Source organism: Capsicum annuum, chromosome 3 (genome assembly GCF_002878395.1).
Source record: "Capsicum annuum cultivar UCD-10X-F1 chromosome 3, UCD10Xv1.1, whole genome shotgun sequence".
Lineage (NCBI taxonomy): Eukaryota > Viridiplantae > Streptophyta > Magnoliopsida > Solanales > Solanaceae > Capsicum > Capsicum annuum.
In genome coordinates, this window is record NC_061113.1 from 13,923,798 (window position 1) to 13,974,840 (window position 51,043).

Genomic DNA, 51,043 nt, shown 5'->3' on the forward strand with positions numbered 1-51,043 from the left:
CTACTACAATCATAAGTAAATGTAGGAAAAATTTAAGACCAAAATACAAAGACTCAAGTACAACAAGGATATAAAAGTACAACTCGATGAACTATCAATTCCCTATTTCACAATGTAGTCTTTGTTTCCCATCTTTAAAAGATATTTAGTTGTAAGAATATGGAAGTGTTGGTTTTCTTGTTAAGGAAGATGAGTAATATATATTATGACACAAGAAAACCTAGGAGAGATCCCATTGGTTGAGATAAAAAATTGTCAATCATCAAAATTAAGGACTTAATAATTTCCCCTTTTTGATGATGATAAACTCATGCAAGCATTTTGCATCTTCAAAATATCGACACAAAGCACAGTCTACACCTCAACAATACACCACAAGCCACAAGGCCATGTCAAACTAGTTTTACCAACCAATTCCCATTATAACTGATACGTATAAGCATATAGGCATCCTACACCTTATTCCCCCATCTATGAGTATCAAGTTCCCCATGAGTGAGAGAACTCCTATCTTCATCAACACAACATGAACTAGATATATCCCAACCTTTCTAAGAAAATGCAAGATACCTCATACTTTTCCCCTTTTAGAATCATCAAAGAGGTCAAGTAGTAAACCAAGCATAAATAAGCATATATGTTAATTCATGGCCATTGAAGCAACACTTTCATGAGCAAGAAAAGATCAGATAGAAGTACAAGAGGTGATATCATCCATAGAACAGTACCAAAAACCATTCAAGAAAAAGACAACCATTAAAAGTCAAAACAACAATATCATGTACACATCAAAGACAAAAAGGATGAGAAAAACAGATTTAACAAGGCTAAAAGAGAAGGACTAAAGGAAGCAGTGGTGGAAATGATCTAGGAAGAAGCACCAGGAGCTTGATTCCACTATATAAGGAGTAAGTTCAATATTTCACCTTCTTCAGCATGATCCTTGAGCATTTGTTGTGTCAATTCTTTGTTCACTATAGTCAAGGCTTCCATTCCGGCTTCCGGCTTTTTCACCCTCTCAGGCAATATTTTTATTTCTCAACTTTATAATTAAATGGGTGCCCTCTTCTCCTCTTTTTACTGAAGTAGACACCTATTTTGGTAAGCTAGCCTTTACCTTTCCACATTTAACATCAAAGTATACAAATACTCTATTCAGCCAAAGACCATGAGCCAACCCATAGTCACAATCTTTTGTGGTTATGACTGTATTAATGTGTTCCATGAAAATTGTAGAAAGGTTCACTCTCTAATATGTAGATAGAACTTCCATGAGGTACAGGTCAGGACCAGTAACAGTAATTCCTTAATCTGATCTAGGAAGTAGTGCCCCAATCAAAAGCCCAAACAACAATCGAAATCCTCTCTTAAGATCCCCTTTGTCAAAATTGAGTGTTTGAGTCATCAAGTGCACCAAAAATTTTAAGAAAATCAGTAGACCCTTCCTCTAATTATATTTACCTTATTCCTTCAATAGGATCACCAAGGATTTCAAAAGTGTATCTTCATCTAATCCCATAACCACACCATTGACCTGTGAGGTTAGATACAAGCCATCTTCAGAAATTTTCAAGTTATGATAAAATATCCTTACTTCTTCCTCATACAAATAAGGCACGGCTAATTCTAATAAGTTCTCCCAATTCTAAAACTTTACCAAGTCAATTAACTCTCTTATTTTTGGCATATCAGCTATAATAGAATCAAAACTCATCTACTTACAAATGAAGCAACCACTCGCTTTGAGGGCCTGGTTAATTTGGAGCTGGGACCTGGTCCCTTATCAATAACCTTTTCTAATCCGTTTCTTTGCCAGTGATAGTAGACACTGGTTTCATAACTAACATCCCCTTTCTTTTCTTTAGAGATGCATTCCCTTTTCTTTTCACGTTCTCATTTGTACAAGAAGTGTATTTCTCACTATCAAAATCAAGTGACTCATCTTCATAGTCACTCAAGCCTTAAAACATGCACTTAATTTCACTATCCTCACTATCATTGAATAGGCTCTCAGTATTGTCTTCTGGATCTTCAATGTGTACTGACCTTTTAGCACACAATTTGACTATGGCAATTTTGCTTTTTTCTTACATTTCTATTTTTTTCAATGCTTTCCTTGCTAGCTCTATTGTTTCCTGATATATAAATAATGGGATATAGTACCTCATCATCCTCATTAGTTCTTTGAAAAAGGTCATTCTAACTCCAAGTGGAGAAGGTTGGCGAGAGAGGTTCCCATCTGAAATTTTTACTACATGAGGCTATCTGATTTTGAGGTTCTATCTCCTTACTAATTGCTGAACAAATGCCCCTTTTGGAGTTGGATGGTCTGAGAAGATGAGAGGAGAAAAATCTTTGAATGGTTAGGGAACTAATAAGATAGAGAATTTGTTTATTTTTTGAAAAATGATGGACAAAATGATCTAAATTTTTTTTATATAAGGCATGAGAGAATGGTTGAGATCAAAAGATTTGAAGACTTTGATATGATGTGTACTGTTAGATGGACGCGTCTGTTGGACTTAAAGTACAAGAGTCAGCCCTTTTTTGAAAAAGGTAGGGAAGTGATATGGCATATTCATTAAATATTTGAAATGGTCTTTATTTAGGAATAGCAAGTGATACTAACCTTACTACGGACCTGGGCCCCGAGCAATGTCTAAACTTAACTATTGTGTGCGTTTTCACCCCGCTTTTCATATCTCCTCCTCTTTGTCATGGGTGTATATCTGCAAAGATATGAGACTGAATTAGACATGTAGGACATTATCCAACAAGTATACATGCTTACCAGTTCATAGCCATGCCAAAAGAATTATGAGAGTAATCAGTCATCAATTAGATCTCATTACCTGTGTTCTTTCTTATTCTAGTCAACTAGTTTTCTACTAACTTTCTTCAAGGATCTAGTAGATATAGGTCCTTTAGGACTACATGAAGATCAATTTTTAACCCAAACTTACATCATCACCAGTATTAGTAATTTTAACTCTTTGATATTATTACCTGGGAGAGATTGCCTCCACTAAAGGTCTTCAGCAATAGGTGACCTTCAAGTTTTCAATTTTATAATCTGAGTAGCCATTATCATCTTTTTTGGTTGCCTTCTCTTACCTATCCCTATATCATAGATCGGTTATTAGCCTTGGGAATCCATTTTAGTGTTGGTTCCCAATAAGGAGATAAAGGAAAAATCAGTTTTTTTTTTGTCCAACTAGGAAAGTTTTCCATTTTTATTCTTGAGGCAGTGAAATCCCTTATTCCTCTTTGAGTTGGAGCCCTAGATGGATACATTTATATTATGTGACTATCTTGTCCACAATGGAAACATAGAGGAGTATCTTTTCCCTTTGTAAGCATGATAAGAGAAAGAATATCCTGAGCCTTGGCCGTTTGACAGTGATATTCTGAGCTTTCCCTGTTGCTAGAACTTTGGCTGGTAAAATGAGTTGGACCTTGTGATGGAGTAGTCCACTTGAGATCTTTCTCAAGCTCTGTCTTTACCCGAACTATTTACTTTTCAAGTATTAGGTTTCTTTGAAGTGAAGCATCATGTTGGCCTTAGTTTGAATCAATTCTTCTTCTAGCTGAAATTGTATCGTGCTTTCTTTACCTTTTCCCTTGTAATTTTGTTTGGTGATTTTGTCTAGTCTTGTATTCAGAACATTATTCTCACAGGAGAGATTCTGTAAAGTAGCTTGATGCTCAACAACGTGTACACTTAACTCCACCATTTTTTCTTCATATTTAACCAGATCTTCCTTTAGCTTTGCCTTCTCATTCATGAGTTCAACTACTTGTACACTTAGTTCCACCACTTCTTATTCACATTTTTCTAAGGATTCCCTTAGACTTTATTTGTCCTTAGCAATATCATCAAGTGAATCAAGAAACACGGATTCAATAGATCTAAGTTTACTGAGGAAGTAATCAGTTGTCCTCACCATTCTTAGTATCTTCCATCAAAGCAAAAAGTGAGTCAAAGACTGATAATTCATATTTTATTACCACCATGGAATTATCTCCTCTTTGTTCTAAATCCTCAGAGTCACTTGAAGAATCACCCCAACAAATGGCCAATACTTGATTGGCAATTTTGTCAGCTTCAGTCGTCTTACCATACTACATAGGAACCTAGTCCTTGACTTTTTCCTTCCCTTTAGTTTGCTTAGCATAATCCTTATGTTCAATCTTATGCATAGGAAGGTCCTTGATATAGACATTGAACTTTCCACATTTTTGACATGTGTCACTTGCCTTACCTTCCTTGAAAAGTTTGTTGGACTCTCCCCTTGTAGAGATAGCTCCTAATTTCCTCAAGGCTTTGAGAACTCTTTTTGCAATATAAGTTGTCTCCTCATCTTCATCATATGAGGTATCCTTTGCATCCTTAAGAACTAAATTTTTTCCAACCTTGGTCTCAACTTTTAACTTTCCAAAATTCTTCAGGAATTCATAGGTTTTGAGGTTTCCTATAAGTTCATCCATGGCCATCCTATTTGGATCCCTGGCTTAAGAGAGATGGAATCTATTTTTATTTCCTATCTTTTAGGAAGATTTCTTAAGATCTTCCTGACCTACTTGGGTGATGGAATAACCTCACCCAGGTAGTGCAGCTTATTTGTCACAATAGTGAATCTAGTGTACATCTCTTGAATGAATTCTCCTTCCTGCATAGTAAAGGTCTCATATTGACTTGTCAGCAGGTCCTGCTTGGATTGCTTAACTTGAGTAGCTCCTTCATGGGCTGTAAGTGTAACTCCTTGAGTCTGTACCCTGGATGCTACACGGTGCTTATGATCCCGAGGGACCACAAGCTAACCCATGACTAGTACCTTCTATGAGCACTAAATAATAATAATGAAATAATGAAAAAATATGCTGAACTTCCTAAGGTTCATAATCTGAATACTATAATAATAACATTTGATAAAAACATCTAAAATCTAAATGTTGTCTGAACTAGTCTAGTCTGAAAAGCCTCTAACTGAACTGTCTGAATGTGGAGTTGATGGGACAAGTCCCCAACTAACTATGACTAATAAAATGTTGAATCTACTAAAATACTGATATAAAGGAATATCCTTGATATATGAGGACTCACTACTGAATCTGCTATTGCTGATAGAATCTATCCAAGAGCGGTCAGGAACCTGAGTGTCCGAACCTATGATATAAGACATCCTAGTGCAAAGAGAAAGTATCTATCAGTATGTGGAATGTACTGGTATGCTAGATAAGGTAAGGCTGAATGCAAGGGTTCATATATATAAATAGTAACTACCTAAGTGATATAGAGTAACTGAATATGATAGTACACGGATAACTAATATTGCTGTAAATACTGATTATGCAATACTATGCATATACGTGTATATTGTATTTGAGACTTTACTGAAGCTAAGTACTGATTTCTGATAACTGAGTAACTGATATCTGAAGTTACTGATAACTGAGTTACTATAAGACCCCGCAAAATCCTAAGCTCAATTCAGTTCATTAAAATCTTATTAAGGGGTCCCAAACTTAGAAAATTTTAGCTAAGTATTCATACTAAGAGTTAATTTAGCCTTCGTAAGTTGGAAATCTTATTTTGCTACCTTTACAACCATTGAATTGTGATCTTTAAGTTGATTCATGATCAGGAGTGTCAGTAGATGTTCTCGAATGAGTTTCAAAATTTTCAAACATAGTTTGAGGCACGTTGGGAGCCCAATCCAGTGTATCGACATGATCTCAACGCGCTTATTGCCTATCGCGTCGATGAATATTTCCCCCTAGCTCTTAGTGCAATTTCTAGTGAACTATGCAGACTCGATGCGACACGTCAGCCATCGCGTCGATCCCATTGAAGTATTGCATCATTCTATGTGTGGCTAGGTCAGTTTTCAATTATTAAAAAACCGCATCCTCAGGGGTATTTGAGTCATTTTCCCACATCTATTAGCCCCCAAAACACGTGATTTAGCCACTTTTAAGGCAAAATTCATTCACTATTCTCAAATTACTCAAGAACAAAAACCCTAGGTGATCTTAATTCAAATTCAAGGCTCAAGAACTCACCATCAACCTTTAAGAATTTAAGCATTAAGGTAAGTGAAGTGTTCATGTAAGGGTTCCTTCGACCCTTGGAGTTCAAGAAACTCTTTTGAACTTTAAGTAAATTGATTTCATGATTTCTATGATTAGAATTAAATGTATTCATGATTTTAATGTTAATTGGATTTCTAATCCATGATTTATTACAAGTTTCATGTGGATTTGATTGTCATGTGTGTAGTATTCATGTGAATTCATGTTAAAATCCTTTAATGTGTGAATTGGAAATTGAAATTGTGATGCCTACATGTTGTTTAGTATCATGTGCAAAGATTATGTTTCCCAAGTGCTTGATAAAATGCTTATGTGAATTAAAAGGGAATAAATCATGATATACTAGCATATGTGCAAATTTATAGCTTACAAGTGTTTGATAGAATGTCCCTATGAATGAGATATGAAGCAATTACACATTATTATGCTTCACAAGTTTATACTATGCTTTACTTTCCATGCTATCGAGTCCTGGGGGTATTCAATACCTAAAAACTTAGTTGTTTACCTAGAGCTACAATAGTTTCAGAACAGTCTCAGTAGTGTCACAAACAGTAGTACTCAGTAGTCAGTCACAGTTTCAGTTCAGTATTCAGTTAGACCTCAGTAAATTCAGTTAGTTAATAGAACTTCGTAGTATTTTGTTGGTTACCAGAATTCAATAGTACTCCATCAGTTAATAGAACTCAGTGAACTCAGTTTGGTTCAGTTAGATAGTACAATCAGTAATAGTTCAGTCAAGCCTAGTATGAACTAGGAATCAGTTCACTGTCTATTTAGTTGGGAGTAGGATTCAGCACCAAGTGAACCTAGGGATAGGGGCATTCCTTCCAACATAGGGTTTGACCCTCAGTAGCAATCCCTGCATTACATAACTATGTAGCCAGTGTAGGTTGAGATATCTTCCTGCCGGACTAGGGTTGATATATCTCATATAAGTTTCCTACTAGCGAGGGTTGACGAAAGAGCTTCCTATCAGAGAGGATTAACTCATAACTTATATTTACTCGTAACACGGTAATGAAACCCTTCCAACTGGGGTTATAGGTTGGACCTCAATCTATTCAGAAAGGGGCATGTCGGTTAGATGATTACCTCCCACGATTATAGTTTCAGTCTCAGTATAGAACTCAGTTTAGTTCTACAGATTCAGGATTCTATAGAATCAAGATTGTTAGAAATAATCACTCTGTTATTAGTGTTACAGTATCAATAAACTCAGATATCAGTTAATAAATATTCAGAACTCAGTAACCAATGTTGATATGATCTCAGTTATAGTTTATGTACTCATATATGTACTCTCATTCAGTTATGTTCATGTTAATCAGTCAGTTATTGTTCATGCATATGAACCCATGCATATCAGCCTACCTCACTTAGAATACCAATACATTCAAAGTACTAACGCATACTTTTCTTTTGCGCTATGATATCTTATATCATAGGTTCTTATGCACATATTCTTGACCATAAATAGTAGCCCGAATCTTTCAGTAGCTGATTCAAAGTTAGTGGTAAGTCCTCATAGTTTTGAGGACATGATTATCATATCAGTATTTCAGATTATCAGTAGTTTAGTAGTCGGAGTTAGTTGGGGATTTGTCCCATCAACTCCATAATTCAGATAGTAGAGGCTTTCAGACTAAAGTGTTTCAGATATATGTTTTAGTACTCAGTTTCCAGTATTCAGAATTGGTTTTGATTTTTAGTTATGAACCTTATGATATTTTTAGCCTAACTTCTTTTTTTAGTTATGTTATGATGGAAGTATTATTATTATTCATTGCTCACAGCAGGTACCAGTCATGGGTTAGCTGGTGGTCCTTTAGGGTCACCAACATTGTGTACCATCCAGGGTATAGACTCGAGGCGATACAGTTACTGATAACTAGGTGATTGTGTCTGATAGTCCTACTTCTGTAGAGCAGAACTGAGCTCTATATTGAGACTGAAACTGAAATTGTGGGAGGTAATCATCTAACCAACATGCCCCAAAAAAGATAATTTGGGTCCAACCTATAACCCCTATTTGAAGGGTGCCAATATTATGCCACGGGTAAATATAAGATGAAGAGTCACCTGCATCTAGCAGGTACTCTAATGAGAATGGTGGTACCCTCAACTGGTAGTTTAAAATACCTCATCAACCCTTAACTGGCAAGTTGATATCTCAACCTATGCTTGCCATGTAGTTCTAGAATGCAAGGGCGGCTTCTAAGGATCAAAGATAAGCCCCTATCCTTGGGTTAACTCGGTGCTGAATCCTACTCCCAATTGAATAGACACTGATCTGATTACTAGAATGAACTGGGTATGACTGAACTATTACTGATTGTGAGGACTGACCAAACTGGACTAAGTTCGCTGAGTTCTATAACTATCTGAGTACTACTGTTTCGTGACGTGAATGAGACTATTATGTAACTACTATAGCTCTAAAAGAATGGCTAGATTTTAAGGTATTTAATAACCCCAAGACTCGATAGCATGGAAAGTAAAGTATAGCATGATCTTGAAAAGCATAACAATGTTCACTTGTTCATAATTCATTCATAAAGACATTTTATCAAACACTTGTAGGGCATGAGCTTGTACATATGCTAGCATGACATGATTTTACCATTTGATTCACATAGACATTCTATCAAATTCTTAGGGAGCACAACTTAATGCATATAATCATGGACAACATATAAACATTGTAACTATAACACCCAACTTGAAAATTCAAGGGTTATGACATGGAAATCACACAATTCAATATACATGCTTTTTCAATTTCGTGAAACTTTACTTAAATCATGGATGGAAACCATATAACATTATGAACATGAATACAATTAATTTGAAGCATGTAATTCATAAAAATTCAATCTTGTAGTTTCTAAAAGTGATTCTTGGGCTTCATGGGTGAAAGGAACCCATGAATAAACACCTAACATACTTGAGATGATTAATTCTTGAAGGTTCTTGGGGAAATTCTTGCGAGTTAGGTTTGATTCTTGAATCTAGGGTTTTTGCCTTTTGAGAGAGGATTATTTAATTTTGGGGGGAGATTGGGTGAATAGTGGTATAACTAGGTTAATTAGGGGTAAATCACTTGTTAAAGGTTGATTTGGGTCATGGAGAAATACCAAATTACCCCTGGAAAGTATATAAAATTTGTCATTGAAAAACCCGATTAGGGGCTTCACCACGACGCGGTGGCATCGTGGTGAGCCTATAGTTCTTAGCTAGAAACTATATTAAAAGGGCAATTGCAAAATTAACCTTTGTCTCCATGTACCATAATCTCGGAGGCTCACTAGAATTTGACAATTTTGTAAAATCGCCTTGGCGCGATGCGGTGGTATCGTATTGCCTTACTAAAAAATGACTATTAGGAACTGGGACTGTGGCGCGATGCGGTGGGATCATGATGGCTCACTGAATTTTGACACTTTCCATTTGATCCCCCTCCACGACGTGATGATGTGCCAGTTGACACACCATTTTACAAAAATTGCTTTAACTCTTCACCCGGGTATCAGATTTGGGTGAATTTTATATCATTGAAAAGCTGACTGAATTTCCTACGTAATGGTTAACTCTAAACTGAAAAATTCTGAGTATTTTAAATATTTTATATACAAATACTCATATACTGAGAGTTAAAATAAGCTAGGGAAATATGTGGTATTACAATATTTCCCCCTTGGGAACATTCGTCCTCGAATAAGAATGATTAAGCTGAGAAACACTGATAGACTGAGTTTACACACTAAATATGCATATATGATGCATGGAATACATGACTGAAGCTATTGATAAGCTGAGTTTTCATACTGAACATACATATCTGATGCATGAGTACATGGTTGAACTGATTCATGAATGAATGATGTCATGTAGATGATATGCAATGGTAATTAATACCAAGTTTGTAACTGTAACTGAACATGGAACTGAGTAAAGCTAAGGAAGACTATTACCCTAAGCTAAATATGAGCTAGTGGAGAAGAGGTGAGGATACTTGGTCCACATATCTGCTTCTTCTTCCCAAGCATCTCCCTCATCAGACTGATTCTGCCAAGGAACTTTGACTAAGGGAACTTGTTTGTTACTCAGTCTGCGAATCTGATAATCAAGGATTTGAACTAGAACCTCTTCGAAAGAGAGATTATTCTAAATATCTACGCCCTCTAAGGGAACTATGACTGCTAGGTCACCAATGCATTTCTTTAACAAGGAGACATGGAATATTGGGTGTACTGAAGCTAGATCTGAAGACAACTTAAGCTTGTAAGCTACCTTTCCTAAACAACTGATAATTCTATAAGAACCGACATACTGGGTACTAAGCTTTTCCTTCTTGTCGAACCTCTTTACTCCTTTCATGGGAGAGATTTTCAAGTACACAAAATCACTGACCTTAAACTCGAGATCTTTTCTCCTCATATCTGTGTATGATTTCTATTAGCTTTGGGCTATCCTAAGCCTTTCTCTGATCAACTGAACCTTTTCTAAGGCATCAAACACTTAATCAGTCCCTACTACTGTGGCCTCACCTACCTCGAACCAACTAATAACAGATCTACATCTATTACCATAGAGATCTTCAAACGGAGCCATCTAGATGCTGGAATGATAATTGTTATTATTTATAAATTTGATCAAAGGAGAGTGGTCATCCTAACTACCTTTAAAATCAATAATGCATGCTCTTAATATATCTTCTAGAGTCTGAATGGTCTTTTTTGCTTGACCATCTGTCAGAGGGTGGAAGGCTATACTGAGGTGAACTTGGGTACCAAGACCCTTTTGGAATGCTTTCCATAAGTGAGAGGTAAATTGGGTACATCTATTTGAGATAATGGATATTGGATCTTTGTGTAACCTGACCAACTCTCTGATATAGAGTTTAGAGTAGTCCTCTACTCAATAAGAGGTAAGAAATGAGCGGATTTGGTCATCCTATCTATGATAACCCAAATTGAATCATGCTGACGACAAGTACGAGGCAAACCCATCACAAAGTCCATGCTCACTTCTTCTCATTTCCATGTGTGAACACTAAACTCCTATATGGACCCACTAGGCTTATGGTTCTCAATCTTAACCTGCTGACACATAGAGAACTTAGCTATAAACTCTGCGATATCCCTCTTCATCCCACTCTACCAATAGATCTCCCACAGATCGCAATATATCTTACTGGCCCCTGGATGAATATAGTAACATGCACTATGCGATTCTGCAAGAATTCTTCACCTCAAGTCTTCTACACATGGCACAAATAGATGACCTTGGAAACACAACACACCATCCCCCCTTGGGAGAAAACCTTGACTTTCTGGTCTTCGACTGACTCTTTTAGCTTAACTAGAATGGGATATCTGTCCTGCTTTTCCTTTACCTCAAAAACCAGAGATGATTCCAAAATATTATGCACCCACACACTACCCTCTGCCGAGTCGACTAAATGGAAACATACTTCGGAAAGCTGATGGACTTCCTGAACTAATTTCTTCTTATCATTCTCCATATGAGCAACACTACCTATCAACAATCTACTGAGAGCATCCACCACTATATTGGCCTTGCCCGAATGATACAGAACACTCATATCATAATCTTTTAACAAATATAACCACCTTCTCTAATGCAAATTCAAATCTTTCTAAGAAAAGACATACTGCAAGCTTTTGTGATCTATGAACACATCAACATACACCCCATACAAATGATGCCTCCAAATCTTTAAGGCAAACACTACAAATGCTAACTCAAGATCATGAGTCAGGTAATTCTTCTCATAGGGATTAAGCTATCTAGAGACATAGGCTATTACCTTAAATCTTTGCATGAGTACATAACCCAGACCTACTCTAGATGCATCACAATACACAACAAACCTATCTGAACCATCTGGTAGAGTCAAAACTGGGGCTGAGGTGAGTCGAGTCTTCAACTCATGAAAACTCTTCTTGCAAGAATCTAACCACTGAAACTTAACTTTCTTCTGGGTCAATCTGGATATGGAGGATTCAATAGATGAAAACCCTTCAACAAACCGAGGGTAATAGCCAGCTAAACCTAAGAAACTCCTGATATCTGATAGAGAAATGGGTCTAGGCCAGTTTTTTACTGTCTTGGTCTTTTAAGAATCAACTCTAATGCCATCACTAAAAATAATATGGCCAAGGAAAGCTACTGATCTTAGATAAATTTTGCACTTACTAAATTTGGAGAATAGCTGATGGGCTCTTAGAGTTTAAAGTATGATTCTGAGATGATCTGCATGATTATTCTAGCTACGGGAATAGACAAGAATGTCATCGATGAAGACTATAATGAACATGTCCAAGTACTGCTTGAACACTTAATTCAATAAGTCCATGAAGGCTGCTGGGACATTAGTGAGACCAAAGGACATGATTAGAAACTTGAAGTGACCATACAGGGTTCGGAAAGCTATTTTTGAAATGTCACATTCTCTAACTCTAAGATGATGATAGCCTGATCTCAGGTCTATCTTAGAAAAGTAACTGGCTTCCTAAAGTTGGTCAAACAAGTCATCAATTCTAGGAAGTGGGTATTTATTCTTGACTGTGACTTTGTTTAACTAACGGTAGTCTACACACATTCTGAGTGAACCATCTTTCTTATGCATAAATAAGACTGGTGCACCCCATGGGGAAATGTTGGGTCTGATGAATCCCTTGTCTAGGAGATCTTTCAACTGCTCTTTTAACTCTCTGAGTTATGCTGGAGCCATTTTGTATGGCGGAATAGATATAGGTTGAGTGTCTAGAAGAAGGTCTATTCCAAAGTTGATTTCACTTTTGTAAGGAAATCCAAAAAGATCTTTAGGAAACACATCTGAGAATTCATTCATTACTAGAACTCACTCAAAACTAGGAGTCTCCAAACTAGAGTTTTTGACTCACATAAGATGATAGACTCATCCCTTGGATATTATTTTCTTTCTCTAAGGTATGAAATTAACTGATCCTTAAGCATTTTAGTACTACCCCACCATTGAAGAACTGGTTTATTTAGAAAATGATAATGAACAATTCTATTTCTACAATCAACTGAGGCATAGCATGAATGGAGCCAATCTATGCCAACAATGACGTCGAAATCTGTCATCTCTAACTCTACTAAGTCTGCTGAAGTGAATTTTTGAGATATCATAACTAGACAGTTCCTATATACCCATTGGGATATGATAGATTGACTCACTTGGTAGAGACTGAGAAGGGTTTTGTTAAGATTTCTAGTCTAACTCTGAAGTTGACTGCTAGGTAAGGAGTTACAATAAATAGAGAAGATCCTGGATATAATAAGGTATAAATATGTACATGGAATATCTGTAACATACCATTTACCACATCAGGAGAACTTTCCTGATCTTGTCGGGACTAAAGTGCATAAAGCCTATTTGAACATTGCCCACCGGTGGCAATGGAAATGGCACCCTACTGATTTGGATAACCGAACTGAGCTGAAGGATGATTGTACTAACCCTGAGAACCTGATTGAGGACAATCTCTAATTCTGTGTCCTAGCTTGCCACACCCAAAACAAACATCACTGCCAGCTCTGCAAATACCCTGATGGTTTCTGCCACATTTTTTAACAAAGAGGATTTGTTCGAGCACTGATGACACTACCCTAGGATTTAGAGCCTGGTGCCTTATCTTTGTTACCATTTCTGAACTTAGGTACTGGATCACTGGCTGAGGACAGAGCTAGAACTAAAGATTTTGGATAGAATTAGGAACGGTTACCACCTTCTGACTTAGGCTGAGTAAAGTTAAAGCTACCTATTCTGGCTCTCTTGTTTTTTTTTCTCTTTGTCTTTCCTTATTCTTATCCTCTTCAATCTACTGCGCATGGATCATAAGTCTGAATATGTCCATCTCCTTAATTAACATTACGGTCCTATACTCCTTGACCACATTTTCTAACACCCCTGATACGAACTTGCTCATTTTGGACCTACTGTCTACTACTTCATGGGGAGCATACCTGGATAACTGAGTAAACTTAAGGGAATACTCTTTCACACTCATGCTACCTTTCCTGAGATTGATGAACTCTAACACCTTGGCTTCTCTTAGCTCTAAGGGAAAAAAATCTATCTAGAAAAGTGGTAGCAAACTCTTCCCATTCTATGGGCTCTGTCTCTATTCCCCTGTTCACCTTCCACTGCTTAAATCACATATGACCTATATCTTGTATTTGATAGGAAAATAACTCAGTAATCTCACTGGAATTCACTCCCATAATATCTGTGTCTTTCTAAACCTAATCGAGGAACTCCTGTGGATCCTCTTCTGACTTAGATCCTGAGAATAGGGGGATTCATTTGGGTAAAGTCCTGAATCCTGACTGCAATAGTATTGGCCACTGGTTGGCTTGAACAACAGTTGGCCGTTCATTTTGAGCTGCTACTGAATTGGCTAGAGTGGTGAATGCAACTCTAAATTCTACATGGGAGACATTCTCGTCCAGGGGATCTGCTTGAACGGGCTGAGGTGCTGACTGGTTTCCTGTTCTTCTTCTATCATTCCTTTTGGGAAGCATGTTCTATAAACAGAAGTAAAAAATGATTAGACTAAGAGTTTAACTTGAGCTCATGCTCACTCGCACGATATGAATACTGAAAGAAGGGAAACTTTTACTAAAACATCTCATAGCCTCCTGTCCATAAGTGTGGTGAGCTACAAACCCATGCACAAGACTCTACTAGATGCAGCTTTCAGACTCCCTAGGACTCTATTGAACCTTATGCTTTGATACCAAGTTTGTAATACCCCGAGTCTGTACCCCAGATGCTACATAGTACTTACGATCCCGAGGGACCACAAGCTAACCCATGACTAGTATCTGTTGTGAGCACTGAATAATAATACTGAAATAATGTGAAAACTAGGCTAAACTGCCATAAGGTTCATATTCTGAATACTGATAATAATAACATATGATAAAATATCTTAAATCTGAATACTGTCTGAACTAGTCTAGTCTGAAAAGCCTCTAACTGAACTGTCTGAATGTGGAGTTGATGGGATAATCCCCCAACTAAGGGATAATTCCCCAACTAACTCTAACTAATAAAATGCTAAATCTACTGAAATACTAAAATAAAAGAATGTCCTTTCTAGATGAGGACTCACTAATGAACCTACTACTATTGACTAAATCTATCTAAGCGCGGTCAGGAACCTGAGCATTTGAACCTATGATATAAGGCATCATAGAGAAAAGAGAAAATATGCGTCAGTACGTGGAATATACTGGTATGCTAGATAAGGTAAGGATGAATGCAAGGGTTTATATGCATGAACAGTAACTAACTTAATGTTATATAGTAACCAAATATGAGAGTACATGGATAACTGAAACTGCTATAAATACTGAGTATACAATACTGTGCATATACGTATATATTGTATCTAAGATTTTACTAAAGCTGAGTACTGATTTCGGATAACTGAGTAACTAATATCTGAAGTTGCTGATAACTAAGTTACTGATAACTGGGTGACAATGTCGGCAGTCCTGATTTTGTAGAGTGGAATTAAGCTCTATACTGAGACTGAAACTAAAACTGCGGGAGGTAATCATCCAACCGATATGCCCCAAATAAGATAAGTAGGGTCCAGCCTATAACCCCAGTTGGAAGGGTTTCAGTACCATGCTACGGGTAAAGATAAGCTAAAGAGTCACCCTCATCTAGCAGGTACTCTAATGAGAATATTGGTACCTCATCTGGCAAGTTAAAAGACCTTGTTTTGGGATAGTACATTCCAAAACTATGTCTCAACCTACACTGGATACATAGTTTTGGAATGAAAGGACTGCCTCTAAGGATCACTCCCTCTACTGGCAGGTGAGCCCCTATCCTTGGGTTCACTCGGTGCTAACTACTACTCCCAACTGAATAGACACTGAACTGATTACTAGACTGCACCGGATATGACTAAACTATTACTATTCATAAGAACTGATCAAACTGGACTGAGTTCACTGAGTTTTGTAACTGTGTGAGTACTACTATTTCTTGACGTGACTGAGACTATTCTGCAACTAATATAGCTCTAGGTAAACACCTGGAATTTTGGGTATTTAATACCCCTAGGACTCAATAGCATGGAAAGTAAAGCATAGCATGATCTTGAAAAGCATAACAATGTTCACTTGTTCATAATTCATTCACAGAGATATTTATCAAACACTTGTAGCGCATGAGCTTGTACATATGGTAGCATGACATGATTTCACCATTTTATTCACATGGACATTCTATCAAATACTTGGGGAGTACAACTTAATGCATATAATCATGGAAAACATATAAACATTGTAACTACAACACCCAACTTGCAAATTCAAGGGTTATGACATGGAAATCACACAATTCAATATAAATGCTATTTCAATTTTGTGAAACTTTAGTTAAATCATGGCTGGAAGCCATATAACATTATGAACATCATTACAATTAATTTGAAGCATGGAATTCATGAAAACTCAATCTTGTAGTTTCTAAAAGGGATTCTTGGGCTTCATGGGTGAAAGGAACCCATGAATGAACACCTAACATACTTGAGATGATTAATTCTTGAAGGTTCTTGGGGGAAATTCTTAAGAGTTAGTGTTAATTCTTGAAGCTAAGGTTTTTGTCTTTTGAGAGAGGATGATTTAATTTGGGATAAAATTGAGTGAATAATGGTATAACTAGGTTAATTAGGGGTAAATCATGTGTTAAAGGTTGATTTGGTTCATGGAGAAATACCAAAATACCCCTAGAAACTATTTAAAATCGTCACTAAAAACCCAATTTTGGGATTCACCTCTATGCGGTGGCATTGCAGTGAGCCACTGGTTCTTGGCTGGAAACTTTATTAAAAGGACAATTGCAAAATTAACCTTTGGCGCGACGCTCCATGATCACAGAGGCTCACTGGAATTTGACAATTTTGAAAAATGGCCTTGGCGCAACGCAGTGGTATCGTATTGCTTTATTGAAAAATGACTATTTGGAACTGGGACTACAGCGCAACGTGGTGGGATTGTGATGGATCACTTTATTTTGACAGTTTCCATTTGTACCCCCTCTGCGATGTGATGATGTGCCAGTTGGCACACTATTTTATAAAAATTGCTTTAACTCTTCACTCGGGTATCGGATTTAGGCGAATTTTATATCGTTGGAAAGATGGCTGAATTTCCTACACAATGGTAAGCTCTAAATTTAAAAATTTTGAGTATTTTTAAAATTTTATATAGGAATACTTATATATTTAGAGTTAAAATGAGCTAGGAAAATACGGAGTATTACATGAAGACAGTCCCAGATCTCCTTTGCAGTCTCACAAGTTGAGATCCTATTGTACTTATCAGGACTAATATCATACACCAATATGTTCTTGGACTTATAGTTCGTCTCTATCTTTTTTCTATCAGCATCATCAAACTCCTTCTTGGTTTTGGGGACTTGTGAGGTCACATCACCAATCTTCACAACCCTTGTAGGAACAAAAAGGACATCCTCAATGACATCCCACATCTCTGAATATTCATCCATGATGAAGTCATGCATTTCAATGGTGAATATTCACCATTGAATCTTGGGGATCTGGTGGTTGACTAGTTTTTTTCCAGATTTGGAGGAGCTTCCATTTCTCAGAATCCTTCCAAGGTGTTAGCCTTTTTATGGAAGATCCGCACTGCTACCAAATGAAGGGTTGGGATGGGTTTCTCCTCAACTTAGAGACCTGTTCCTAGATACACTTACACTATAAGAACTAGGAGATATATAAAGTAAGAAGTGTAGAAATAAAGTAAATAAAAAACACAAGGTTTTTACGTGAAAACTCCATGTTCAAGGGAGAAAAACCACGACCTGCCTCCAGGATTTCTAATCTCCACTATACTCGAGCAACTTCTTGAATACAGACTCTAAGAATTAACCTCCTAATCCTTTGTCTTCTAGCAATAACTTTATTACAAGGAAACACAAGCAGTAGCTCTACTGTTTCAACCTCTAGAACTCTAACTGGACACCACAAGATAGCTCTAGCTTGGACAACCACCAGATGATTACAAATAGATAGGTTTACACCTAATAACCTACTATAATAATAAGAAAATATAGGAAAACATTTAAGACTAAAATACAAAGACTCAAGTACAACAAGGAAATAAAAATACAACTCGGTGAACAATAACTTTCCTATTGCATAATGCAGTCTTTGATTCGCAGCTTCAAAAGATATTTAGTTGTGAGAATATGGAAGCATTGATTTTCTTATTGAGGAAGATGAACAATATATATTATGACACAAGAAAATCTAAGAGAGATCTCATTGGTTGAGGCAAAAAGGTGGCAGCATCTTTTCCTACCAACTTTTGTACTTTGTGTCAACTGAGACTATTGACAGTGATAGTGATAGGTGAGAACAACCTATTTCCTAAGTGGTATAAGTTTTTTCATCACAAAATCTCCAAGAAACAGGTCCCAACGTACAATTTGTCGATCATCAAAACTAAAGACTTAACATATTTAATGGAAGTTGATACACTTGGTCGAATGGTAATTGGATGGAATCTATGGAGCTCATTTCAGAGGAAGAAATCAAGTTTTATAGGAACAGAGAAACTGAAGATGTATTTCTTAGTTAAATTTTAAAAAAAAAAATGTAAACGATAGTACTTTTCATGTAGTTTTTGAATATCAAAATTTTTATTTTTAAAAAATAAATTAATATAATTTAATCTAGCTTTGAAACTTAATCAAACTGACTCACAAAAATAAGGGGAGAAATTGAAAAGAACTGAAGGGAGTATTAGATATAGATGGAATCAACTTTAAAGTATTCATATGTATATTAAATTATGAAGGGAGTATTATATTTTGCGAAGTAATTTTTCAGAATGTGAAAATAAATCTGTGAGCTTTGGGGGGAGTATGGTTTCTTCCTTAATTACTCCCTCCGTTACATTTTACTTGATGCCTATTAATTTGACACGCCCTTAAGAAATCAAGAATTAGACATGTATTTCATTAAACTAACGCTATTAATAGTAAGAAGTAAAATATATGAAACGGAGGAAGTGAATAGGACTAACATTCATTATAACTCAAACATGCTTTAATACTAACTAGGTTACAGGAGCGCGCGCTCAGATACTAGTAAAATAAAACAACGCTCACCCCTTTAGATATCCCACAATCAGGCAAACATACTAAAAATAAAACTAAAAAAAAGGATTTCAAACTTAGCAGAAATCTTAGACACCCCTTATAAAGAAAATCCACATAATTTTACTCTAATTAAAGCCTCAAGTTCAAGTCCAAATCATTTTGTTCTTCAGCTATATTAATTAATTCATCTACATTTGATGAAATAGGAACATCCAACTGATTAATCAATGGTCTCGTCAAATCAGTAGACTCATTTAAATCTGCAAATGTTGGATTTGAACCTCCAACTCTAATGCTTCTTTCCATTTGTTGCCTAGTGGTTGGTGGTCTTGTGCCTCTTCTTATTGGTACAACGCTATTTTGTCTTGTCATTTGTTTCCTATCGATTGGTGGTGCTCTGTCCCATCTTATCAGCTGGTTACGATTCAAAGACGTTGTTAGATGGACAACAACCCTATCATTTCCCTGCAAACTCAAAATTTGTAAAAATATACTAGATGCATCTACATGAGAATTTAGGATGCCATCTCGCTCGGATAATCGGTGAATAGTTTGTACGTGGTTCATAAATTCTCAATGAATACGGAATACTCCATGGCACAGAGGGCATCGAAGTAGTATAGGAAAAGGTATTAGAAATGAGGAAGGAGAAAGATTTGCATTATGCATATTTGAAATATGAATGACAAAAAATGGTAGAGAAAAGCACCAACTATGCACGATAATTCTGTAAAATATCAAGAGAATTTATAGGCTACTCATAGTATAACCTTCCCCTTCATTTATGTGTGTTTTAATTTTCGTAATGGTAAGTTGAAAATAATTTTTCAATGAGTGAATGAGTGACAACTTTGCGACCAAATTTTATAATCCAATGATTTTTTTTTCCTGATTTGTTGTCTATATTTAACTCACTTGTTGCAACAGACTTCAGAAAAAAGATCTTATTTTCTCTCTAAATTGGCAGAGTACTTTAGAAAAAGATAGTATTTTTTGTTGAAGTCGATCAAGCGCCTTTCTTAAATAACTAAAAAACTTGTTGATGATCAGCTATACTTATCGCAGAAGGCTTACAAATTAAAAATTGTTTGATTATCACTATATTTTGCAATGGTGGATTGAAAATAATTTTGCACTGAGTGAGTGAGTGAGTGACAATTTTGCGTCCAAAATTTATAATCTAGCGGCTTCTTTTTCCTAATTTATTGCCTATAAAAAGATTATATTTTCTCTCTAAGTCGACAGACTTTAGTAAAGGATTGTATTTTCTATCAAAGTCGATCAAGTGCCTTTTTCAAATAACTACAGAATTCGTTGATGATCATTATATTTAACATGGCAAACTTACGAATTAAAAATTTCTCCGATTATCAATTTATTTAATTCAATAAAAAAATGTATTCTACTTTAAAATTACTTCTATATATATGTCAAATTAATCATATTTCTCTATGGAATTTTGGATAAGCTTCAATTTTCTTACTTGTAAGTGATATTGTTAAAATCAATTATATACTGAAAATAACATTAATCAGTCACCATAACTAATTATAGATTAAATAATTATACAATAGAAAATATTATTTATAGTAATAAACATAAGATGGCAATTTTCATTATTCTCTATCCATATAAAGCCGTGTTTTGGATTGAAGCAATATTAGAATTTACGAGATTACAAGGTAATGGTCAACAAAAATATCAAAGTTGGCAATATAACAATATTTTTCCCTTTTTATATTTATCGTTGTTGACTAGTAATGTGTTTTCCATTAGGAGGTCCCTCTGGGATCAATTAGCGTGTATTGCCAATTCCCTTCATTCTCTTGAAAGTAATAGTTGGCTTATAGGTGGTGAGTTCAAGGAATTATTGAATGCCTCAGAGAAATTCGGGGGAAATAGTATAAATGCTACTAGGTCTACTCTTTTTAGAGATTGTTTGAACCATTGCAGCCTTATTGACCATTGATTTAGACAAAGTAAATTTACCTGGTCCAATATGAGGTACATACACAGACAGAAGCTCATCTTAGAAAGATTAAATAGATTCTTGGCTAATGATCAATGGATCTACCTTTTCCCTGAGGTCCTGTCCTTCATCTTCCCAGGACTCATTCTGATCACTCTTCTCTCCTGTTAACCTTTGCTAGGCCCAACCATCCCACTCCCAAGCCTTTCAGCATTGAATCTATGTGGTGTAATCACTCTGACTTCATTGTTAATTCCTGGAACAAAAATATCTTTGGCAATATCTTCCATAGGAAGAAAAAACTGTTAGCTAGACTAGAGGGCATTCAAAATTCCCCCAACTATCCCACTAACTCCTTTCTTCATACCTTAGAAATGGAGCTTACAAAAGAGTACAGCTCCATCCTAAAAAATGAGCAAAACTTTTAGATGTTAAAATTTAGAATAAACTGGCTCATGGAAGGGGATAAGAATACTAGATTCTTTCACTCCTTAACTCTCAACAGAAGGAGAAGAAAAAGAATCAACTCTCTCCAAGACCAAGGTGTCTGAATCCATGACCAAGTAGATATCAAAGATGCCATACTCTCCTTCTACTCTTGTTTGTTTAGGACTGAGCATCATCATGCCCATCTCAAATTTAAAGTTAACCTTTCTCACATGGGCTCTATCTCAACTGCTACCCACTCTCTTCTAGATTCCATACCTACTTTTTCTGAAATTTGGGATGTTTCTCCTTCCAATCCTTAAGGCTCCTAGACCTGATGGTATCCATTCCTTCATGTATCAAAAATAGTAGGATACTTTTGTTGCCCTTCTCTTGGACTTCTGTACTAACACCTTCACTCATGATAAGATGGATACCAAAGTCAACTCTACTTACCTTTGTCTTATTCCCAAATGCCACTACTCTCAAGAACTTCAGACCCATTGGTCTTTGTACTACCCAGTACAAAATAATCACCAAAATCATTGGTACTAGGATTAAGCCTCTCCCCCAATCCTTAATTGGTGATACTCAAGATAGTTTCTTATCTAAAAAAAAAGCCTCTGATAAAGCTATCATTGTTCAGGTATACATTGATCAACTTAGAAGAAGGGGGAAAACCCTAACATGATTTTGAAAATTGATCTTTAAAAGGTCTTTGACAGACTTGAATGGTCTTTCATTAGACAAGCCCTAGTTTATTTCAACTTCCCTCCTGGTCTATCTAACCTTATCATTTCTTGTGTCTTCTCCTCCACTATCTCCATCCTAGTTAATAGAGGGCATACTCCTTGTTTCCAACCTACTAGAGGAATAAATAAAGAGATTCCCTCTCCCCTTATATTTTCATTCTTTGCATGAAAAAGGATTAACCATGAAGCAATGGACACCCATCCAAATCAATCATAGAGGACTAAAGATTTCTGATCTGTTCTTTACAGATGATTTAACACTCTTTGCTAAAATTGATCACCATAATTGGACCACTATTGCTAGAACCCTTCAAAGTTTTAGAACCTATTCTAGTCAAAAAGTAAATTTAACAAAATCCAAAGTTTTTGTTCCTCTAACTGTCACAACTCTACCAAAGAGTACTTGTCCTCCATCCTTGGTATCAAGACCAGTCACTCTTTTAGGAAATATTTGGGCTTTCTAATTTTTCAAGGAAAGCCAAAATCCTCTGATTTTCAGTTCATCCTGGTAATATTAATAACAAGCTTGTGAGTTGGAAAGTTAAATTTCTGAATATGGTTGGTCGGACTACTCTTGCTAAGGCTATCCTAGGGAGTATTCCCAATCATATTATGCAATACATCATTATCCCTAGGAAGATTCATAATCTTATAGATAGAGCCCAAAGGAATTTCATTTGGGGATTTACTGAAGAGAAAAAGAGGATGCACATGATCAACTGGACCACCGTCACTCATCCAAAGCATCTAGGTGGCTTAGGTGTAAACAAGCTAGCAGCAAGAATGATACCCTGCTTTGCAGCTTAGCTTGGAGACTTCACTCAAATCTTTCTTCTTTATGGGCTAGAGTTCTACTTCAAAGGAATAATCCTAATAATGGAAGGAACTCCTCCTCCCATTCTAAAACTTGGAAAAATGTCCATAGATCCTGAAACCTCTATAGAGACCTTATTTAGTGGTCTATTCATGATGGACAGAAGGTGAATATTTGGAAGGATAATGGGTCCCTAATCATCCCACCTTTTCTCCATTATCTAGGGAACTCTCCCCAAGCCCAAGCCCTGTCCCACCCTGCAACTCTCTTTCTTTTGGCATAATAGAACCTGGAACCTTGAGTCCTTAGCCTTTAACATCCCTAGAACTCTCCAATTTAGCATTCAGAACTCTTTCATGCCTAACCCTCAGATTCATTCTGAAACTCCCTCTGGCTACATTCTGGAAATTAAATGTTTTCTTATAAGACTATTTACTAGTATCTGGCTTCCCAAAAACATCAACCCTCTTACAAGGCCACTCAATTTGGATGGATTTCTAAACTTCAAGTCCCCAATAAAATAAAATTCTTTCTTAGGCTCCTTCATTATAACAGTCTCTCTACTAATTCAACCCTGGCTTACAGAGGCCTCCACATTCAACTATACTGTCACCAGTGTAGCCACCAAAAGGAAGATATTTCTCATCTCTTCTTCAGCTATCCACTGGCCAGCTCCCTCTGGCATGACCTCACTCTCTATTACCATAGGCATTCTACTATTCATACAAATATTTTCCACCCTTCTAACTGGCAGACCACCTGGAAGCTTGTAAACACTCCAACTTTGAAAAGCTTCTAAGTCGGGCAACTCTACTCCCCTTATGCCTCTGGAACATTTGGAAGAATAGGAACTCTAATGTTTTCAACAAAAAATCTTTTTTTCCTTTCTTCAAATTTGCCTACTCGAAAGCAGTTGAATACACTTACCTTAATTCAACCCCTGCTCAAAAGTTGACCAGCACTATCAGCACCAGTTGGAGTCCTCCCCCTAGGCTTCACTATAAGCTTAACAAGGATGGATTGAGTCTAGGCAATCCTGGTAGGGATGGGATTGGTGGGTTCATTCAAAATGCTAATTATGAATGGATACTGGGATTCTCCCAAAGTTTCCTGCATGCTAGCAATAATTTTATAAAGCTTTTAGTCCTTTGAAAAGGTCTTCAGCTTGTTTTAGATCATCATCTTTCTCCCATCAACATCACTGTAGACTTTAAATATGTCATTAAAATACTGCAATGGGGTAATTGTCTTTTTAACCCGTTTATTCATGACTGTAGGTTGATGCTAAGAAAACTAGGAGGTCCTCCTGTCCAGAATAGCTATCGAGAACAGAACCAGGTAGCAGATGCTTTAGCAAAGAAAGACGCAAAAAGAGATCTTTTTTTACAGTAGTAAAATTTTTGTTTCCCCACCCCCTTTTGTATCCCATGGGATGATATGAAAAGTAAAACCTTAACTAGAACTATCTCAAATACGCAACCTCATGTAATGCGTCAAACTCTTTTTATACTAGAGCCAAATTGAGCTCAAACTCCCTTTGTTTTATTATTAATGCATATCTACTTTACCAGGAAAAAAAATTAATATGGGTGTATGTCATTTTTAAATTGAAGACTATATAGAAATTTTGGTGCACGTGGACCTATGGTCTCTTCCTTGAAATAGATATTTTATCAGCAAAAGCTTTAGCTAAAATTGGAAAGAAGGCAAAGAATCAGGAAAATATTCAAGCTAGTCGGGTTATACCAAAGAGAGTTGTAACTTAAAAGTCTAAATGACGATTAAGGCCCTTATTGGAAACAACAAGTTGTTAATATACAAACAAATATTTCAAAGACGCATCAGCTTACAAAAGTAGTAAAAATGATTTATTGTAGCCTTGACACATTTTAGACACTAGACATGTTCGACAAAAAATTAAATAGAATAAAATAAAACAACAAACTCCCCCTTTTAGATACCCCACTATCAAAAAATCATATGAAAATATAAATAAAAAAAAGGACTCCAAACTAGGCACATTTTTGACACCTCAATCTAAATTTCAGATAATTTTAAATCTAATTAAAGCCTCAAGGTCAAGTCTAAATCATTTTGTTCTTCAGCTATGTTAACTAAGTCATCAAAATTTGACGAAATAGGAACATCCAATTGATTAATCAATGTTTTTTGTAAAATTATCAGACTCATTTGAATCTGTAAATGTTATATTTGAACCTCCAACTCCAATATTTCTTGCCATTGGTTGCCTATCGTTTCTTGGGGTTGTTCCTCTTCTTATTTGTACAAATCTATTTCCAATTGTCATTTGTTGCCTATTGATTGGTGGTGTTCTAGCACATCTTCTTGGCTGGTTACGATTCGGAAGCGTTGTTGGTTAGACGACAATCCTATCATTTCTCTGAAAACTCGCAATTTGCAAAAATATGCCAGATTCATCTACATGAGAATTTAGGAATTTTTAATAAACATAAGATGGTAATTTTTATTATTCTCTGTCCATACAAGCGGTGTTTTGGATTGAGGGAATATTAGAATCTACAAGAATGCAAGGTATGTGGTCAACAAAAATATCAAAGTTGGCAATATAACAATATTTTCCCCTTTTTATATTTATCATTGTGGATATTGTTGGAGAAAAGATCTGAAGCTCACCCAAGAACAAAATATTAGAAAGGAAAAGAAAAGCTACTAGGAAAATAGAATGGCAGAGAGTTATCTGGAATTGCAAGACTGTTTTTTCTGTATATTATTGATCAGTGATAAGCCCTTATATATAGCTTACAACTCAACTAAAGATGCAAAAATAAAGGGCACTAACTCAATAGTGCTTTCCACTAACAAGAGAAACTTAAGGACTAAACAACCACTAACCTAGACTAAGTCAAAACAGTAAAATACGGAAAGAAAGTTGCAGTAACTTTTCTTCTTCTTTTTTTTTTGAATCAGTTATTCAACATTCCTCCTTGATTAAAAATCACTAACACCAAGCAATTATTTGAAGTAGACATGGTTCTGATAGGGCAGTGCTTTTGTGAATATATCTGCTACTTGTTCATTAGTGTTGCAAAATTTCATTATGATCTCTTCTTTTTCCACCAGCTCACGAATAAAATGGAAGCGAATGTCAATGTACTTTGTTCTTCCATGAAATGCAGGATTCTTAGTCATTGCAATTGTGGAATTGTTGTTGCAATAAATTTTTGTTGCTTTCTATTGCTTCTGGTTAAAGATCGAACAAAATTCTCCTAAGCCAAATGCATTGGCAAGCTGAAGAAGTTGCTGCGATATACTCTGCCTCTAAAGTCAACATTGTTGTCGTTGCTTGTTTCTTAGAACTCCATGTTATTGCACCTGATCCAAGACTGAAAGTGTTGCCTGATGTGCTTTTCCTATCATCCACCGATCCTCTCCAATCACTATCAGTATATCTTACCAATCTGAAATTTGAAACATAAGAGTACCAAATACCATGTTCTAGTGTTCCAATAATATAGTGTAGAATCCTTTTTGCAGCTCCAAAATGATGCTTCAATGGATTTCTCATAAACCTTAAAACGACACCAACAGAGTATGAAATATCTGGACGAGTATGAGACAAATAAATCAAATCTCCAACCAGACTTCAAAAACTTCTTGCATTGGCTTGCCCGGTACCATCTTCCTGCTGCAATTTTTCATTCATATTCATGGGTGTTGCTGCAAATTTACAATTGACCAGGCCAAATCTTTTAAGAAGGTCTAATGCATATTTCTTTTGAGAAAAAAATACATCACCTTCCCCTTGTTTCACCTCAAGCCCAAGGAAGTAATGCAACAAACCCAAATCTGTCATCTCAAATCTACTCATCATACAAGATTTAAATTCAACCACAATAGAGTGAGATGAACTCATATAAATTATATCATCAACATAGAGGCATACAACAACAAGATCATTGTTACCTCGCTTTCTTAAGTTCAGAGTAGGCTTACTTTCACTCCTTTCAAACCCATTTTGAACAAAATAGGAATTGATTTTGCTATATCAAGCATGTGGCACTTGTTTCAACCCATAAAGTGCCTTCCTCAACTGGTATACCTTTTCTTCTTGTCCACTAATTTCAAAACCTTGAAGTTGAGCAAAATAAACCTCCTCTTCCAGTTCACCATTCAAGAATTCTGACTTAGCATCAAATTGATAAAGTGACCATTTCATTTTAGTAGCTAAGGCAAAAATTGTTCTTACCGTTTCAATCAAGCAACAGGGGAAAAGGTCTCTTCAAAATCAATGACCTGCTGCGAGTATCCCTTTGTGACAAGTCTTGCCTTGTGTTTCCTACACTTCCATCTGCATGATACTTTGTTTTGAATATCCACTTTAAGCCAACAAAATTCTTTCCTTTTGGCAAGTAAGTGAGATGCCAAGTTTCATTTCTTTCTATTGCCATCAATTCTTCCTTTATTGCATTCTTCCACTCCTCCTTTTCAATTGCTTCTTCATAAAATATAGATTCTGAAACAATAAAATAAAATTGACAAGATTGATTAGAATATCTAGGATTCTCTTTTCTAACTCTTGTTGATCTTCTTAGTGGAATTGACTCAGCTGAAGGTCCTTCAAGTGTTGCAGATTTCTCTGGTGCAATTGTATCTTCAAGTAAATCTGGGGCAACCTCTTGTCCTTCATCTGGAGAAACTTCAGAGGGTCTGTTGTACTTGTTTTTCACTCCAATTCCAACTTGACTTTCCATCAAATACAACATTTCTGCTTATTATCACTTTGCCACTAAGTGGGTTATATAACCTGTATGCTTTGGATTGAAGAAAATAACCGATGAAAATACATTTTTTTATTTTTCATCTAGTTTTTAACGAGTTTGGGAGTTAACCAAAGTATAATCAATACACCCAAAAATTCACAAATGGCTTACCGAAGGACTTGTACCTTTCCAAACTTCATATGGTGTTTGGTTCATCACAGCCTTTGTAGGAGATAGGTTCAGTGGTACACTAAAGTTGCAATTGCTTCTGCCCAGTATTGGTTTGGAAGTCCCTTGCCTTTCAATAAACTTCTTGCCATCTCTATAACGGTACAATTCTTGCATTCAGCTACACCATTTTGCTTCGGTGTGTAGGGTGTAGTAAGTTCCTTGTGAATTCTAAATTCATCATAAAAATGAACAAATTTGTTAGATAAGAACTCACCACCTCTGTCTGTTCGGAGATTTTTTATGCGCAACCTACTGCGATTCTCCACTAAATCCTTGTATTTTCTAAAATTCTCAAAAGCTTCTGATTTGTATTTCAGAAAATACACCCAACTCATGCGACTGAAATCATCTGTGATGAGTAAAAAATATCGACTTCCATCAAAAGATTCAGTATTCATTGGACCACATAAATCTGAATGAATTAATTCTAGGAAGGTAGAAGCTCTCCAAGCCTTTCAACAGGAAATGACTTTCTACTTTGCTTTCCATAAATGCAACCTTTACATAAATCAAAAGAATTAATTTTTGGTAACCCAATGACCATACCTTTTTGGCTTAGTAGCTTTAGTCCCTTGAAAGTAAGATGCCCATACCTCAAATTCCACAATTCAGATTCATTTTTGGCATCAGTAACCAAAGCAAAATTTTCCACATTTGAAACTTTTAGCGGAAACATTCTATTTTCAGCCATGAGCACATTAACCATTGTTTGTCTTGATGTTTTATCTTTAATAACACATGCTCTATCATCAAACAAAAGTGAATATCCAGCGGCAATTAGTTTCCTAACACTCAGTAAATTATGTGCCAAACTAGGAAAAAATTGAACATCATGAAGAAATTTTACTTTACCATGACTACATTTGATTGCTACTGTTCCTTTTCCTTTCGCTTGAAGGCTGTTATTATCACCAAGCCTGACTATTGATTTTTGTGTCTTGTCAAGTTCTTTAAAGATTGACTTCATACCTGACGTATGGTTGGAGCAACCACTATCTACAAACCAAATATCACCTGTAACTTCATTAGTATCACAATACGCCATGAATAACTTACTTTCTCCATCAGTTGTCTCAATATAATTCGCTTGTTTCTCCTTGTACCAACAATCTGCTTGCACATGCCCAAACATCTTGTAATGATAACATTGTTTGTTGTTTCTATTGCCCCTTTACTCATTAAAGTTACCTCGGCTATTTTCACAGAATGTACCTCTGCCTCATCCTCTTCCTATTGCTGCCTTATCATGCTCTCTTGGATTGGGTGCCTCCACCTTAGATTGAAATGCTTTTTCTTCCTACTTTTCTATTGACCTATTTATCCTTGCCTCGTAGGCTTGCAAAGAACCCATTAATTCATCGAATGAAAAATTCAACAAATCTTTGGACTCCTTAATTGCAGCCACAACATGATCAAACTTAGGAGTTAAACTCCTCAGAATTTTTTCAACAATGGTTTGATCAGTTATTTAGTCTCCGTATGACCTCATTTGACTAATAATATCCATTGCTCTAGACAATAAATCTTGCACAGATTCATTTCCTTTCATGATTAAACCTTCAAGCTCATGCCGAAGAGTTTGGAGTCTTACAACTATTACCTTTGAGGAGCCTTGAAATTCAGTTTACAAAATTCTCCATGCTTGCCTTAAAGTGGTGGTTGCTGTAATTCAGGAAAACACCATCTCATGGACTACCTGTTGAAGGAAGAACAATGCCTTTGCGTCCTTCTTTTTGTTTTCCTTCAGTCGTTGCTCTTCATCCGGATCTATGTACCCTGTCTTAATCAAGTCCCAAAGATCTTGTTTGTTATCTACGTACCCTGTCTTAATCAAGTTCCAAAGATCTTGTGACTTAAACAAAGTCTTTATCTTGATGCTCCAGAGCTGATAACTTTGTCCTATGAAAATGGGGATGGAAGATTGAGATATGTTCAATGAAGTTCCTTAGAAATCCATGGTTTTTTTATGTTAATAGATCACCTCAATCTAAACCTATCTCTGATACCACCAATGTTGGAGAAAAGATCTCAAGCTCACTCAAGAACAAAATATTAGAAAGAAAAAAGGAAACTACCAGGAAAATAGAATGGCAGAGAGTTCTCTAGGATTGCAAGACTCTTTTTTTTTGTATATCATCCATCAGTGATAAGCCCTTATACATATCTTACAACTCAACTAAACATGCAAAAATAAAGGGCACTAACTCAATAGTGCTTTCCACTAACAAGAGAAACTTAAGGACTAAACAACCATTAGCCTAGACTAAGTTAAAACAGTAAAATACTGAAAGAAAGTTGTAGTAACTTTTATTTATTTTATAAACACTTATTCAAAAGATATTAGTTTCTTTAGGAATATCATTTACACTAAAAAGAGTGTCTTTTTTTTTTGGTGTGAAAGCTATTAGGCATGATTATTTTATATTATCAGAATTAGAATAATTTACTATATAGTTACTGTCTATTTGTATTTGTAGAAGAAGACTCCTATTGTAGAAGTCTTTAGCTGTAGGTTGTTGTTATTTATTGTATTTAAAGTATGGATGCTAAAGGAATAAAATCATCTTTCGACTATTTCTCTTTATATGATTTTATATGGTATCAATGCCTCTAACCTCTTATGAGCTAGATCCTCTTTCTCTCCTCATCTATGGCTACACCTCAAGAAAAAATCTCTCCAGTTATTATTAACTCTGGTGATGCTACTTCTACCAACAACAGTTCTTCTGCTGCTTCACCTATTGTTTATGTGGTACAATTCGATCCAGCATCTCAATTACCTATCAAATTGCAAGGTAATATCAACTTCTCGACTTAGAAAGAACAACCTGTGATGCTACTCAATGGCCATCAGCTCATGGGATATCTTGAAGGATCAAAATCGACACCACCAATGACTGTTACTCAAGATAACCTTACGATACCAAATCTTTGCCATCAAATCTGGTTCTCTCAGGACCAACTGATCCAGTAAGCAATGATGGCATCTGTCGATCCCACCATTGCGCCTGTTGTTACCATAGCTCCATCTACTAAGACAGCCTTGGAACTTCTTTACACGGCTTACGCAAATAAAGGCCACACTCGCATTTTTAGCTTGCGTGACCTATTAAAAAATATCAAGAAATCCTCTAAATCTGTTGCAGAATACTTATAAGAGGTTGGATATCTTTTTGATGCTCTCAAAGTTGTTGGATCACCAGTAACAGATGATGAACTTATTGTCAAGATTCTAATTGACCTGCGCCCGGAGTATCGTGAAATCTCTGTCGCTATAAGAGCAAGAGACTCTTCGTTGAGTTTTGAAGAATTGTTTACAGGCTCACAGATCATGAGCTTTTCCTCAAGCACCAAGATCTCGAGAAGTCATCCTCTACTATCACAGTTGCTATAGCACAGAAAACAAAAAGGCCACACCAGTCTAATAGGAACAATCGTCGATTCAACAATCAACAGTGGAACCAATCTGCTCCTCGATAATCCAGCTTCAACAATCAATAGTGGAACCAATCTACTCCTCGACAATCCAGCTCCAAAAATTAGTAGAATTGGAGATCAAATTCAAGACAATCTATTTGATGCCAATTGTGCCAAAAATTTGGTCACACTGCAAATGTATGTCACTTCAAATCGCACGATCATTTTGAAGCTAAGGCCAACTTTGCCTCTAATTTGTACTCAGCAAAATTCTCTTGGATTCTAGATTCTGGTGCGAGTCATCATGTCACGGCTGACCCTTACAATCTTGAAGAGTATACAGGTAATGAGAGAATATTCATGGGTGACGGTAAAACCATTTCTATTACTCATACTGGTTCAACTCAGATACAAGCATCTAATTTTGGTTTCAGACTTTCTAACACTATATGTGCTCCATCAATTAAAAAAAATCTTATTTCTATAGCTAAATTTTCTCAAGACAATCTAACATCTATGGAATTTTTTTTGCTTTTACTTTTTTTGTAAAGGACCTGTATACTCAGAAGCCGCTGGTACAAGGCCGGAATAAGAATGGACTCTATGAGTAGCCATAGCATCCACCCAGACCACCAATATCCATCAATCTTACATCCACAAAACTTCCTTTCCAACTATGGCATTATCGTTTAGGTCATCCTCATTCGACAATTTTAAATTTTATTTTGAATAAGTTTTCTTTACCTATTGCTACTAAAGAAAAAAATGAATTTTGCAATGCTTGTTCCTCTAATAAAGCACATCGTTTTCCATTTCAACGACTCACTTTATCCAATAATGATCCTTTTCAGGTTATCTTTAGCGATTTATGCGTACCATTGCCCTTTTATCACTAGACAAAAAGTTATATTACTGTATTTTTGTTGATCACTACACCAAGTATACTTGGTTGTATACAATTAAAAATAAAAGTGAAGTCGCCTCTTTGTTCCAAAATTTTCATCCTTTAGTAGAGAATTTTTTTAAAACAAAAATTAAATCTCTTTATTCAGATGGAGGAGGTGAATACAAAAGTCTTCAGTCCTATCTTCAACAGAATGGCATTGAACATTTAGTTTCACATCCCTACACGCCACAACGCGTTGCCATAGCTGAACGTCTTCATCGTCATATTGTTGAAATAGCCAAAACCCTTCTCTATGAAGCATCCCTACCACCAGAATTATGGTCTTTTTCCTGCTATCACGTTTTTTATCTCATTAATCGACTACCCACACCCATCTTAAATAACGAATCACCCTACCAAAAATTATTTGGTAAACCACCCAACTATGCCAATTTAAAATTTTTTGGTTGTCTTTGTTATCCATGGTTTAAACCTTATACCAAAAATAAGTTGGAGCCTAAGTCCACCCCTTGCATGTATTTAGGCGTTTCTCAGAGCCATCATTCACACCTCTACTTTGATCCAGAGTAGTCAAAAATATTCATCAGTCGTGATGTTCTTTTTTATGAAAAAAAAATTCCTTTAAAACAATGTTTCTACATATAAGGAAAAACTTTTCTTAACTAACATGGGAAGACGTTAACTCCAAAGAGGAAACTCTGAATTCAGCTACCATTCCAACACCCTCTACTAATATACCCCCACCTATACCATTGTCCTTAGAATCATAAAATACTAGCTACTTCAATTCTGGCCAAGTACCAATAGCCACTACAGCTATTCCAGGTAATTCTACACATTCTTTTACTTCTTCCTAGCATGACAAAATCTCAAACATACAACCTGCACCTTTGATAACATACCAAAGACGTAAATCTAACACTAACACTCCACAAAAAATCTCGAATGCTCCATCTCCAACCACTAATTCACCATTGATAACTTCACTTCCTGGTAGCGGAAGTCCCATCCCCGAACAACACCACATGCCAATTCCAGAGCTTGTACTAAACCGAATGACCACTAGGTCCCAGAATAATATTACCAATCCCAAAAGATAATTCAGTTTTCTAAATCTCTTCACTACTACACCAACAACCTTCAAACAAATCTGAATTCGACACCTCTTTGTTTATTTTGAAGAATCTGACTGCTTCTGTTTATGTGCTCGTTTATGTTGATGACATTTTGATCATGGAAATTCATCACAGCTTGTTATTGATTCCTTAGGTTCTCATTTTTCTCTAAAGGATCTTGGCAATTTAAAGTACTTCTTGGGTGTGAAAGCAAAAAAAATACCAGATGGTCTTATTCTCTCTCAGTCAAAATACATTCTTGACATTTTGTCTAAATTGGATATGCAAAATTGTAAAGGAGTTTTGACACCAATGTGATCTGGTAAACCACCTCGAACAGCTGATAATTCTCCACCTGCGAATGCTACACTCTACAGGCGCACACTCGGTAAGCTGCAATATTTATAGTTTACACGTCCTGACACTTCTTATGCTATCAAACTGCCATAGTTTATGCATGATCCTACTGATGAACACTAGAAGGTGATTAAAAGGATACTACAGTATCTCAAATCCATAAAAACTTTAGGTCTTCATATTCGTCGTGACTCGAACTGCAATCTTTACATGTATGATGATACTGATTGGGCGGGAGACCTGAATGCCAGAGTATCCACATCAGGCTATGTTCTTTTTTTGGGGCGTAATCCTGTCAGTTGGTCGTCAAAAAATCAACAAGCAGTAGCTCACTCATCTACTGAAGCAGAGTACAAATCAGTTACAAATGCTCTTGCAAAACGCACATGGGTGCATAACTTGCTTAATGAATGTATATCACCATTCCAAATACACCAACAATCTTCTGTGACAATTTTGGTGTCACTTATTTTTGTCATAATCCAGTGTTCCATAGTTGTATGAAATATATTGCTATCGACTTTTGTTATGTTAGGAACCAAGTTCAAGCGCGTCGGGTTCTTGTCAAACACACTCATGTTTGTGATCAACTTCCTGATACAATTACCAAGCTATTAACAGAACCAGCCTTTGTAAGGTGTCGTTCCAAGTTATGTTTTGTTGCACCACACCTAACTTGAGGGGGTGTATTAATCATAATTGTTACGACCCGAACTGGGGCCTTGGCCGTGACCAGCATCCCGAACTATGAAGGCCCAGATGCCCTTTTCTATCTAGTAATTATGTACAATATTCATAAATTATAATAGAAAGTGTGGAATTGTAGATCATTATGGAAACATGGTCATACTCTGAGTTCAATTAAACTATGAAAAATGAAATCCAATATCAACTACATGACATCTGAACCAGTCTACAAAATCTCTACTGCATCTGAGAATGACAACTGTCTGAAACTGGGACAAGGCCCCCAGGGAACCTAAACAGAAATAAATAATATAATTTGAAAGACATAGGCCTTCTGGAATAAGAAAGGCTCACCAACTACACATATCACTGCTGTCTGAAAACTCTACGGCCCAGAATGACCTTTGAACTGAGCTTTAGACCCTGGGAGAAAGGAGGGTCAATACAAATGTACTGGTATGTAGAGCAATCCAAAATAAATTGTACTACAAATAAGGTAGTTGAGAGATAGTCATAAAACATCATATAGATATAAATTCCAAAACACATGAGCATTTTTTATAATCATAAAACCTTTTGGTCAATGCAATTTCTGATCTTTGTGTTACTTTTGAGTTAGGTGGCACTCCCTTACAAGTCTGATATTCCACGGGCTATATGAAATCCTCTATTGAATTGGCGGGGAAGCCTCCAATCCAAGTGTGCCGCAAGGGTTGGAGTTTCTGAGTCTGATGCACCACAGGGCACTAGGCCAGCGTATAATAATATACCTGGGAAAATCATGATTTTGGACAATGAGATGTCTGAACTCATGTCTTCTTCGGTAAACGACCTAAGCTCTCTTTATGCCCAATTTTAGTCTGTTCTGAAACATGCACCATTCTAGTTTTAAAATTTAAAAATCTGAGTTCAAACATGCATTTTATTCTGTTCTGAATTAACATGGCATTATTTGAGTTGGTGTCATCACACCAAGACTTGCAAGTCCTTTTTCTAAGCCATAATGCATCATGTATGATTCTTTCATCAAACTCAACTCATACCACCCAAACATGCAAATAGTATAAGAGATTTCATGTTTCGAAACATAAGTCAAAACTATGCAAAAATTCTTCAAACATATAGTGGTCATGTGCTTTTGACAAAACCATGCACTCTTTCATTATATGTATATTCAACATTTATCAACATGCACAACCCTCTCTTTTGATTCCACAATCATGTTCAAATCATAGTATAAATCAAGACCTTTCATATCATGCTTTTCAAAACAATCCATATCATGCGAATAATTGGAAAAATCATATCAAGAGAGGGATTCATTATAATTCATGCTCTCAATTGAATATTCATCCTTAAACACATGCATACATATATATAGAATTTTAAATCAATTTGGGGAAAGGCCTAAAGACCAAAACAATGTCATTGAGACTTCTAAAACATGATTATAAATCATAAATCTAAAACCCTTTTCTTAAAAATCATGATTTCTATACCCATGAGATTTTTAAGAAAACCCCACGTACCTCGATTTGGAAATTTAGTGGATGATCCTTGAAGCCTAAGATTTGGGGATTCCAAATCTTCGATCAATCTTGAAAACCCACAGTTAAATCTTGAGTTATTTAGGTTTTTAGTTTGAAATCCTAGAGAGTGTTCTTGTGAATTTTTGAAGGAAATATAAATAATGTGGTAACTTGGGAGAAAAATCCCGTGTTTAAGCTGATAAGGGGGGTGGAAATTACCCAACATACCCTAAATGAGATGGAATAAAATATAACTGGGAGACCTATTTTATGGGCCACCGCGACGCACCACTATAGTGGTGGCTCACTGAAAAATAACGAATGGGATTCTTGGGGTCATCGCAACCGGAGCCATCGCGTTGTCCCACTGGTTGGGACCTGGAACTTCAACGCGACGTGCCACAATCGCGCTAGGCTACTGGAATTTGACAATTGTTAAATAGACCACCTCGGCGATGCCCCAAGTACCAAAATTGCAGTGTTTTACGACTAGGACTAAAATTAGCCATAACATCATGTCCGGGTATCGGATTTGGGAAAATCTTATATCGACGGAAAGCTCATTCAATTTTCCACACTACATAATTGATTAGCATGAAAAATTTGCATAGGATTTATGGCTTTTGGATCATCTATGTAAACAAATGACAGTTTTTATTCTAGCCCAAAATGCGGGGTGTTACAATAATTATTTTATATTATCGGTATTTGAATAATTTACTGGATAGTTACTGTCTATTTGTATTTGTAGAAAACTCCTATTGTAGGAGTCTTTAGCTGTAGGTTATTGTTATTTATTATATTAAAAGTCTGGATATTGAAGGAATAAAATCATCTTTGGACTATCTCTCTTTATCTGATTTTATAAAAGCATCAAATGAGACGAAAAGAAAAACAGATAAAATCCTCCAAAATTTTGAGGGAAAAAGCATAAGTTCCCCATTGAAAGTGTACTCGCCGTCTTCAAGGTATGTGAGAGATCAAAAATAACTTAAAATTTTATTAATATGAACACGTGTCATTTTTAAGTAGATATTGAGTGATAAAGTAGTAGAAAAAACTGAGGAAAAGTCAATTGATATGAAATCAGCAAAGAATCACTAAATGAAGAAATATTGAATACTTCCCAACCCCCAAAAATAGGAGCATATTTAATATAGAAATTCGTGAACCCATGACCAAGAACTGTAGCTAAAAGTGGAGAGAAGGCAAAGAATCAAGAAAATATTCAAACTAGGAGGGTTATACTAAAGAGAGCAGTAACTTAAAAGTCTAAATGAATATAAAGGCCCTAATTGGAAACAACCAATCTGTTAATATGCAACAGATATTTCAAAGACTCATCAGATTACAAATACAGTAAAAATGATTTATTGTAGCCTTGATGGAACCCTTTTAGAATTATAGACATATAAAATATAGAAGAAAACTAAGGATTGAGTCAGTTATGGCTAATACTAATGGTAAAATCCGGATCTTTATTGATGCTATAATACAACATAAAATTTTGATGGACACAGAGCTGCAAATCACTTGCCTTTGATGGTAGGAGAAGATTCCAATGTTATATTATTAGACTTTTGGTAATGATAGATGAATGTGAAAATTTTACTTAGTTTATAAACTTTTATGGGTTTATGTGACATGCGATTCAGAGAAAGTCCATACACCTGGCCGAATGGTAAGAGTAGTAGAGGATTGAAGAAGGTAGGATTCTTTTGATATACAGAAGGAAACAAAAACACCAGCTACTTCCACAATTATATAAATGGTAAAAGGAAAAAACAATAGTAACACAACATACAAGATGATAATGATAATTGGATAGAATATATAGAGCTCATTTCAGAGGAAGCAATCAAATCTTGTAGGAATAAAGGAAAAAAAGCAAAGATTTTCTATATTTTTACATAATTAATTTATTTAATTATGATGTGAAAATTACAAAGTGAAAAGAGTTGATATGTCAAATGACATGTCATATATAATTTGATGACCGAAATTTGACATATCTTATCAATAATAATATGTGAAATTAATTGTATTTGAACAATGAAAATTTCATTTTTTTAATATGTTCAACAAGAAAATAGAGAAATATTTGCAGGAAAACAAATGGATTTGGATAATTTAAATCAAGACATATATTTAATAAATGAAATAACTAACTCCAACCCTGACACAATTTTAGACACTAGACATATCTGATAAAAATAAAATAAAATAAAATAAAACAATAAACTCTCCCTTTTAGATACCCCACTATCAAACAATCATATAAAAAATAAAACTAAAAAAAAGACTCCAAACTTAGCATATTTTTAGACACCCCCTTATAAAGAAGTTTCACATAATTTTAAATCTATTTAAAGCCTCAAGGTCAAGTCTAAATCATTTTGTTCTTCAGCTATGTTAACTAAGTCATCAGCATTTGATGAAATAGGAACATCCAATTGGTTAATCAATGGTTTTGTAAAATTATTAGACTCATTTGAATCTGCAAATGTTGAATTTGAACCTCTAACTTCGATGCTTCTTGCCATTTGTTGCCTATCGGTTGGTGGCGTTGTGCCTCTTCTTCTCTGTAAAACTCTATTTCGTATTGCCATTTGTTGCCTATTGATTGGTGGTGCTCTTCCCCATCTTCTCAGTTGGTTACTTGTTATTTGTTGCCTATTGATTAGTGGTGCTCTGCCCCATCTTCTAGGTAGGTTACGATTCGGAGGCATTGTTGGTTGGACAACAATCCTATCATTTCTTTGCGAACTCGCATTTTGCAAAAGTATACCATATGCATCCACATGAGAATTTAGGATGGCATCTTGTTCAGATAATGGGTGAATAGTTTGAACATGATTCATGAATTCAGAATGAATACGAAATATTTCATGGCACAAAGGGCATCGAACTATGTGAAATAAAGGAGGAGAAAAATTTGCATTATGCATTTTGCAAAAGTAAGAACTGGGAGATAAAAGTGCCAATTATGCACTATAATTCTGTAAAATGTGAAGAGCATTTATAGGCTACTCAGAGTATAACCTTCCCCTTCATTTATATGTGTTCCAATTTTTTTAATGGTAAGTTGAAAGTAATTTTTAAATGAGTTAGTAAGTGAAAATTTTGCTACCAAAATTTATAATCTAATTAATTCTTTTTCTTAATTTAGTGTCTATATTTAACTCAGAGTATAACCTTCCTCTTCATTTATGTGTGTTTCAAGTTTTGTAATGGTAAGTTGAAAGTAATTTTTAAATGAGTTAGTAAGTGACAACTTTGCTACCAAAATTTATAATTTAATTAATTCTTTTTCCTAATTTGGTGTTTATATTTAACTCACTCATTACAACAGACTTCAGAAAAGATCATATTGACTCTATAAGTCGGCAGAGTACTTTAGTAAAATATTGTTTATTCTGTCGAAGTCAATCAAGCACCTTTATTAAATAACTACAAAGTTTGTCGGTGATCATCTATATTTAACGTTGCACACTTACAAATTTAAAATTCTTTGATTAGCATTACATTTTTGTAACGGTAAATTAAAAATAATTTTTGCACTGAGTAAGTGTGTGACAACTTTGCGACCAAAATTTATAATCCAGTGATTTCTTTTTTCCTAATTTGTTTCATATACTTATAACTTGCATGTTATATTAGATTTGAGAAAAAAAATCATATTTTTCTCTCAATCAACATGCTTTAGTAAAATATTATATTTTCTGTCAAAGTCGATGAAGCACCTTCTGAAATAACTATAAAATTCATTGATGATCATCTATATTTAATGAGACAAATTTAAGAATTTTAAATTCACTTATTATCACTATATTGTTATAATCCAATACACAAAATGCATTCTAATTTAAAATTACTTTTATGTCAAGAGAATCAGATTTCTTTAAGAAATTTTGGATGAGCTTTAATTTTCTTGCCTTTTATAATCAATTATAAACTGAAAATAACACTAATCATTTCCATAACTAATTGTAGATTTAAATAATTATACAATAGAAAGCATGATAAATAATAGTAAACAAAAAAATGGTCATTTGGATTATTCTCTATCCTAACAAAACCGTGTTTTAGATTGAGGCAATAATACAATTTACAATAATACCATAAAGAGTTGTTGTGGCAAAGAGTATATTCTACTCTCGTTTAAGTTATATTTGGTTCCTCACAACATTTCTTCCAAGAGAGTGAGTATACTTTCTTTGCCACCTTAACACTTAAGAGTATATGTACTCAATTTTAAAGTAGTTAACGGGTAATAGGACTTCCCAAAACATTAAACGTACAGTTAGAAATATGGTGATAATTCATAAATAAAATTTTTAATCAATATGAAATGGTTTAAATTGCCAAACTGGTGCACCTCAAAGTTAATTTTTGTTTAAATATCCAATGCTGAAGTGCGTATAGATACTCAAACGAATAAAAGTTGCAAGCTATCTGGCTTAAAACAACTCCTGTTTATAGTTGGTATAGTTGAATTTGTAGATGAGTCAAGAGCACTGTTACGATTTAACCTTGTTTCAGATCAATTTACTAATAGTTTGATCACAAAGTGATAAAGGAAATCAACTAAGTATGAAGCAGGGGCGGCTCAAGTACGTTAGTGGCCTAAGGTCAAAATCAAATGGAGGTCTTAAATTTTTAAGAAAAAGATTATTTTTTTAACAAAATCTATTTTAAAAATTATATATTCGCTTTCTTCTAATAAATCTCTTTTAGTTAGCAATATAATCAATCCATTTAATTATTATTTTTTTGAGATATAATACTCCAAATATATCAAAATTTTATTAATAATACTTTTATTATATATAAAAAAAATATTTTTTACACATAATATATTGTAACGACCCATTTCGTCGTTACTAAATTATTCGTAATAAATTCATGAAAATTCTTAATTTTCATTCCTCAGTATTAACTTGGGTCCAAAATAGTCAATATTTTATTTGTTACGTCATCTCAAACTTTTAGCGACATTTTAGCTTCGAATGTGTCTAGATAGACTCAAACTCGATTAATTTAATTATTCATGAGTTCTAATATTAATACTTTAGTTTGAAATATCTCTAGGTATGAATTAAGATTGTATAATATCCCTAACACAAAGTTAAGTATAAAACTTTCTTTCCGTTACAGTTTCGATATGGGTTTTTATTAAAGCCAAATTCAAACAATCATATCTCATAAAATATAAGGAGTTAGGTATTCTATTACCTATCAAATCAAATATCTCTGAGCCCTCTTTCCAACGCAACAAATCGTTCCTCAATCTGAATTCAGAGTAAAAGGTTATGATTGTTTTACTAAGCACTGTCCAGGCTGAAACGGAATTTCGTTGTAGCGAAAATTCTGATGATATTTAAATCAGTTTCAGCTTTATTTTAGGTCTAAAAACCCCAAAATTTCATTCCCCAACCCTATAGAGGTGATTTTACAAAGCTTAAGGTGAAATTCCTTCGATTAGGTAAGTTTTTCCATTATTCTCTTCGTCTTTTAATTATTTAACATCTTGGAATCCTAAAAAAGACCTTTAATGGTGAAATTCTTTTGGGAATACTCATGAGTGTTTTTAATATGACCTAGAGCTGATTCTAAACTATAATTAAAGATTCTTAACATGAATTTCATAAACTAGTTTACGAATTTTGATGATTAGGAATCTTGAATTCCGTAAAGATGAGACTTTTAGCATAAATACTCCATTAATGGAGATGGGTTAAGCTTGAAAGAGCTCATTAATGATTAATTGAATTGGGGAATGATATAGACCTTAAATTAAGGGTAGAATTAGTGGGTTTGAATCCCAAGATATTTGTTTGAAGAGTAATTATTTAATTACTCTTATAATTGCTTGATTTTTAGAAGAATGATTGTTCCAAGGCATGAAAGAAAGGAAATGGCATCCTTGTTACAGCTTGCTTCTTCCAAAAGCTTGGCGTCCAGGTAGGCTAGGTTTAATGAGTAGAAGATTGTGTTATTTTATATTTTCATAATTTAGAATTGATGGGAGAAACCATGTCTAGGCCTGCGGGCATGAAGTTGAGGTGGATAAAGACACAAGTACTTAACTTTAATCCTAAAAACTATATTATAGTTTGATTATGTGATATTCATGATATTATGTGCTATGTGCCCGAAAGGAGATTGTTGTAAATGTAATATATGAACATGATGTGTTTTTAGTTGTTCTAGAGATGAACCTAGTTGAGTTGTAATGGTATTAAGTTGTATGCATTATGCAATAATGTGATGAGGAGAATTATGCTAAGATCGAATATTGATGAGCATTGTGATATCTAAGGGATAGATGACTTAAATTAGTGTGATGATTGTATTATGTGGAAAGAGGTAGAGGATAATGATATGCATGAATGTGCTAGTTATAGATGGTGATGTTAGAACCCAAGTTGCAGTATTTAAGAAGATAATGATATTTTTAATAATTAAAGAGTAATTAAGGCTTCAATAGTGACTTGTATGCGTAAGAATTAAATTGTGATTTATTTTATGATATTCATATTTTGATATTGATAAAAATACTATACCTATTGGATGTCCATGAGAGGATAAATTGGTGATAATGATGGTTTATTGAATTGTGTCTATCAGTGGCTTGTTTGATAATGATAACTCCTAAATTGGATACTTGTTGATTGGTATTCGGACATGCTTAAAATTGATGATGTTTGGATTATTGAGATGTGTATAAATGATTATTGAAAATTTACTTGACAGAATTTTCTTATGACTTTAAGTGTACTTGTAAACTTGGTACATCGTATTATATGCTGTGAGTTGGTGTAAATTTGATATTGATATTACTTGTATATGTTGGATCGGATATCAAGCTGGTAAGTATATATATATGTTAGATCGGGTACCACGCTGGTACGAATATGTATATGCTGGATCGGATACAACGCTGGTATGGATATGTATATGTTGGATCGGGTACCACACCGGTATGGATATCTATATGTTGGATCGGGTACCAGACCGGTACGGGTATGTATATGTTAGATCGAGTACCACGATGTTATGGGTATGTTTATGTTGGATCAGGTACCACACCGGTACGGATATGTATATGTTGGATCAGGTACCACACCGGTATGGATATGTATATGTTGGATCGGGTACCACGCCGGTATGAATATGTATATGTTGGATTGGGTATTATGCCGGTACGGATTTGTATATGTTGGATTGGGTACCATGCTTATACGGATATGTATATGTTGGATCGGGTACCAAGCCAGCATGGTACATGAACATAGACTGTTCCCTGCTGGTCATGACTATTTGGGCAAAAATAAGTCCCATAGCATGTGTGTACATATTTGTATTGATTTTCTGGATGTTTACAGTATAGTTGATATTATTGATGGTTATGTGACTTGTTTGTGAGCACTATTTGACCTGTTATTACTGTATTGTTGATTCATTGAGTTTTTATTACTTACAGAAAGATTGTTAGTAGCAGTGTATGAGACTCGAGTTCTCTAGGGTGTCTTATTGAGATGTGAGATGACTTGTATTCCCTACTTGATTGTATCCATAAGATTGATTGTGTGATATGTATTTGAAAAAGTAAAACTTTTTACTTACTTATATGTTGGTTGACTTGCTTCATTTATACGTGTTTTAATCGTAGTTTACCAGAATGGCTAGTTAGCATTCTTTAATATTATAAGAGAGCAGTTGATTGTTAGCCCGGGAATTAGTGTGGGTCTCCTATGATTACTGTGAATATAAGTAATGAAAAAGATAAGGTGAATAAAGAGGAATATTGATATATTAGCGTGGGATTATGGTTGATTGTGTGAATTAATGAGGCTAGAGTATGTTAGTAGTGAATATAATATTGATGGAGTTGGAAGAGTAGTTGGATGTTGTAACTTATATAGGTAAAGTAATAATATTATTACAACCTTGATTGAATTATATTCAATTCAAGATGTCATGTTTTATTTTCGTTAATTCTATTTTATGATTATATGAACTAACACGGTCGACCGATGATGCCTACCAGTATGTGTGATTGTACTGACCCTACTCTTCTACATTCCTTCTTGGAGTGTAGACTGGATGCAGGTTAGTTGCAGTTTCTAGATGGATGACGATATTCAGCACTAACTTCTGCACTTTCTTCCTGACACATGTTAGAGTTCCTGCATTATTTATTTTATTGTCAGTCTACATTGTAATAGCTAGCTCTTGTACATGTCTGGCCAAGTCTTGGGATAATGAAAGACATTTGTAAGAAGTTTTTGAAAAAGTTTATTTATTAGTATTTAATTTACTTTATATTTCCTTAAAAATAGAAGTCTTCCTCATATTTTTAGTTGGGTAATAAGGATTCTCCTAACTACTTAGAATAGCGTAGGTCCCCACATGGTCCGTTAGTCTGGGTCGTGGCAGTTGGTATCAGAGTGTTAGGTTCACCGGTCCCACAAGTACAAAAGCAATGTCAAGTAGAGTTCCGTAGATTGGTGTGTAGGGCCCCACACCCAATCTTCGGAAGGCTATGAGGCATGTCAAAGTCATTTTCCTTTCTTTCTCTCCATTGTGTTGTCCTAATCTTGGACTATTAGATTAAATCCAATTGGTATCTGGACAATTCTAATTGGTATCTTAACAGAGCTCAATTGGAATGTAGTTGATTCCAATTGGTATCTTAGTAATTTTGAATAAAAATCTAGGAGATTTCAATTGGTATCTATTAATAAAGTATAAAAGTTATTGTTAATAGGTAGAGACTTGTCAAAGTTGTGAACTTATTAATTGTTTGTGCTTGATATTTGACTAAACTAGTGTTGCTAGATTTTTGTCATTGTTGTGATTGTTTTTGCTTAAATTTAAGTGATGAAAATTGACTAAGTTGTTTTTGTTGATAATTGTGAAAGGATTATTTGATTTCTTGTTATTGTAAAACTAGCAATTCTATGGTGCTTACTTATTTTTGGTACTATTATACTGATGAAATTGATGGTATGAGAATTGAGAGAATGATATGAGATCATGATGTCAAGAAAAGATGGTGAAAAGGTGACCTGAATAAAAGACTGAGGTGATATGTGTTTTCTGTAATGAGAGGTTCTTGTTAATGACGTTGTGGATGGATCCTTGTGTAGTTCGATTATTTGATATTATTTGGGGATCCTTGTGTGGTCCGATCATTGAGACTGTATTTAGAATTTTTGTGCAGTTCTATTATTGAAATTATAATGGGTTCCTTGTGAGGACTAGCTAAGTGCTATTATCTTTGAGTTCCTTATGTGAACGAATTTTTAATGCTTGGCAAAATAATGAATTCTAAATAAAAGTGACAAAAACTAGTAAAAGTTGTTGATACCTACAGAATTTGACTGATGACTTGTCTGACATGTGACATTGGTAATGAGACAGTTAATGACCTGTAATTGATTTATTTTATTTGGCCTTGCTTATGTGCTAGTGGTGTGGGGACCACTCTTGAGGTGGTTAAGAGTTAAGTGAAGCCCGTGATGAAAATATTGTTAGGTAGAAATAAGAATGACTCTGTATATCTTAAATTGGTACTAGTGATATAACAGTGGTTTGGCTTGACCATGAAGTATTTTTTGTTGAAAAATATTAAGTTAGTGATTGTCAGGACATAAATTGCAGTTTTATGCATTAGGAAAAATCTTGAGAAGATAAATTATTATTGACTTGACCTTGTGACTGAATTATACATTTGCATATCCCACAGAGTTGGCTAATATATGACACTTTTAGAAGATAGTAATTTTCATGATAGTGGCAATGCAAAATCATATGGCTTAGTTACATTCATTAAAAAAATAAGAACGATCCTGAATGGGAGAATAAGTGAATTATTAATGGCATGATTGATCTTTCCTTGGGTGATACTTGGTGTATATTGCTTTTTGAGTGATTAAGGTATGATGATTAATTGAATATTAACGATGTTATGGAGGAGAATGTGTTGTAGGTTATAATTTTGTGGGATCTTTATGGCTAATAGTTGTAAGTCTGTGTAATGAGTGAGAGTTTGTGTTGTCACCTACATATAGTAGTAAGAACTAAGCTTGAAACGGTGAGTGATCTTGAGGTAAAAGGGATAGTGGTTGTTTGATTTTGAATCTAGCTTTATAAAATAAATTTAGTAATCTTGATTTAGTGCATGCAAGTATCTAAGTTATGTTACTTGTAAATGGTAAAGTGACTTGCATATGATCAAGATGTAGATTCTCAATAGGATAGTCTTGGCTAGAAAGTGAGTCAGGTGTCTCAGAGAAAACTTTTGTGTTGGGTGGATTAGGTGTGACTTGTTTAGTGTTGAAATTTGAATAGTAGATTCATGTAGCATCTTGTAGCACTTTTCAGAATTGAATTTAGGACTCTGAAGTTTTGGTAGTGAAAAAGAGGTGCTTTTGGATATTTGTCTTCATGAAGGTGAATCTTTTAACCATCTTTATCTTTCTTTCGTAAAACTCAAGTTTCAAACTTATGCCGTTGAAAGGAAAATAAGTGATTTGTATGTAAATATTTGGTTGTGCATCTTCGTATTTTGAAAAGCTTTGATAGAATGAATGAGTATAGAATGTGGGTTGGTCGATAAGAATATTGAGTAAGTGAATAAGCAACTCTATTAGTAATGTCTTTCTAATTCCAGCCTCGTGCTTTTCTCCATGGAATGCCCGTTCGGGGACGAACGGATAGTAAATTGGTATCTGATTGTAACGACCCATTTTGTCGTTACTAAATTATTTGTAATAAATTCATGAAAATTCTTAATTTTCATTCCCTAGTATTAACTTGGGTCTAAAATAGCCAATATTTCATTTGTTACGTCACCTCAAACTTTTCAGAAAACTTTATCCTTCATATGTGTCTCGATAGACTCAAGCTCGATTAATTTAATTATTCATGAGTTCTAATATCAATACTTTAGTTCGAAAGTTCTGTAGGTATGAAATAAGGTCGTATAATATCCCTAACACAAAGTTAAGTATAAAACTTTCTTTCCGTTATGGTTTCAGTAGCTAATAGAATATATGGAGTTAGGGGTTTCATTACCTATCAAATCAAAGATCTCTGAGTTCTCTTTTCAACGCAATAAAAAAGTTCCTCAATCCAAATTCGGAGTAAAAAGTTATGACTGTTTTATTGAGCATTGTCCAGGCTAAAATGGGATTTTGTTGTAGCAAAAATTCTGATGATATTTAAATCAACTTCAGCCGTATTTTAGGTCTAAAAACCCCAAATTTTCTTCCCCAACCCTAGAGGTGATTTTACAAAGCTTAAGGTGAAATTCCTTCGGTTAGGTAAGTTTTTCCATTATTTTCTTCGTTTAATTCTTTAACATCTTGGAATCCTTAAAAAGACCTTTAATGGTGGAATTCTTTTGGGTAATACTCATGACTGTTTTAAATATGACCTAGAGCTGATTCTAAACTATAAATTAAAGATTCCTAACATGAATTTCATAAACTAGTTTATGAATTTTGATGATTAGGAATCTTGAATTCCGTAAAGATGAGATCTTTACCATAAAAACTCCAATAATGGAGATGGGTTAATCTTGAAAGAGCTAATTAATTATTAATTGAATTGGGGAATGATAGACCTTAAATTAAGGATAGAATTAGTGGGTTTGAATCCCAATATATTTGTTTGAAGAGTAATTATTTAATTACTCTTATAATTTCTTGACTTTTAGAAGACTGATTGTTCCAAGGCATGAAAGATAGGAAATAGCATCCTTGCTGTAGCTTGCTTCTTCCAAAAGCTTGGCGTCCAGGTAGGCTAGGTTTAATGAATAGAAGATTGTGTTATTTTATATTTTCATAATTTAGAATTGATGGGAGAAACCATGTCTAGGCCTGCGGGCATGAAGTTGAGGTGGATAAAGACACAAGTACTTAACTTTAATCCCAAAAACTATATTATAGATTGATTATGTGATATTTATGATATTATGTTTTATGTGCCCGAAAGGAGATTGTTATAAATGTAATAAATGAACATGATGTTTTTTAGTTGTTCTAGTGATGAACCTAGTTGAGTTGTAATGGTATTAAGTTGTATATATTGTGCAATAATGTGATGAGGAGAATTATGCTAAGATCGAATATTGATGGGCATTGTGATATCTAAGGGATAGATGACTTGAATTAGTGTGATGATTGTATTATGTGGAAAGAGGTAGGGGATAATGATATGCGTGAATGTGTTAGTTATAGATGGTGATGTTAGAACCCAAGTTGAGGTATTTAAGAAGATAATGATATTTTTTTAAAATTAATGAGTAATTAATGCTCCAATGGTGACTTGTATGCGTAAGAATTAAATTGTGATTGATGTTATTATCTTCTTATTTTGATATTGATAAAAATACTATATCTATTGGATGCCCATGAGAGGATAAATTGGTGATAATGATGGTTTATTGAATTGTGTCTATACGTGGCTTGTTTGATAATGATAACTCCTAAATTGGATACTTGTTGATTGGTATTCGAACATGCTTGAAATTGATGATGTTTGGATTGTTGAGGCGTGTATAAATGACTATCGAAAATTTACTTGATGGAATTGTCTTATGACTTTAAGTTTACTTGTAAACTTGGTACATCATATTGTATGTCGTGAGGTGGTGTAAATATGATATTGATATTACTTGTGTATGTTGGATCGGGAACCACGCGTATGGATATGTATAAGTTAGATCGGGTACCATGCAGGTACGGATATGTATATGTTGGATCGGGTACCACGCCAGTACGAATATGTATATGTTGGATCGAGTACCACGCCGGTATGAGTATGTATATGTTGGATCGGGTACCACGCCGGTACGGGTATGTATATGTTGGATCGGGTACCACGTCGGTATGGGTATGTATATGTTGGCTCGGGTACCACGCCAATACGGATATGTATATGTTAGATCAGATACCACACCGGTACGAATATGTATATGTTGGATCGGGTACCATGCCGGTACAGATATGTATATGTTAAATCGGGTACCACGTCGGTATGGTACATGAACATAGACTGCTCCCTGCAGGTCTTGACTATTTGGGAAAAAATACGTCTTATAGAATGTGTTTACAAATTTGTGTTGATTCTGTTGATGTTTACAATATGGTTGATATTCTTGATAGTTATGTGGCTTGTTTGTGAGCACTGTTTGACCTGATATTGTTGTATTGTTGATTCACTGAGTATTTGTTACTTACGGAAAGATTGTTAGTAGTAATGTATGAGACTCGAGTTCTCTGGTGTGTCTTATTGAGATGTGAGATGACTTATATTCACTACTTGATTGTACCCATGAGTTTGATTGTGTGATATGTATTTGAAAAAGTAAAACTTTGTACTTAATTATATGTTGGTTGAGTTGCTTCATTTATACGTGTTTTAACCGTAGTTTACTAGAATGGCTAGTTATCATTCTTTAATATTATAAGAGAGCAGTTGATTGTTAGCCTGAGAGTTAGTGTTGATTGTCTATAATTACGGGTTTATTCATATGAATATAAGTAATAAAAAAAATAAGGTGAATAAAGAGGAATAGTGATGTATTAGCATTGGATTGTGGTTGATTGTGTAAATTAATAAGGAGAGAGTATGTTAGTAGTTAATATAATATTGATGAAGTTGGAAGAGTAGTTTGATGTTGTAACTTATATAGGTAAAGTAATAATATTATTACAACCTTAGTTGAATTATATTCCATTCAAGATGTCCTGATTTATTTTTGTTAATTCTATTTTATGATTATATGAACTAACACGATCGGCCGATGATGCCTACCAGTATGTGTGGTTGTACTGACCCTACTCTTCTACTGTAACGCCCCAAATCTGGTACTCGAAATGCTACACGATGCTCATGACCCCGTAGGACCACAAGCTAACCCATGACTGATATCTGTACATATATACTACATAATATACTGAATAATGTGGAAACATGAACTGAAAGGCCATAAGTTTCACAAAACTGAAGTAAAACATAACATCTAAATGGGATATGAAAAAGCCAAAACAACTGGAATAACTGCTTGACATAATAGTCTGGAAAGCCTCTAACTTACTGAACTGTCTAAGTAAGGAGTTGATGGGACATGTCCCCAACTAACTCCAACTAATAAACTAATTGATAAGATAATAGAGAAATAATCATGTCCTTGAAGGATGAGGACTCACTGCTAACTCTGACAGCTGATATTTGGAATCTACTGATGCTCTGGAGTTTGTGTCTCTAAACCTATGGTATAAGACACCATAGCGCAAATGCATCAGTACTTTGAATGTACTGGTATGCATATGAGGTAAGCTAAATGCATGGTGTTCATATGCATGAACAATACTGGCTAACTGACTAATATGAACGTGAGAATACATGCTTGCATGCATAATAACTATATCTGAAATCGTGATAGCATGAGTATGCTGATGACTAACATGACTAATGACTGTATTCTAATAACTGATGACATGAGTGACTGTATCTGATGGTCCTGAATCTGATGGAACTAGCTGAGTTTCGTACTGTATCTGAGTTGGCTGTATCTGACAATCCCGAATTCTGAAGAACTATCTGAGTTCTTTTACTAATACTGATACTGAGACTGTGGGAGGTATTCATCTAAACGACATGACCAAAATGATGCATTATAGATGAATTGGGGTCCAATCTGTGTCCTGATTGGAAGGGTGTCAATACCGAGCCACTGGTAAGGACAATGTGTGAGTAACCCTAATATAACAGGTAACTCTAG

The 51,043-nt window shown here is 35.0% G+C and overlaps 2 protein-coding genes across 2 annotated transcripts; both read right to left on the bottom strand.

Moving 5' to 3' along the window:
- Positions 1 to 26,484: 26,484 nt before the first annotated feature.
- On the bottom strand, positions 26,485 to 27,456 carry LOC124896576 (uncharacterized mitochondrial protein AtMg00810-like). The gene is made up of 3 exons (XM_047408150.1): positions 27,311 to 27,456; positions 26,909 to 27,100; positions 26,485 to 26,809 (listed from the first exon to the last, which is right to left on the bottom strand). The coding sequence occupies exons 1-3, from the start codon at positions 27,454 to 27,456 to the stop codon at positions 26,485 to 26,487; spliced, it is 663 nt and encodes a 220-aa protein (XP_047264106.1).
- A 783-nt stretch (positions 27,457 to 28,239) lies between these two features.
- On the bottom strand, positions 28,240 to 29,363 carry LOC107865544. Its single transcript, XM_016711790.1, has 2 exons — positions 28,778 to 29,363; positions 28,240 to 28,580 (listed from the first exon to the last, which is right to left on the bottom strand). The coding sequence occupies exons 1-2, from the start codon at positions 29,361 to 29,363 to the stop codon at positions 28,240 to 28,242; spliced, it is 927 nt and encodes a 308-aa protein (XP_016567276.1).
- Positions 29,364 to 51,043: the final 21,680 nt, after the last annotated feature.

Excerpts from the sequence above, each read along its gene's own strand:
- LOC124896576 (XM_047408150.1), bottom strand. The coding sequence starts at position 27,456 with ATGAAATGGTCACTTTATCAATTTGATGCTAAGTCAGAATTCTTGAAT. Across the intron at positions 27,101-27,310 it reads TTGAGGAAGGCACTTTATGG|ATTTGAGATGACAGATTTGG; the intron begins GTTGAAACAAGT and ends TATGATGAGTAG. Across the intron at positions 26,810-26,908 it reads CAGCAGGAAGATGGTACCGG|GTTTATGAGAAATCCATTGA; the intron begins GCAAGCCAATGC and ends TGTCGTTTTAAG.
- LOC107865544 (XM_016711790.1), bottom strand. The coding sequence starts at position 29,363 with ATGTTTGGGCATGTGCAAGCAGATTGTTGGTACAAGGAGAAACAAGCG. Across the intron at positions 28,581-28,777 it reads AAAGCTACTAAGCCAAAAAG|ATGATTTCAGTCGCATGAGT; the intron begins GTATGGTCATTG and ends TACTCATCACAG.